The 51,202-nt window shown below is 38.5% G+C and overlaps 2 protein-coding genes across 2 annotated transcripts; both read left to right on the top strand.

Annotated features, from left to right (window-relative positions):
• Window positions 1–21,385: 21,385 nt before the first annotated feature.
• LOC587875 (dnaJ homolog subfamily C member 28) lies at window positions 21,386–25,958 on the top strand. Its single transcript, XM_787585.5, has 2 exons — window positions 21,386–21,647; window positions 23,528–25,958. The coding sequence occupies exon 2, from the start codon at window positions 23,575–23,577 to the stop codon at window positions 24,781–24,783; it is 1,209 nt and encodes a 402-aa protein (XP_792678.3). The 5' UTR covers window positions 21,386–21,647; window positions 23,528–23,574; the 3' UTR covers window positions 24,784–25,958.
• Window positions 25,959–30,016: 4,058 nt separating this feature from the next.
• On the top strand, window positions 30,017–47,741 carry LOC100891465 (fatty acid amide hydrolase). The gene is made up of 15 exons (XM_030995126.1): window positions 30,017–30,296; window positions 31,020–31,079; window positions 32,138–32,175; window positions 33,596–33,790; window positions 35,790–35,910; window positions 36,353–36,445; window positions 37,031–37,191; window positions 37,876–37,958; window positions 38,883–39,071; window positions 41,085–41,209; window positions 42,337–42,373; window positions 43,026–43,174; window positions 43,549–43,687; window positions 44,398–44,482; window positions 45,365–47,741. The coding sequence occupies exons 1-15, from the start codon at window positions 30,150–30,152 to the stop codon at window positions 45,579–45,581; spliced, it is 1,839 nt and encodes a 612-aa protein (XP_030850986.1). The 5' UTR covers window positions 30,017–30,149; the 3' UTR covers window positions 45,582–47,741.
• The last annotated feature ends 3,461 nt before the right edge of the window (window positions 47,742–51,202 follow it).

Raw genomic sequence — 51,202 nt, 5'->3', positions numbered from 1 at the left:
GCTGGCAATCGACAGCTAGCTGGCAATCGACAGCGTAGCCTGGCGGCGGTAGCGGGTAGCCCCAAAGCCATGTCCATTTAAAAACTGCATTCAAGAGCCTCTTATTGCTAGGTTTACAACGTTGTTTTACATTTGCAATTATAATTTCCTAGTTTTATTCACTCTCTACAGTCCCGTACTATCCCTTTTTCAGTCTGTAAAACACTTTGCAACACGAAAACAATGATGAACAGGTTTTACTTCTCGTATAAATTTATTAGAAGCGCCCTATGTCATTTTTATTCACTCTGTACACTCCCATGCTATCCTTTTCCAGTCTGTAAACAACTTTACAACATGAATTCAATGATGGTCAAGGTTTTACTTCTCATATGAAAGCGCCCAAACTTCGCGAGGTGAAACAAAGGGTCTTTCAATTCAAGTCTATTCAAGCCACTATGGGCTAACAACTGGCCTGCATACCCGACCAGAATCATTTTGTGCTCGACAAAGACACACAGCCTTGGTTAAAGAGGTCCAATATTATTATTTTTTTTAGTTATATTTTCATTGACAGTATACTATTAAATATCAGGAATATTGATGCTCTGTTTCAAATACAGTCCAGATTGCCGCGCAATGAATTATCTCATGCTTCTTGTCCAAAAGCCATATCTAACTGGTTTTTTAAAACGGTATCATTTTAATTTCCATTTCCCAGCATTATTTTGAACTGTCTTGAACTGAAGTTGTTTCCTTTCTTATATTTCGATACCATTACGTCATCAAAATAATGCGGTCATTATTGCCATGTCAGGGATGCTATTATTACCTCTTATGTATAATCCTCGCAATTGACAAAAATATTCCGTCAATGAGGGAGGGTCGGGTTTTTTTTTTCAATTCATTAATTGATGCCATATGTCAGAAAGAGCTGAATAATGTGTTACATAACTATTCAAACATTGCAGGTGCAAGCTATTGAACACGGAATCGAATAGCCAAGCTTCCCTATTCATTGGTGCCCTGTTATAGAATTCGTAGCATATCCCTAAATGGAATAGATCCGTGTTCTGTTCATTATGCTATGTCAGGGCAGTGGCCTATTGTCATATCACTTGAAGTTAAGTCAGCAGTTTGCAAAATAAATGAAAATAACATAAAACCTCACTATCATATCAGAAATATCAGTAACTGAAAGAAAACATTTACGGGCAATCTTGACAACATCGGACTGCAAAAATGTGAACAATTATGCATCCCGAAATCGTTAAATCAGTAAATCAGCATATTAAAGTCATTAACATGCAGAAGTGCTATAAGACCAAGAAGCGAACCAGTTAGTAGCAGTGAGGCAAAGTGGCCTGTGGATAAGACTGATCGCTTCACAATGCAATGTGTGTATGTACTCGGGTTCGACTCCCAGCTTCTTCTTTATACCTCATGTTATTTTTTTTCTTTTTTTTTTCTTTACCCCATGATATTGACGTGTCCATCTCCTTTTTTAAGGGGACACCCCCCCCCCCTACCCTCCGCAACAAAGGAGAAAATAATATTTGATACTCTTTCTTTAACAAGCGACTCTCTGAATTAGTTAGAATACCTCTTTTGCTACATCTACAACAATAAGTATCAATATGAAGAAAAAAAAGGAGATTACCAGTGTGACACATTGGTCTAGTGGATAGGCAAACGCCTGGCAACTGGAAGGTATCGGGTTCGACTCCCAGCTAGTGCTTTTTTTTTTTTTTTTATAAATCTTTGAAAAATAAAAACTGATGTTGAACCCATTTTTATCTCACTAAAAGAGTGATAAAATAATTATTGTTGGTCATGTTGATGTATGGGAAAGGGTTCCAAATCTCAATATGTCAATGGATTCCTCAAAAAAAATTGAAAAAAAGGGCCTATGGTGAGGGGGGAGCAGCTAAGTGTAGGAAAACTGTAAGGGAGCCCCTTTGGGGGGTCTTTTTTTTTGGGGGGGGGGGCTTTTTTTTTTTTTTTTGACGCGGTCGACAGCTAGCTGGCAATCGACAGCTAGCTGGCAATCGACAGCTTAGCTGGCAATCGACAGCTAGCTGGCAATCGACAGCTAGCTGGCAATCGACGCTAGCTGCAATCGACACTAGCTGGCAATCGACAGCTAGCTGGCAATCGACAGCTAGCTGGCAATCGACAGCTAGCTGGCAATCGACAGCTAGCTGGCAATCGACAGCTAGCTGGCAATCGACAGCTAGCTGGCAATCGACAGCTAGCTGGCAATCGACAGCTAGCTGGCAATCGACAGCTAGCTGGCAATCGACAGCTAGCTGGCAATCGACAGCTAGCTGGCAATCGACAGCGTAGCCTGGCGGCGGTAGCGGGTAGCCCCAAAGCCATGTCCATTTAAAAACTGCATTCAAGAGCCTCTTATTGCTAGGTTTACAACGTTGTTTTACATTTGCAATTATAATTTCCTAGTTTATTATTCACTCTCTACAGTCCCGTACTATCCCTTTTTCAGTCTGTAAACAACTTTGCAACACGAAAACAATGATGAACAGGGGTTTACTTCTCGTATAAATTTATTAGAAGCGCCTATGTCATTTTTATTCACTCTGTACACTCCCATGCTATCCTTTTCCAGTCTGTAAACAACTTTACAACATGAATTCAATGATGGGCAAGGTTTTTACTTCTCATATGAAAGCGCCCAAACTTCGCGAGGTGAAACAAAGGGTCTTTCAATTCAAGTCTATTCAAGCCCACTATGGGCTAACAACTGGCCTGCATACCCGACCAAATCATTTTGTGCTCGACAAAGACACACAGCCTTGGTAAAGAGGTCCAATATTATTATTTTTTTTAGTTATATTTTTTCATTGACAGTATACTATTAAATATCAGGAATATTTGATGCTCTTTTCAAATACAGTCCAGATTGCCGCGCAATGAATTATCTCATGCTTCTTGTCCAAAAGCCATATCTAACTGGTTTTAAAACGGTATCATTTTAATTTCCATTTCCCAGCATTATTTTGAACTGTCTTGAACTGAAGTTGTTTTCCTTTCTTATATTTCGATACCATTACGTCATCAAAATAATGCGGTCATTATTGCCATGTCAGGGATGCTATTATTACCTCTTATGTATAATCCTCGCAATTGACAAAAATATTCCGTCAATGAAGGGAGGGTCGGGTTTTTTTTTCAATTCATTAATTGATGCCATATGTCAGAAAGAGCTGAATAATGTGTTACATAACTATTCAAACATTGCAGGTGCAAGCTATTGAACACGGAATCGAATAGCCAAGCTTCCCTATTCATTGGTGCCCTGTTATAGAATTCGTAGCATATCCTAAATGGAATAGATCCGTGTTCTGTTCATTATGCTATGTCAGGGCAGTGGCCTATTGTCATATCACTTGAAGTTTAAGTCAGCAGTTTGCAAAATAAATGAAAATAACATAAAACCTCACTATCATATCAGAAATATCAGTAACTGAAAGAAAACATTTACGGGCAATCTTGACAACATCGGACTGCAAAAATGTGAACAATTATGCATCCCGAAATCGTTAAATCAGTAAATCAGCATATTAAAGTCATTAACATGCAGAAAGTGCTATAAGACCAAGAAGCGAACCAGTTAGTAGCAGTGAGGCAAAGTGGCCTTGTGGATAAGACTGATCGCTTCACAATGCAATGTGTGTATGTACTCGGGTTCGACTCCCAGCTTCTTCTTTATACCTCATGTTATTTTTTTTCTTTTTTTTTCTTTACCCCATGATATTGACGTGTCCATCTCCTTTTTTAAAGGGGACACCCCCCCCCCTACCTCCGCAACAAAGGAGAAAATAATATTTGATACTCTTTCTTTAACAGCGACTCTCTGAATTAGTTAGAATACCTCTTTGCTACATCTACAACAATAAGTATCAATATGAAGAAAAAAAAGGAGATTACCAGTGTGACACATTGGTCTAGTGGATAGGCAAACGCCTGGCAACTGGAAGGTATCGGGTTCGACTCCCAGCTAGTGCTTTTTTTTTTTTTTATAAATCTTTGAAAAATAAAAACTGATGTTGAACCCATTTTTATCTCACTAAAAGAGTGATAAAATAATTATTGTTGGTCATGTTGATGTATGGGAAAGGGTTCCAAATCTCAATATGTCAATGGATTCCTCAAAAAAATTGAAAAAAGGGCCTATGGTGAGGGGGAGCAGCTAAGTGTAGGAAAACTGTAAGGGAGCCCCTTTGGGGTCTTTTTTTTGGGGGGGGGGGGGTCTTTTTTTTTTTTTTTTTTGACGCGGTCGACAGCTAGCTGGCAATCGACAGCTAGCTGGCAATCGACAGCTAGCTGGCAATCGACAGCTAGCTGGCAATCGACAGCTAGCTGGCAATCGACAGCTAGCTGGCAATCGACAGCTAGCTGGCAATCGACAGCTAGCTGGCAATCGACAGCTAGCTGGCAATCGACAGCTAGCTGGCAATCGACAGCTAGCTGGCAATCGACAGCTAGCTGGCAATCGACAGCTAGCTGGCAATCGACCCGTAGCCTGGCGGCGGTAAGGTAGCCCCAAAGCCATGTCCATTTAAAAACTGCATTCAAGAGCCTCTTATTGCTAGGTTACAACGTTGTTTTACATTTGCAATTATAATTTCCTAGTTTTATTCACTCTCTACAGTCCCGTACTATCCCTTTTTCAGTCTGTAAACAACTTTGCAACACGAAAACAATGATGAACAGGGTTTTACTTCTCGTATAAATTTATTAGAAGCGCCCTATGTCATTTTTATTCACTCTGTACACTCCCATGCTATCCTTTTCCAGTCTGTAAACAACTTTACAACATGAATTCAATGATGGGCAAGGTTTTACTTCTCATATGAAAGCGCCCAAACTTCGCGAGGTGAAACAAAGGGTCTTTCAATTCAAGTCTATTCAAGCCCACTATGGGCTAACCTGGCCTGCATACCCGACCAGAATCATTTTGTGCTCGACAAAGACACACAGCCTTGGGTAAAGAGGTCCAATATTATTATTTTTTTAGTTATATTTTTTCATTGACAGTATACTATTAAATATCAGGAATATTTGATGCTCTGTTTCAAATACAGTCCAGATTGCCGCGCAATGAATTATCTCATGCTTCTTGTCCAAAAACATATCTAACTGGTTTTTAAAACGGTATCATTTTAATTTCCATTTCCCAGCATTATTTTGAACTGTCTTGAACTGAAGTTGTTTTCCTTTCTTATATTTCGATACCATTACGTCATCAAAATAATGCGGTCATTATTGCCATGTCAGGGATGCTATTATTACCTCTTATGTATAATCCTCGCAATTGACAAAATATTCCGTCAATGAAGGGAGGGTCGGGTTTTTTTTTTTCAATTCATTAATTGATGCCATATGTCAGAAAGAGCTGAATAATGTGTTACATAACTATTCAAACATTGCAGGTGCAAGCTATTGAACACGGAATCGAATAGCCAAGCTTCCCTATTCATTGGTGCCCTGTTATAGAATTCGTAGCATCATATCCTAAATGGAATAGATCCGTGTTCTGTTCATTATGCTATGTCAGGGCAGTGGCCTATTGTCATATCACTTGAAGTTTAAGTCAGCAGTTTGCAAAATAAATGAAAATAACATAAAACCTCACTATCATATCAGAAATATCAGTAACTGAAAGAAAACATTTACGGGCAATCTTGACAACATCGGACTGCAAAAATGTGAACAATTATGCATCCCGAAATCGTTAAATCAGTAAATCAGCATATTAAAGTCATTAACATGCAGAAAGTGCTATAAGACCAAGAAGCGAACCAGTTAGTAGCAGTGAGGCAAAGTGGCCTTGTGGATAAGACTGATCGCTTCACAATGCAATGTGTGTATGTACTCGGGTTCGACTCCCAGCTTCTTCTTTATACCTCATGTTATTTTTTTTCTTTTTTTTTTTCTTTACCCCATGATATTGACGTGTCCATCTCCTTTTTTAAAGGGGACACCCCCCCCCTACCTCCGCAACAAAGGAGAAAATAATATTTGATACTCTTTCTTTAACAAGCGACTCTCTGAATTAGTTAGAATACCTCTTTTGCTACATCTACAACAATAAGTATCAATATGAAGAAAAAAAAGGAGATTACCAGTGTGACACATTGGTCTAGTGGATAGGCAAACGCCTGGCAACTGGAAGGTATCGGGTTCGACTCCCAGCTAGTGCTTTTTTTTTTTTTTTATAAATCTTTGAAAAATAAAAACTGATGTTGAACCCATTTTTATCTCACTAAAAGAGTGATAAAATAATTATTGTTGGTCATGTTGATGTATGGGAAAGGGTTCCAAATCTCAATATGTCAATGGATTTCCTCAAAAAAAATTGAAAAAAGGGCCTATGGTGAGGGGGAGCAGCTAAGTGTAGGAAAACTGTAAGGGAGCCCCTTTGGGGGTCTTTTTTTTGGGGGGGGGGGTCTTTTTTTTTTTTTTTTTTTGACGCGGTCGACAGCTAGCTGGCAATCGACAGCTAGCTGGCAACGACAGCTAGCTGGCAATCGACAGCTAGCTGGCAATCGACAGCTAGCTGGCAATCGACAGCTAGCTGGCAATCGACAGCTAGCTGGCAATCGACAGCTAGCTGGCAATCGACAGCTAGCTGGCAATCGACAGCTAGCTGGCAATCGACAGCTAGCTGGCAATCGACAGCTAGCTGGCAATCGACAGCTAGCTGGCAATCGACAGCTAGCTGGCAATCGACAGCGTAGCCTGGCGGGCGGTAGCGGGTAGCCCCAAAGCCATGTCCATTTAAAAACTGCATTCAAGAGCCTCTTATTGCTAGGTTTACAACGTTGTTTTACATTTGCAATTATAATTTCCTAGTTTTATTCACTCTCTACAGTCCCGTACTATCCCTTTTTCAGTCTGTAAACAACTTTGCAACACGAAACAATGATGACAGGGTTTTACTTCTCGTATAAATTTATTAGAAGCGCCCTATGTCATTTTTATTCACTCTGTACACTCCCATGCTATCCTTTTCCAGTCTGTAAACAACTTTACAACATGAATTCAATGATGGGCAAGGTTTTACTTCTCATATGAAAGCGCCCAAACTTCGCGAGGTGAAACAAAGGGTCTTTCAATTCAAGTCTATTCAAGCCCACTATGGGCTAACAACTGGCCTGCATACCCGACCAGAATCATTTTGTGCTCGACAAAGACACACAGCCTTGGGTAAAGAGGTCCAATATTATTATTTTTTTTAGTTATATTTTTTCATTGACAGTATACTATTAAATATCAGGAATATTTGATGCTCTGTTTCAAATACAGTCCAGATTGCCGCGCAATGAATTATCTCATGCTTCTTGTCCAAAAGCCATATCTAACTGGTTTTTAAAACGGTATCATTTTAATTTCCATTTCCCAGCATTATTTTGAACTGTCTTGAACTGAAGTTGTTTTCCTTTCTTATATTTCGATACCATTACGTCATCAAAATAATGCGGTCATTATTGCCATGTCAGGGATGCTATTATTACCTCTTATGTATAATCCTCGCAATTGACAAAAATATTCCGTCAATGAAGGGAGGGTCGGGTTTTTTTTTTCAATTCATTAATTGATGCCATATGTCAGAAAGAGCTGAATAATGTGTTACATAACTATTCAAACATTGCAGGTGCAAGCTATTGAACACGGAATCGAATAGCCAAGCTTCCCTATTCATTGGTGCCCTGTTATAGAATTCGTAGCATATCCTAAATGGAATAGATCCGTGTTCTGTTCATTATGCTATGTCAGGGCAGTGGCCTATTGTCATATCACTTGAAGTTTAAGTCAGCAGTTTGCAAAATAAATGAAAATAACATAAAACCTCACTATCATATCAGAAATATCAGTAACTGAAAGAAAACATTTACGGGCAATCTTGACAACATCGGACTGCAAAAATGTGAACAATTATGCATCCCGAAATCGTTAAATCAGTAAATCAGCATATTAAAGTCATTAACATGCAGAAAGTGCTATAAGACCAAGAAGCGAACCAGTTAGTAGCAGTGAGGCAAAGTGGCCTTGTGGATAAGACTGATCGCTTCACAATGCAATGTGTGTATGTACTCGGGTTCGACTCCCAGCTTCTTCTTTATACCTCATGTTATTTTTTTTTTTTTTTTTTCTTTACCCCATGATATTGACGTGTCCATCTCCTTTTTTAAAGGGGACACCCCCCCCCCCTACCTCCGCAACAAAGGAGAAAATAATATTTGATACTCTTTCTTTAACAAGCGACTCTCTGAATTAGTTAGAATACCTCTTTTGCTACATCTACAACAATAAGTATCAATATGAAGAAAAAAAAGGAGATTACCAGTGTGACACATTGGTCTAGTGGATAGGCAAACGCCTGGCAACTGGAAGGTATCGGGTTCGACTCCCAGCTAGTGCTTTTTTTTTTTTTTTATAAATCTTTGAAAAATAAAAACTGATGTTGAACCCATTTTTATCTCACTAAAAGAGTGATAAAATAATTATTGTTGGTCATGTTGATGTATGGGAAAGGGTTCCAAATCTCAATATGTCAATGGATTCCTCAAAAAAAAATTGAAAAAAGGGCCTATGGTGAGGGGGGAGCAGCTAAGTGTAGGAAAACTGTAAGGGAGCCCCTTTGGGGGTCTTTTTTTTTGGGGGGGGGGGGGGTCTTTTTTTTTTTTTTTTGACCGCGGTCGACAGCTAGCTGGCAATCGACAGCTAGCTGGCAATCGACAGCTAGCTGGCAATCGACAGCTAGCTGGCAATCGACAGCTAGCTGCAATCGACAGCTAGCTGGCAATCGACAGCTAGCTGGCAATCGACAGCTAGCTGGCATCGACAGCTAGCTGGCAATCGACAGCTAGCTGGCAATCGACAGCTAGCTGGCAATCGACAGCTAGCTGGCAATCGACAGCTAGCTGGCAATCGACAGCTAGCTGGCAATCGACAGCTAGCTGGCAATCGACAGCGTAGCCTGGCGGCGGTAGCGGGTAGCCCCCAAAGCCATGTCCATTTAAAAACTGCATTCAAGAGCCTCTTATTGCTAGGTTTACAACGTTGTTTTACATTTGCAATTATAATTTCCTAGTTTTATTCACTCTCTACAGTCCCGTACTATCCCTTTTTCAGTCTGTAAACAACTTTGCAACACGAAAACAATGATGACACGGGTTTTACTTCTCGTATAAATTTATTAGAAGCGCCCTATGTCATTTTTATTCACTCTGTACACTCCCATGCTATCCTTTTCCAGTCTGTAAACAACTTTACAACATGAATTCAATGATGGGCAAGGTTTTACTTCTCATATGAAAGCGCCCAAACTTCGCGAGGTGAAACAAAGGGTCTTTCAATTCAAGTCTATTCAAGCCCACTATGGGCTAACAACTGGCCTGCATACCCGACCAGAATCATTTTGTGCTCGACAAAGACACACAGCCTTGGGTAAAGAGGTCCAATATTATTATTTTTTTTAGTTATATTTTTTCATTGACAGTATACTATTAAATATCAGGAATATTTGATGCTCTGTTTCAAATACAGTCCAGATTGCCGCGCAATGAATTATCTCATGCTTCTTGTCCAAAAGCCATATCTAACTGGTTTTTAAAACGGTATCATTTTAATTTCCATTTCCCAGCATTATTTTGAACTGTCTTGAACTGAAGTTGTTTTCCTTTCTTATATTTCGATACCATTACGTCATCAAAATAATGCGGTCATTATTGCCATGTCAGGGATGCTATTATTACCTCTTATGTATAATCCTCGCAATTGACAAAAATATTCCGTCAATGAAGGGAGGGTCGGGTTTTTTTTTTTCAATTCATTAATTGATGCCATATGTCAGAAAGAGCTGAATAATGTGTTACATAACTATTCAAACATTGCAGGTGCAAGCTATTGAACACGGAATCGAATAGCCAAGCTTCCCTATTCATTGGTGCCCTGTTATAGAATTCGTAGCATATCCTAAATGGAATAGATCCGTGTTCTGTTCATTATGCTATGTCAGGGCAGTGGCCTATTGTCATATCACTTGAAGTTTAAGTCAGCAGTTTGCAAAATAAATGAAAATAACATAAAACCTCACTATCATATCAGAAATATCAGTAACTGAAAGAAAACATTTACGGGCAATCTTGACAACATCGGACTGCAAAAATGTGAACAATTATGCATCCCGAAATCGTTAAATCAGTAAATCAGCATATTAAAGTCATTAACATGCAGAAAGTGCTATAAGACCAAGAAGCGAACCAGTTAGTAGCAGTGAGGCAAAGTGGCCTTGTGGATAAGACTGATCGCTTCACAATGCAATGTGTGTATGTACTCGGGTTCGACTCCCAGCTTCTTCTTTATACCTCATGTTATTTTTTTTCTTTTTTTTTTCTTTACCCCATGATATTGACGTGTCCATCTCCTTTTTTAAAGGGGACACCCCCCCCCCCTACCTCCGCAACAAAGGAGAAAATAATATTTGATACTCTTTCTTTAACAAGCGACTCTCTGAATTAGTTAGAATACCTCTTTTGCTACATCTACAACAATAAGTATCAATATGAAGAAAAAAAAGGAGATTACCAGTGTGACACATTGGTCTAGTGGATAGGCAAACGCCTGGCAACTGGAAGGTATCGGGTTCGACTCCCAGCTAGTGCTTTTTTTTTTTTTTTATAAATCTTTGAAAAATAAAAACTGATGTTGAACCCATTTTTATCTCACTAAAAGAGTGATAAAATAATTATTGTTGGTCATGTTGATGTATGGGAAAGGGTTCCAAATCTCAATATGTCAATGGATTCCTCAAAAAAAATTGAAAAAAGGGCCTATGGTGAGGGGGGAGCAGCTAAGTGTAGGAAAACTGTAAGGGAGCCCCTTTGGGGGTCTTTTTTTTTGGGGGGGGGGGGGTCTTTTTTTTTTTTTTTTTCGACAGCTAGCTGGCAATCGACAGCTAGCTGGCAATCGACAGCTAGCTGGCAATCGACAGCTAGCTGGCAATCGACAGCTAGCTGGCAATCGACAGCTAGCTGGCAATCGACAGCTAGCTGGCAATCGACAGCTAGCTGGCAATCGACAGCTAGCTGGCAATCGACAGCTAGCTGGCAATCGACAGCTAGCTGGCAATCGACAGCTAGCTGGCAATCGACAGCTAGCTGGCAATCGACAGCTAGCTGGCAATCGACAGCTAGCTGGCAATCGACAGCTAGCTGGCAATCGACAGCGTAGCCTGGCGGCGGTAGCGGGTAGCCCCAAAGCCATGTCCATTTAAAAACTGCATTCAAGAGCCTCTTATTGCTAGGTTTACAACGTTGTTTTACATTTGCAATTATAATTTCCTAGTTTTATTCACTCTCTACAGTCCCGTACTATCCCTTTTTCAGTCTGTAAACAACTTTGCAACACGAAAACAATGATGAACAGGGTTTTACTTCTCGTATAAATTTATTAGAAGCGCCCTATGTCATTTTTATTCACTCTGTACACTCCCATGCTATCCTTTTCCAGTCTGTAAACAACTTTACAACATGAATTCAATGATGGGCAAGGTTTTACTTCTCATATGAAAGCGCCCAAACTTCGCGAGGTGAAACAAAGGGTCTTTCAATTCAAGTCTATTCAAGCCCACTATGGGCTAACAACTGGCCTGCATACCCGACCAGAATCATTTTGTGCTCGACAAAGACACACAGCCTTGGGTAAAGAGGTCCAATATTATTATTTTTTTTAGTTATATTTTTTCATTGACAGTATACTATTAAATATCAGGAATATTTGATGCTCTGTTTCAAATACAGTCCAGATTGCCGCGCAATGAATTATCTCATGCTTCTTGTCCAAAAGCCATATCTAACTGGTTTTTAAAACGGTATCATTTTAATTTCCATTTCCCAGCATTATTTTGAACTGTCTTGAACTGAAGTTGTTTTCCTTTCTTATATTTCGATACCATTACGTCATCAAAATAATGCGGTCATTATTGCCATGTCAGGGATGCTATTATTACCTCTTATGTATAATCCTCGCAATTGACAAAAATATCCGTCAATGAAGGGAGGGTCGGGTTTTTTTTTTCAATTCATTAATTGATGCCATATGTCAGAAAGAGCTGAATAATGTGTTACATAACTATTCAAACATTGCAGGTGCAAGCTATTGAACACGGAATCGAATAGCCAAGCTTCCCTATTCATTGGTGCCCTGTTATAGAATTCGTAGCATATCCTAAATGGAATAGATCCGTGTTCTGTTCATTATGCTATGTCAGGGCAGTGGCCTATTGTCATATCACTTGAAGTTTAAGTCAGCAGTTTGCAAAATAAATGAAAATAACATAAAACCTCACTATCATATCAGAAATATCAGTAACTGAAAGAAAACATTTACGGGCAATCTTGACAACATCGGACTGCAAAATGTGAACAATTATGCATCCCGAAATCGTTAAATCAGTAAATCAGCATATTAAAGTCATTAACATGCAGAAAGTGCTATAAGACCAAGAAGCGAACCAGTTAGTAGCAGTGAGGCAAAGTGGCCTTGTGGATAAGACTGATCGCTTCACAATGCAATGTGTGTATGTACTCGGGTTCGACTCCCAGCTTCTTCTTTATACCTCATGTTATTTTTTTTCTTTTTTTTTTTCTTTACCCCATGATATTGACGTGTCCATCTCCTTTTTTAAAGGGGACACCCCCCCCTACCTCCGCAACAAAGGAGAAAATAATATTTGATACTCTTTCTTTAACAAGCGACTCTCTGAATTAGTTAGAATACCTCTTTTGCTACATCTACAACAATAAGTATCAATATGAAGAAAAAAAAGGAGATTACCAGTGTGACACATTGGTCTAGTGGATAGGCAAACGCCTGGCAACTGGAAGGTATCGGGTTCGACTCCCAGCTAGTGCTTTTTTTTTTTTTTTTATAAATCTTTGAAAAATAAAAACTGATGTTGAACCCATTTTTATCTCACTAAAAGAGTGATAAAATAATTATTGTTGGTCATGTTGATGTATGGGAAAGGGTTCCAAATCTCAATATGTCAATGGATTCCTCAAAAAAAATTGAAAAAAGGGCCTATGGTGAGGGGGAGCAGCTAAGTGTAGGAAAACTGTAAGGGAGCCCCTTTGGGGGTCTTTTTTTTTGGGGGGGGGGGGGGGTCTTTTTTTTTTTTTTTTTGACGCGGTCGACAGCTAGCTGGCAATCGACAGCTAGCTGGCAATCGACAGCTAGCTGGCAATCGACAGCTAGCTGGCAATCGACAGCTAGCTGGCAATCGACAGCTAGCTGGCAATCGACAGCTAGCTGGCAATCGACAGCTAGCTGGCAATCGACAGCTAGCTGGCAATCGACAGCTAGCTGGCAATCGACAGCTAGCTGGCAATCGACAGCTAGCTGGCAATCGACAGCTAGCTGGCAATCGACAGCTAGCTGGCAATCGACAGCTAGCTGGCAATCGACAGCGTAGCCTGGCGGCGGTAGCGGGTAGCCCCAAAGCCATGTCCATTTAAAAACTGCATTCAAGAGCCTCTTATTGCTAGGTTTACAACGTTGTTTTACATTTGCAATTATAATTTCCTAGTTTTATTCACTCTCTACAGTCCCGTACTATCCCTTTTTCAGTCTGTAAACAACTTTGCAACACGAAAACAATGATGAACAGGGTTTTACTTCTCGTATAAATTTATTAGAAGCGCCCTATGTCATTTTTATTCACTCTGTACACTCCCATGCTATCCTTTTCCAGTCTGTAAACAACTTTACAACATGAATTCAATGATGGGCAAGGTTTTACTTCTCATATGAAAGCGCCCAAACTTCGCGAGGTGAAACAAAGGGTCTTTCAATTCAAGTCTATTCAAGCCCACTATGGGCTAACAACTGGCCTGCATACCCGACCAGAATCATTTTGTGCTCGACAAAGACACACAGCCTTGGGTAAAGAGGTCCAATATTATTATTTTTTTTAGTTATATTTTTTCATTGACAGTATACTATTAAATATCAGGAATATTTGATGCTCTGTTTCAAATACAGTCCAGATTGCCGCGCAATGAATTATCTCATGCTTCTTGTCCAAAAGCCATATCTAACTGGTTTTTAAAACGGTATCATTTTAATTTCCATTTCCCAGCATTATTTTGAACTGTCTTGAACTGAAGTTGTTTTCCTTTCTTATATTTCGATACCATTACGTCATCAAAATAATGCGGTCATTATTGCCATGTCAGGGATGCTATTATTACCTCTTATGTATAATCCTCGCAATTGACAAAAATATTCCGTCAATGAAGGGAGGGTCGGGTTTTTTTTTTCAATTCATTAATTGATGCCATATGTCAGAAAGAGCTGAATAATGTGTTACATAACTATTCAAACATTGCAGGTGCAAGCTATTGAACACGGAATCGAATAGCCAAGCTTCCCTATTCATTGGTGCCCTGTTATAGAATTCGTAGCATATCCTAAATGGAATAGATCCGTGTTCTGTTCATTATGCTATGTCAGGGCAGTGGCCTATTGTCATATCACTTGAAGTTTAAGTCAGCAGTTTGCAAAATAAATGAAAATAACATAAAACCTCACTATCATATCAGAAATATCAGTAACTGAAAGAAAACATTTACGGGCAATCTTGACAACATCGGACTGCAAAAATGTGAACAATTATGCATCCCGAAATCGTTAAATCAGTAAATCAGCATATTAAAGTCATTAACATGCAGAAAGTGCTATAAGACCAAGAAGCGAACCAGTAGTAGCAGTGAGGCAAAGTGGCCTTGTGGATAAGACTGATCGCTTCACAATGCAATGTGTGTATGTACTCGGGTTCGACTCCCAGCTTCTTCTTTATACCTCATGTTATTTTTTTTCTTTTTTTTTTCTTTACCCCATGATATTGACGTGTCCATCTCCTTTTTTAAAGGGGACACCCCCCCCCTACCTCCGCAACAAAGGAGAAAATAATATTTGATACTCTTTCTTTAACAAGCGACTCTCTGAATTAGTTAGAATACCTCTTTTGCTACATCTACAACAATAAGTATCAATATGAAGAAAAAAAAGGAGATTACCAGTGTGACACATTGGTCTAGTGGATAGGCAAACGCCTGGCAACTGGAAGGTATCGGGTTCGACTCCCAGCTAGTGCTTTTTTTTTTTTTTTTATAAATCTTTGAAAAATAAAAACTGATGTTGAACCCATTTTTATCTCACTAAAAGAGTGATAAAATAATTATTGTTGGTCATGTTGATGTATGGGAAAGGGTTCCAAATCTCAATATGTCAATGGATTCCTCAAAAAAAATTGAAAAAAGGGCCTATGGTGAGGGGGAGCAGCTAAGTGTAGGAAAACTGTAAGGGAGCCCCTTTGGGGGTCTTTTTTTTTGGGGGGGGGGGGTCTTTTTTTTTTTTTTTTTTGACGCGGTCGACAGCTAGCTGGCAATCGACAGCTAGCTGGCAATCGACAGCTAGCTGGCAATCGACAGCTAGCTGGCAATCGACAGCTAGCTGGCAATCGACAGCGTAGCCTGGCGGCGGTAGCGGGTAGCCCCAAAGCCATGTCCATTTAAAAACTGCATTCAAGAGCCTCTTATTGCTAGGTTTACAACGTTGTTTTACATTTGCAATTATAATTTCCTAGTTTTATTCACTCTCTACAGTCCCGTACTATCCCTTTTTCAGTCTGTAAACAACTTTGCAACACGAAAACAATGATGAACAGGGTTTTACTTCTCGTATAAATTTATTAGAAGCGCCCTATGTCATTTTTATTCACTCTGTACACTCCCATGCTATCCTTTTCCAGTCTGTAAACAACTTTACAACATGAATTCAATGATGGGCAAGGTTTTACTTCTCATATGAAAGCGCCCAAACTTCGCGAGGTGAAACAAAGGGTCTTTCAATTCAAGTCTATTCAAGCCCACTATGGGCTAACAACTGGCCTGCATACCCGACCAGAATCATTTTGTGCTCGACAAAGACACACAGCCTTGGGTAAAGAGGTCCAATATTATTATTTTTTTTAGTTATATTTTTTCATTGACAGTATACTATTAAATATCAGGAATATTTGATGCTCTGTTTCAAATACAGTCCAGATTGCCGCGCAATGAATTATCTCATGCTTCTTGTCCAAAAGCCATATCTAACTGGTTTTTAAAACGGTATCATTTTAATTTCCATTTCCCAGCATTATTTTGAACTGTCTTGAACTGAAGTTGTTTTCCTTTCTTATATTTCGATACCATTACGTCATCTTTCATACGCCTCCCCGGCATGCACCTCGAGCATTGTATACGTTTCTGTAGATCAATATAATGCGCTTAGATAGCAATGTACCATACTTGGAACACAAGCCACCTCCAATCTCATATAGTGTAGTTGACGCAAATTAGGCTCCGTCTCATTTCATCTCTATCGGAGCTTCTGATACCGATTATGTCGAATTATGATGTTTGGTTATTTTGGCACATCTGCTCCTACTTCTATAATATCAAGTTTTGGTTATATACCAGGCTTATGTTTAGGAATGTCACTAGACGTGAAACACTAAATGAGAGAGAGAGAGAGAGGGGGGGGGGGAGGGGCGAGTTAGAGCGCGAGAGCATTATCACAATCTTTATTCCTAGATCGTGTAAGGGATTTCCTGACTACTTGCATATTTTGTAATGTTACTAATTTTTACATAAAGTTTTCACAATCTTTACTCTTTACCAATATATCAGATATAATCTTTATTATAAAGTACCGAAATGTTACGTCATACTGGCCAAGTTATCAAGGTTGCTGGTTCCAAACAATCTTGTTCTAAACAATGGTGTGATGATCACACAAGCCCCATACCTAGTATGTTTCATTTTTAAGAACTTCAGTTAGTGTTCTCGCTCATTAATTATTAACTCCATAATATCTCCTAGCATGATTTTATTTAAAATTGCCTAGCACCCCCTCCATTGAGCCTTAGAGATATTAGCCCCATCTATCTCCTAGCATGATTTCATTTAAACTTGCACTAACTACATCCAGCCTAGCACCCTCTCGATCTAGCCTATAGCACCCCTTCCATTGAGACTTAGAGATATTAGCTCCATCTATCCCCTAGCATGATTTCATTTAAACTTGCACTAACTACATCCAGCCTAGCACCCTCTCGATCTAGCCTAGCACCCCCTCCATTGAGCCTTAGAGATATTAGCTCCATCTATCCCCTAGCATGATTACATTTAAACTTGCACTAACTACATCCAGCCTAGCACCCTCTCCATCTAGCCTAGCACCCCCTCCATTGAGCCTTAGAAATATTAACTCCATTTCCTAGCTAGTTTGCCATTAATGCTACACTGTAAAAAAATAATAGTCGAAATAACTCAATAAAATTGAGGAAAAGAATTGCCTTATTTTTATTAAGTAAATATTACCTACGGCATCTTAAGTAGAATTTACTTATTTTGCTGAATAAATTTTTACTCAGTTAAATCGAGTTACATTAACGTAAATAATTTAAGTATTGTAATCATTTTGGATAATTAAAAAAAAGCTATGATAGGATTACATATTGCACGATTTGGTACCCATCTAATCTAGCAAGTAACATCCACTAATCATTCACTACTTCTATTTAAGATTAATCACTAATCACTAACACTACTACTTCTATAATTATAAGATTTAACCGTATATATATATATATATATCTACCACCATCACAAACTATTACATACACTTCAATTCGACACATATTGAAAGGCTCCACATTTTATATAAACTTAATCGTAGCATCTTAAAAAGAAAATTGGTTGACAATTTCCTGAAATATCAAGTTTTGATTTGTTTTGAACTGGGTAACAATTAAAAATTGTCTTGTCTTTGCTTAGCCATGTTAAATGAATTAGTAAATGTTTTAAAGTCCTTAAATTTTCATTCAACCACAAAAAAGAATTGTTTTATTTAAAAAAGAGTTTAATTTGGTCTTAATGAATATTCATAAATTATGTAAATATTTCTATTACGCACTGCATCGGTCCTTACTTTAAAAAGATAAGAATAATCAACATAAATTGTTTGAGTAATACGTATAATTTCTGATTTTGAGTTAAAATTACTAAATTTATACAAGCTGAAATTACTTAAAGTTCTTATGTATTTGATTTTACTTAAATATTCCACGTATAGTCTACTAAATTGAAAGTTTGAGTTAGCAAGACTTAAATTTAGTGCGTAAGTGGCAAAACTAATGTTTTCAAGTAAATTCTACATGGAAAAAATACGTAAAAATTACCAATGAACAAATTCTTTTTTACAGTGTAGTTTTCAAAACTAATTTATGTATAATACTGTTACTTTCAAGTTGCCTTTGATACCAGGTAAGGAAGTAATGTTCGATAATGTCAAAGTCTTCTGCGTCCCAGAAAAAAAACCCTGAGAATTATCGATGTTTTATCATAACTTAATCAGGGGGAGGTGGTGGTGAGCACTAATTTGTACGGGTGTAGCTACGATGTTGACTAAGTTAACGAAATAAATCTTAATATATTCATGTTGTCGTGAAAATGACCAATTGCCCATATCGCAAGTAGGCCTACTATACCAGGGGCGGATCTAGCTTTTTGCTAAGGGGGGGGGGGTTGACCAAAATAATGACGATGCGGAGCATCGTCCACGAGCCGCGAAGCGGCGAGCCGATTTTTTTTGGGGTGTTTATTTGAACCCCGTAAGTGATGTTTTCCTGGCATCTATTAACACAATGGAGACCATAAAAAGCAGTGCATGATAACGTCTTTTTAAATCAAGTAACAGTTAAATACACAGTTATATCCAGAGTTATCATGTGTTTGGTTAAGTTACCTGATGAGTTGAATATCTTCTCACAATATTTGCACTTGAAAGGGTTTCTCTCCAGCGTGCGTTCTTTTTTCTTTCTTTTTTTCTTTCTTTTTTTCTTTTTTTTTTTCCTTTTTTTTTTTTTTTTTTTGGGGGGGGGGCCGCCCAAGGGGGGGGGGGGTTGCAACCCCCCCCCCCCCAACCCCCCCTGGATCCGCCACTGTATACAGTGCGTCCCAGAAAAAACGAAACCGAGAATTAATCACAATTATAATTAATAAATGACATATATTTGTAAAGCATAGATCCTCCTCTTTCATTTGATGTAACTCATATGATGCATATTTCACGCACGAGTGATTAAAAACAAATTGAAGAGAGGGTACCAAAAAGTCATTTGGCGGGCGTTATCTGAATTTCAAAGAGAAAATCACATTTCTAGAAAGTTTATTTTCTGCCCTTTCATACGACACCTCAATCAGGAATAACAAAGTTCTGTTTGTTTAAATTAATGCTTGCATTTCCATAATTTGATGAAACGAATTGGTTTTTACTGGTTGCCTGCCATAGCAACGAGCAGACTTGACAAAAGACTTAACTCCGTTTCGTTGACAATCAGCCATGCACAAAGAGGACGAAAGAGCCCCCAGAAGCTTAGGGATTTTGGGCATTAAATTTCCATCACATTAGCATCCAGTGGACCGCCTTAGGGCAAGCGAATCACTTAAAGAGCGCGCGTGGGGGAGGGGATGGGTGAAAGGCCAAGCGCGGTAACTTAGAAGTTTCATTAAATTATTTTCAAAAGAAGACGATTTGTTGTACCGTTCTCGACTCTTAATCCTTGTCTGAATTCAGTTTCCCCATCCCACGCGCAGCGCGGAAGCTTAGACGTTTCATTAAGTTAATATAGAAAGAAGACGATTTGTTGTATACCGTTCTCTAATCTTAACCCTAATTGTCTGAATTCAGTTTCTCCCTCTCTCGCGCGAAGTGCAGGAGCTTCAACGTTTCATTAAATTATTAGAAAAAGAAGACGATTCATTGTACCGACTCTACATAATTCTCCTAATTTTCAAAAATGTTTCTTTGTCCGACAAAAAGTCACAGTTCGAAGGGGAAAAAATTGCTGGCCGACCGACATAAAAAAATCCCACCGACTTCAACCCCCCCCCCCCCTTTAGCGACGCTCCTGAATGTAGAGTGGCCTGAGCGGGTAGGCACAGGTCGTGGTTCTAAACTTACAGAGACACTTCGATGAAGACATCCTTTTTTCATGATTGCGTGTGTTGAACTGCCCTGGACTTTACAACTTTAAACCTCCAGAGTTTATTTTGCATAATAGGTATTTATCAAATATCATAGGTAGCAAATAAAGGATGACTAAAAGAGGAATGAAAACAAACAGATAGGAGAGGATGATCAAGCATAATGATGTGCACCAATCTATAATGATAATGATAACCGAGCCCGGCCAAAATATGCCAGGGGGGGGGCGCAATGATATCCGAGCCCCTCACAAAATATCGGGGGGGGGGGGCTCCGTGATGTTATCCGAGCCCCCACAAAAAACAATTGGGTGATATCTGAGCCCCACCAACATATGGGGGGGGGGCCTCAAAGATATCTGAGCCCCACCAAAATATGGGGGGGGGGGGCTCAATGATATCAGAGTCCCGCCAAAATATTTGGGGGTTTCAATGATATCCGAGATCCACCAAATATATTTTTGGGGGTCAATGATATGCGAGATGTCTGAGTACCCTCAAACCCAAATATCGGATTATGGCTAGCTGCCCCAGGGCCTTGTCCTATATACGGATCAGGGAAACAATACTTTTCAGGTCATGTGGAACGGCGGCTCAAGCCCCCCCCCCCCCACACTTTTGAAAAAGTATATTAAAGATAATTAAATAGAAAGAAATAGAAAAGAAAGTATGCTCATGTGACCGTAATTAAATGCCCATACCCCTGAGCTTCCGGGGGCTCTGCCCCCTGGACCCCACCTTGTGCCCTAAGGCTGGCCCCTGGATGCTCATCTGACCGTAATTTTAATGCCTAAAACCCTTGCGCTTCCGGGGGCACCGCCCCTTGGACCATACGCCAATTAGTGACCTGCTAGTGTCATGAATAAGGTATTAAAATATGCTTACCTGACCGTAATTAAATGCCCCTACCCCCTGAGCATCCGCCAATTTGGGCTACGCTTTAACTTATCTTAAATACTCTAGCCTCCCCCACTCACTTTCAACCACATTTTTAATCACTTTTATTTCCCATTTAACTCCTTCATTAAACCTTGAAAGGCCCCCAAATACTTGGGGGCGGGGCCTGGATCACGAGTATATACTAGTAGTGAGTTGGTTGAAGAACGAAGCCACGTACAAAAGTATAATCGATTACAACAGTTGTGGGACCGATATTCATAGAATAAAGGTTTTAAATAAAATATTCACTTCTACTTTCAAAAGGACTGGCCCATTTGCTTTAAAAAAATTGTAAAGAGTTATTATTATGTAATTTCTAGAAAAAATGTCTACCACATGATTTACCGAGTTGCTTCCTTTTATCAAATATACACGTAAAACAATATGAGGACAGACTGTGCGGAAAGCAAACCGCACAGATCTTCCCTCGGACGATCGGTGCGAGCAGAAAACCCGCATGTTATGTCCGACGGACACACGAAACTGGTAGGACAAACGGCGCGGTCACACCGGCCGATCGACCTGCTGTACCAGCTGGCTTTCTTTCTTATAAAACTCCTTATTTGTGTCCAGAAACTCTGGTGGATTCAGGAGGTGTTCCGGAAGGTAAGAAATCTCTTCCACATAAATAGAAGAAGTTTGAATTTACATTTAGTAGCTTAAGATCTGTTTCTTTGACACCTCCGCTCAACATCGATCACTCGGCTGTAAGGGGAGCAGTGGCAAAGCCAAGGGATTTCTGTGGAATTCCAGACCGGCGGTCCCGGCGCTCTGCTTAGTTGGATTTTGATGGAGGCCTTCATATAGTACCGTTGCAGATAAACGTCAATCTGTTTCGTGGTCAGTCAGGGGCAAGGCTTATCATGCACAAGTTACAGGCAAAGATTGCAAATGCAGTCTATTGTCAATCTTGTTTTACTACTGTGTAGGTCGTGACTTTGAATTGGGAATCAATTAGATCTAGAGTCTATGTTGATTTGGTACAATGTACATGGGCCAGAACGGAAGTCTATGTACTACTAGTACTACACCTTCACTGAATGCAATTGAAAATGCATTTACAGCAGTGGTAGCATTCAATTCAATACAATTCAATTCAATTCAATTCAGAAATTTATTTCAGACTCAGCTGCACAAGGCAGAGGTCCATAAAACATATGTTACATAGATATAATAGGGAAAAGAGGTGAGTATTAACATGATGAGTATATAATAGCAACTAGACAGCAATAACCATCTGATTTGGGTCATTTCTTTAATAAAACTGACATTTGTTGTCATTCCCCAATACAGATGGCAACCCAGAGATCTCGTACCGTGGGGGTAAATTAGAGCCACAGCGGAACAGCTTTTCGTTACCGACATTTCTCCCCCGATTTTCTTTATTTAGATCTAATTTTCTGATTTCTAAATCAGATGTAAATTAGGTCGGTATGTCATTTGTCCTAATTATAGTTATCAAAATTTGATAACTTAATATTAAATGTATAATTTACGGACTTACTTATATGAATTATCCAATTTGTATTTCCGAACTGTGAAACGGTACGTTCATGCATTCAAAATAATACCCGGCGGCCGATATATTTCCGGGTCCACCTACCAAAACATAGCCAAATGGCCAATCAGAGCACTCGTTTCGTGGGAGTTCGTTGGTCAAGCTGGGCCGACTCGTACGTAGCTACGGTAGCTATTGGACGTTCGAAAAGAAAAAATGAATATTCATCAACTAAAACCAAGATGGATAATGTTGACGACGAGACTTTCTTGGATTAATCATTAATTTAGGATCTAAATGAGCAAGCTATCGTAAGTCAAATAAGCTATATATATGTTATTTTTAATTAGACTCTAAATTATTGTCATATTGCAGCATGTATGAGGATGTAAAGAGTGAAAATCTCGTTGCATATCTCATTCATCGCGGTCCGGTCGAACCGAACCATTTGTTCCGTACAGTGCCTCACAGAAAGAGGTCCCCAGACTTCAGTCTCTATAATCGGAGGTCTAGTGGAGCCAGACGTAGTCTCAGTGGAACAACCGACGATTAGAGAGACTGAAGCTTTCGGTCTAAATAGCAACAAAACCCCACCTTCAAGTCACATGCCTGTATTTTCTTGTGGAAATCCAATTGCTTTTGCACAAACTTTGTTGAGTTTGTAGAACTTCTAATAATACCAAGAATAGCATCATTGTCATTCTCAAATGAATATCTCAAACATAATCTTTTTTCTTTCTAAATTTCAGATAGAATATTTCTGGTTGTGGACATAAGACTCCCCTATAAAGTCCTTGCCTTAAGAATAAGAATATGTGGCTTACTAAGAAAAAAGTTTGAATAGATCTAGACAGAGTAAAGATCCAAATTCTGAGATGTGTTAAAAGGCCTGTAAATATGAACACAAATGAATAGAGGATATCCTGTAGACCTGTACAAATGTATAGCTTTATTATATCATCTATACCTTTTTTGTTTTTCGTTCCAGCATTTCAAGGGCAGGATTATATTGAATGGACCACGCTTGAGATTGAGATGGCAGGTCTGGTGCTGTGTTCTCACAGAAGACTTCTGAGTCAGATGTGGTCAAGGGCTAGTTCCTTTCACACAAGTTCTGCTTACCATGGCTACAAGATCAGTGATAATGTGAAAGACTGCTTCCAGCTCTTGAACGTGACGGAGGAGAGCAGCATGGTGGAGATCAAGGAGGCGTACTTCAAGCTGGCCAAGGTTTACCATCCAGATAGCCAAAGCAAACAGGCCGATGGAAACAAGTTCACCCAGATCCAGCAAGCATACAATAGCATCTGCCTCCATGTGGAGAAGATGGAGAAACAAGGGAGACGGGAGGGACTGGAAGATGACCTATCGCAGGAAGAGGAAGATGATGAGTGTGACTTCGACATCAAGCACACCGTGCCTCAACATCGGCAGTATTTGGAGTACGAGGGAATAGGGTTTGGCACGCCCAGTCAACGGCAGAAGCAGTATCAGTATTACCGAGCCATGAAGGCATCCGATGCCGTAAGCACTCAGAGGATTTATAAGATCGCCGTTACCGATGAGAAAGGTCTGGTGCTGAAGGATAAGAAAGCTGCAAGGAAGATAAGAACAACAAACGTCATTGAGAGGCTTGTGGAGGATTTGATCCAGGACTCCATGGCTAAAGGAGAGTTTGATGATCTCCCGGGTATGGGGAAACCCCTCCCACCTAAAACAGCTTACTGCCCTTTTGTGGATTCAGCCACACACAATCTGAATGAGGTTCTCGTCAACAATGGTTACGCCCCCGAATGGATCCAACTAGAAAAGGACATCCGGAACATGCTCCGTGAGGACAAAAACGCTCTCTTGCGTGAGCGCCTAAAGCTTGGCCCGGAACCTCTGAATGACTACAATGTAAGGAAGTGGGCGGATCTTCAGTTTGAGTTCAGTGAGAAGATAAAACAGATCAACAGAAGAGTCAACGATTTTAACCTGATTGTTCCGATCATCAAACTCCAGAAGGTCCACATCCAACCAGAAAAAGAAATAACCAAAGTGCTGGATGAATATTCTAAATTGGAGCAGAAAGGAGAAGCCCTCACCAGAAGTAATATCAAGGAGAGACAGGAAGTAGTTGTAGAGGATGAAGTAGCGTTGATGGCAAGCAGACTGTTTCAAAGCCTCTCTTCTTTTATGACTAGGTTGTCCAATGCTTTCTTTGTAAGGGAAGACGCTAGAGCTAGAGACAGATTAAGATGAATAATATATGAATTTTATTTGATTGGTAAATTAATAAAACCCCATTGTACTTATTGATGTTATTTAAAGATGAGGTTATTTGTAGTCTATGTGGTGAGCTGGCAATAGCTTATTAATTTTCTGTGGAAGGACTTGAACCCTGTGAATACTGTCATTGAAAATTATGCTGTAAAGTGTACTAAAGTCCCATAGAGATGGGTGTCTTTAATACAAAGTACATGATATTCATATGTACAGGTAAAACACTTCTACCGGGTCAAGCTCATTATCCATAAGGACCACTATTCATAAGGACCACTATTCATAAGGACTGCTATCCATAACGCGTAACAAAATGATTTGCGATCCTTTATGATTAGCGACCCTTACAATTAGTAGCCTAACAATTAGCGAGCAAACCATAGCCAATTTACCTCGCTATTTACAGTATAAGGACTGCCATTCATAAGGACCACTATGCATAATGCGTGACTAAATGAATAGCGGTCTTTTATAAATAGCCGTCCTTATAAATAGCGGATGACCCCCTTCTACCTGCCCATACAGACTGTGAAACGTGAATTGTGAATTGTGAAGTCATAAGTCATGCATTCACTCCAATTATAAATAGGAATTGCCAGGGGTATTGTTCCGTTATAGTTATTTGGCTTCAGGTAGAGTTCAGAAATATTTGACAAAGCATATGGAAATTATAAATTGTCAAAAGAAGTTATCACATAATTATTTTGATAGCTATCTCCTGTTGTAATTGCAGTCATAATGTGCGATGTCAAACATGATGAACCCTCGTAACTGTTTTGTACCCAATATACTTTTCGTACAATTTTTTTCTTTCAATTCTTTATGTGGAAAAGGCATTTTTTTCCTCAGAAAGACATCACAACAAATGTATTAACTATAATGTATCATAGAAGAAAAAAACCTGTTCAGTCAATAAAATTGGAGAAGATGTTTTACTTTGAGATATCCCTTGTACCGGTAGTTGATAATTTTTGAATATTTCCTTTAATATTTGCCCTTTAACAATCCACTTATCGATAGGCTGGATATTCTGTAATTTTAAGATGTGAACTTACATTATGTAGTACAGTATATGTGAATATCACATTAATATTTTTGAACATTCAGCAATGATATTTTCAACATGAGATAAAAAGAGAAATCTAACTAACAAATCATCATTTTTTCAATCTAGAGGTCTATCTGTATTAATAAACGTTAGAGAGAGAGAGAGAGAGAGAGAGAAAGAGAGAGAGAGAGAGAGAGCGAAAGAGACAGAGAAATAGAGAGAAGATAAAGCAAGCGGGGAAAATAGAGAGAGAGAGAGAGAGACAGAGAAAGTGAGACATAGAGAGAGAGAGAGAGAGAGAGAGAGAGAGAGAGAGAGAGAAATAGGGAGAGCAATAGAGAGAGAGAGAGAAAGGGGTCAAGGGGGTAACTAAAGGAGAAAAAAAGAAGATGCTGAAATAAGATGCACTTAGAGGAAAAAGAAACAACAGAGAGGGTGGAAGGAGAGATAAGTAATTAAAAAAAGCTAGGGATACTTAAAAAAGAAGAAGAGAGGTTTAGAGATAAATTGATTGGGTAACAGGAAGAATAAGAGAGAGAGATGTAGACGATCATGAGAGGGAAAAAGAAGTAAAGAGGGAAAGAGTGGACAGAGAGAAGGTTAGAAAAGTAATCAGTGGAGACAAAGAGAGAGGAAAGAAACAATGTGGTAGAAACTACTGAGAGGAGAGAGATAAAAGGTGGGGGAGGGGCAAAAAGGAGGGGGAGAGTAGTACAAGAAACAAATTGGATATCTCAAGAGGGATATAAATTTTGTTGGATTGAGACACGAACGCAACTATTTTCGACGTGACAATGGGACGCACTTTTTTATAATAATTGCTCTCAAGGCCGGGCTTTTAGTATAATTAAGTACCGGTAAGTACCGGTAGGCAGTGGCGTATCTGGGGTACTCCGTCAGTGGGGGCAAGCGATCGAAACAAAACAAAAAAGGCGATGCTAATTTTCACTTCTGGCGAGCGAGCGGGCAAAAAAATATATTTAAGTAACGTTTGGTATATAAACCGGTATTGTTGCAAGTCTGGGGTGGGCACATTCATTTGCTAGCCACGTTAATTTCATTGTTGCAAGCGAGCGTAGCGAGCAAGAAAAAAATCCCTTCTTTTTTAATAATTGCCACTTAAACTTGGTCCAATATTGTCCCATTCCGGGTGCGGGAACAATATTGTGTCTAGGGTAATTTTATACCCTTTTTATCTAGCGAGCGAAAATACACCTTTCTCTTAATGAATTTCTTTATAAAACTTGTTTTATTGTTACAATTCGGAGCGGGCACAATCGTGTTTAAGGCAATTTCATTCCCATTTTGGCGGGCAGGCAACCCCCCCCCCCTACATTTCTCTTTTAATGATATTGTAGCATGTCAGTGGCGGGCACATAATTCCACGAGCTAGCGAGCGTAGCGAGCGATCGAAAAAATCACTTCTCTACGGTGAGAACATGGTACATAAACTTGATTTCATTGATCCATGTCAGGGACGTGATTATTCAAAGCGATGTTATTTCTATTTTGCGAGCGAGCGTAGCGAGCGAGCAAAATTTTTGTATTGATAATTGGTTCATAAATTTCAGGTTTTTTGTTGGAGGTCAGGGCTTACACAATCATGTCTAAGGTGATGTTTAATCCGTTTTGGCGAGCGATCAGCACACCAAAACTTCTTTGAATAATGTTTGGTACATAATTATTAACTAGTTGTTGAAAAAATCACTTCTCTACGGTGAGAACATGTTACATAAACTTGATTTCATTGATCCATGTCAGGGACGTGATTATTCAAAGCGATGTTATTTCTATTTTGGCGAGCGAGCGTAGCGAGCGAGCACAATTTTTGTAATGATAATTGGTTCATAAATTTCAGTGTTTTTTGTTGCAGGTCATGTCAGGGCTTACACAATCATGTCTAAGGTGATGTTTAATCCGTTTTGGCGAGCGAGCACACCAAAACTTCTTTGAATAATGTTTGGTACATAATTATTAACTAGTTGTTGCAGGTTAGGGCGGGCACGTTAGCGATGTTAATTTCATTTTGGCGAGCGAGCGTAGCGAGCAAGAAAAAAAAATCGCTTCTTTTTTAATAATTACCAATTAAACTTGGTTCAATTGTCCTCAATGAATTGGTACATAAACTTTGTTTCATTGTTGCAGGTCGGGTGGGCACAATCGTGTTTAAGCCAATGTCAATCCAATTTTGGTGGGCAGGCAAAACAAAATTAATGATGATTGGTGTATAATTGTCAGGTTTTTTGTTGCAGGTCGGGGCTTGCACAATCATGTTTAAGGTGATGTTTATTCCATATTGGCGAGGGAGCCTAGCTAGCGAGCAAACCAAATTTTCTTTGATTAACGTCTGGTACATAATTATCAACTAGTAATTTGTTGTAGGTTGGGGTGAGCATGTTAATTGTAAAGACAGCGTAGCAAGAGAGGGTAAAACAAAAAACAAATCAACTCACATATCACTAAAATCAATCAATTCATCAATTCTGGCGAGCGAGGAAACAATATCTCTCAAAATAACGTTCGGTACTTATTTACTGGGATTTTCGTTGCAGGCAAAGGGGCGCACGTATTTTGTTAGAAATGTCAATTCCATTTTGGTGAGCGAGCATAGCGATGCAAAAAAAAAATTCTCTTTTAATAGAAATTAATACATAAACTTGTTTTTATTGGTGCAGGTCGGGATGGGCGCAATCGCGTTAACACGATATAAATTCCTTTTTGGCGAGAGGGCGAAAAAACAATTCCAATGATAATGATATTGTTGCAGGTCAAGGGTGGGCACAATTGTTTTCAAAGTAATGTCTATTTCATTTATTCGCGAGCGAGAAAAAAATGAATTAATCTCTTTTAGTAACATTTGGTACATAACTTGGGTGTTATGGTTGCCATGGTTGCAGGTTGGGGCCAGTCGGGGCAGACACAATTGTATTCTAGTCAATGCTAATCCTTTTCTTTTTTCAGGGGGACGAGCAGGTGAAAACAATTAATACAAAACAGGCTAGCAAGCAGCTCGAGCCAGCCCTGCTGCAGCTGCGATATAATTATTACTTATATTTTCCTATTTTCATTTGTCTTTTTCTTTGCCGTATGCGGAATATTTTTCTGATGGGGGAGGGGGAAAGATGCATGAAAAGTTTTTGAAGAAACTCAAAAGCAAAAGGAGTGAAGGGAGTTCGAGCGACCAAATTGGTCATGAGGGTACTTTTGCATTTTCAAAAGTAGAATTGAAGGATTTGGTACAGGCCTTCACTATTTGGGAGCTTTGTTAAACATTTTCAGGTAAAAAATTGTACGTTTTCAAATTATCTGGGGTCAACTGCCTCCCCCCGGTGCGTACGGCCGTGCGGGTCTTTTTAAAAATAATTTCCCCATTTTTTTTCTTTCCTTATCTTTTCCCTGTTTCTTCTTTTTCTCTTCTTCTCTTCTTCTTTCTTTTTTTCCCTTTTCCTTTTCTTTCCTTTCCTTTCTTTTCTTTTCTTTCCCCTTTTGTTTCTCTTTCCCACTTCTTTTCCTTTCCCCTTCCCCCTTTTCCTTTGTTTTCCCCCTGGACCTCATCAGGGGGGCACTCTGCCCCCCTTGCCCCCCTAAGGTACGCCAGTGCCGGTAGGCCTAATAAGTAGCCCACTCCTGGGAGGGGGGGGGGGGGGGGGATTTGGTTTTGACGGGGGTGTGCCGCTGTCGGAAGCCTCGAAACCCATACCCATTTTAAAGGATCATTTTGAAGGATTTTTATTCAAGTAAAGGCCATTTTTCAAAATCGTGAAAATTTTGAAAAATAACCGGACCCATATTTAGGGGAATTGTTGTTAAAAAATGGGACCTGTGTTTAGGGATTTTTTGTGAAAAAGTTACCCTTTAGAGCGGCAATGCGCACTCCCGTGTATGTCTTGTGAGTAACCCTCGGCAGGGGCGGATCTAGCTTTTTGCCTAGGGGGCCGAGGTTTGACTCAGTGGTGGATCCAGGATTTTTCAAAAAATGGCGCCGTTTTAAAACGGTTTTACTTTTTTTCCCTCCTTTTTTCTCCCCCCCCCCCCCCCCTTTCCCCCTTTCCTCCCTTTCCCCCTTTCCTCCCTCTTTCATGTCCCAGGGTTAACTCCGGACAGCACCCACGTCGCACCATGGAGGTGAGCTCTCTGGATGCATGCACGCATTCACACAGCTAGCTAGCTATGAAGATGACCTACCATTGAATTTGATCACTGCCCTGTTACTCGTATGGTATGGGTTTTTGTGAGCTCTGCCTCCAATCGCTCTTCGATTTTAGGCAGTGAAATAAGTCAGAAAGTTTAGACAACCATGGGGTACGTCCAGTCGCTGTTTGGTATATTCTCAGGAGCCTTTGTGTTTTGGTTACTCTTTGTAAGAAGAGCTACCAAACCTGGTAAGCTGATCAGAAGACGCAGACTGACACCGGAGAACTACGAGTACAACATGGTTCGAGCGGTAAGTTACGGGAGGTTGGATGGTGGTTCACGCCAGTCTAGCCGACCAGACATTTCTACGAAACCGCTGATATAGGCGGATCTCAGAATGATCACTGCCCGACCTTGCCCATGTGCAATCGGAGTAGATCTATAGACCTCTACCTAAATAATTAATTGGAATCAAATATTGATATATTTTCTCCGTATTTTCTTTACTTCTGACTGCACTGTTCTGTATACTTTGTTTTCATCGTTTTCATTATAATTTTTAAATGAAAAAAAAACACAAAAAATATAATTTCATAAATAGCTCAGTGACAGTCAGTGACAATAATCAAAGTGCTATCCCACTGAATTTTATATGTGATAAACATCATATATAATTCTTCCGAATGATCACAGCTCCGGAATGTGAGCACTGCATTGCTGATGTTCTTTAACATGAAGTGACTTACACACAAGTATTGTTTTGTCTTTTCCAAACAAGAAGTTTCATATAGTCTATAGTCAACAAATTTGGAAGGGGAGGGGCAGGGGGAGTGGCAGGGGAGGGGAGGTGAAATTAATGCATATGACAACATCAAGAGCAGTGATCTTGGTGTTGGGTTATTATAATGCAATATATATGTAACACAAATTAGATCTACAAATAATAGATATATTATCCTTTCTGGCTTGCTCACTTATTTGCCTGGATATATTGTGTAATTAAGAGAGAATTTTCTAATATTTTTCATTTCAGACCATACCCCTTCGATCTTCCGGTAACCTTCTGAGATTTGTACGTCACCTTTCAAACACGGTAAGTGTGTGCAACCTGTCATATTGTTGTAATAATTAAAAGAAGAGGGAGAGAAAAGGATGGTGGAGGGAGGGAGAGCTAGAGATTAGAGATGGGAGAGATCGAAGGGGAAGGAGAAATGAAGGGGGAGGAGGGAGGGAGGAAGAAAGAGAGGGAGGTATTAAAGGAAGGAGGGGGAAGGAGGGAGGAAGGAGAGAGGTAGGGATTGAGGGATGGAGGGAGGGTCTAGGGTGGAAGGGGTGGAGGGAGAGTGACAGGGTGTGAAGGAGGCTAAAGGAGGGAGATTATTTGAGATACATGTACATGTAGATAGAAATAAGAGAAGGTGGAAGAGGAAAGGCAAAGTGAAGGGAAGGTGAGACCCTAGATACAACCTCCTTCCTCATGAAATGTCTGGGTAAGTTTAATCTATACCTCATGAGACTCTTGCCTCAAAGTGTTTACACCCATACCACAGCACTGTAAATCCTGTAATTGGACTCTTATTATTAGTTATGGGAGCAGAAACATCACTTAGATCCTGATTGTAAAGTTTCTTACAAAAAAAAAAGATTGTAAGAAATAAGAGCGCTCATTGAACACAAGACAGTATTATGTAGGGAGTATGTAAGGCATACATGGGACAATTATCAACTTATGCACAATATTACCAACTTGTCAAGGTGACCTTCAGGGCTCAAGAAAAATTGCAGAAACTTTTTTTTTAAATTCCAGAAGTGTTGAACAGTGGGGGAAGAGGGCAGGGGGAGGGGGCAAATCTAGAGGGATACATGTGGATATAGAGAGAATTAATCAAGGGCTATGTACAGTATCTCACAATGCCTTCATTTTCTATTGGATCTCTTTTATATCTTACAGTATTAAATCATTATTGATTTCCTGCAATTCATAATGTATTCATAATGTATGTCAAAATCATAGCATGCCTGAACTGATGGGGATTATAATAAATCTAGTAAAAAAAAAATTGTAATTTAGAAATCAGAATTTTCTGGAAATATTGTTATGATTTAATTATCTGAAATAATTTTATTTTTCATTTATTTATGTCTCAACAGTGGATTGGCAGATTGATTCTCAACCCTAAAACCAAAAGGTAAATCTTTTATATCTGCTTCTGCATTCACCTTCCCCTCTTGGTACAACATCTGCTTGTCTTCCTCATTTTGTCTTTCCCCTTTCCAATCTCTCTCCCTTTGCCTGCCTTTCTTTGCCTCTGCCTCTTTTCTCATTTGTGTACTTTTCAGTAAAACCTAAAAAAGCAAAGATTGACCTGGACGGTCCACAAGGGGTTTTAAAACAAATAACAGCAACAGGTTTAAGTTTTGATTATACAGGTTTGAAAATCAGTGTGGCTCATGTAATAGTAATAATGATAGTTTGTTCTTACACTGTATAAAGCGCTTTTCATTACTGCAGGCCCTCTCAAAGCCCTTTATGTAGCGAGGTCAACAACAAAGAAAAAGTCTGGACAAAGGTTTCTAAGGGAATTACTAGCTTTAATGATTGGAGTATATCTCGCGTCATTGTACTCCATACCAATCCATTCCATTCCATTCCATGAAAACTGTGGTATAATGAGACAGATAAAGGATCATAAATACAAGTACTGTACATCGAATCATCATCAGATTTATAGCAATTATACAGTCTCTTGGAGAAACTCATAAATGAACATTGTGTTATGATCTTTATAACCTATTAAAATAACGTCAGTAACTAATTGTTATTTCAGAATCAGATGAAGGGAAGGAACATAAACTAGTGAAGTCTGTTTTATCATCAGTTTTAAGAAGTATTCTCCAAAGATCCTATTTGTGCTGTCAAATAAATGTTTATTCATGTTAATTCTTATTAACTTCAACTTCTTGTTGTTTCATTTTTTACATGAGGAATACAATTATCATGAGGATTAAAGAGAGGAACCAAAATTTACTCTATGCAAAAACAATTTCACGATGGAAATTTGTTATAAACATCTCTGCTATGACAAGATACAAACAAGGTCCGACATGAAGGATTGAGTTTTTCTCTGGTCCCACCTCCTCTTGTTCTTTTGTCTTTTTCATTGATAGAACAAGGTTTATTTTTATGGTCCCCAAAAGTACCAAATTGTGACGTCATACTGGCCAAGTTGTCAAGGTTGCTGGTTCCAAACATTTTTGTGCTAAACAATGGTGTGGTGATTATATCATACCAGCCCCAAACAATAAATTTGCTCTGCTCCTGCCCTAATTTGTGATGAACCTCATGCACAGGCTATGTTGTTTAGAACCAGTAAGCTGGACGACGAGCGAGTGTGATGTTAGCAGTTCGATACTTTATATTCTCGTTTCGATCCTCTATATTCTCGTCATGAGTTTTCACTGTATAGAAAATAAAAACAAGCAGTGGGGATGAGCAAAAAAGGGATCAAAATTTACTGGACCTTTATATAGAAATCAATTTGGGAAATGTTTTTGGTCACTAATTTTTGTTTGTTTGAAATGCATATTTTTTCTTTCCTTTTCAAACAGAGCACTTCACTACAATATGCTCCACAATTATGTGATAGAGGATCACCCCACATATGAACCAGTAATGCCTGCCAGTGAACCTAGTGAAGCAAGAAATCCGCTAGAGATTGATTTAAATTATCTCATTCAACCAGAGAGGAAAGAAAGCCATGATTTTAAGTTCAGAACAGTCTCGGACTTCTATCATGCTTATAGGTAAATATAATAATTTATTAATGTGTTCATTGGTGTTAATTTGCCCACTCAAGCACAAAAACAATCTGATTTTTTAAATTAATACCTATATTTTTTTGGAGTATTTTTTGTTTGTTCTTGGTGTTTCTAATTCTGATTTATGTATTGTTTCCTTACAATCCACTCCATCAAACGTCGTGTTCAGTCGTCTTGGCTGTCAATACACTATTAATCCTGAATATTTGATTTCTACTCTTGAACAAGAAAATTTCTTTGAAAATTTGTATTTATCATGAAACTAATGATGGACCTGACAAGGAATATAGTCAACATTGGAGGAAAAAAATGGTTTACTGTAGGCCTACTTGTACTATGCACTAAAAAGGGCTGTTCTTATTATGCGTTTCTTTATCATAGACCTGTACGTCTTGAATCTTTCCTAACACCTACATTCAAGTTACATTGCACTTTGATCTTCAAGTTTACCACGTTACTCCTGAACTATATACCTGTATAAAGCAAATAAAGTATTAGTCGTTGATGGTCATTTTATGGTTACGGATACCCCAAGTGGGTTGTCTTCTTAGTGGGACTTTGAAATGTTTGCACAGTAATATAAAGAGTCTCTAATAATTTGGTATCATATTATGTTTGTCTTTTTTGTGGTTTTAATTGTATTTTAGCCAAATGCCCTTTGAACAGTCAAGGATCTATTAGTATTACCTTATTGTTTGAAATCACAAGACTAGAGTATTTTGTGCCATTTCATAGATGATCAAAACATGTGTTCATTTTATTATTCGATCACGTTCCTGTAATTTGAGATTTCTATATCTTTTTATATGAGGTTACTTTTAATTACCGGTACTTAGTAATTCTTGTGATTTTTATCATGTACATGTACAGTACATGCAGGCCTTAAATTTCATCATATTTAGGGCAAGGCCACTTTTCTGTAGGGCACATTCCTATATTACAGCACAAATGGGAACAATTGGGAAGGGCACAAAAAATCTCCAAGGCCAATGAGAGGGGCATTAAGGCCAACCACAGGGGCATCCAAGGCCATGGCCTTGGTGGCCTTGGATTAATTTAAGCCCTGACATGTATACAAAATGAAAGGAAGTTCAATTCTCATGTGCTGTGTGAACCGAAACTTGGCCAGATGGTGCACTTTATTATATACATGTACATGAGACTGCAATTTTGTTATGAATAGTATGCTGTTTGCATTATATTTTAAAAATCATATCATAAATTCATAACCACACAATAGTAACCGCAGCATGAATTATAAACAAAAGTGATAAAATACCTGCAGACGGCTTTAATAGGTTTTTTTAATTAAAAAAATCACCACTTTTACAATTCAGTCCTCTGCGCATGCCCATAATAAACATTGACATACATGAATATGTATAAGATTTCTAACAATATACACATACACCTTCAATGTCAGTTTTATGACATGGGATATGAAAACTATAAGTAATAAAATTTCTTGCTAAAACATTTAGAAAAGTATAAAAAAAAACCTCACTTTAGAGCTTGCCCGTAACTATAATCATTAACCGGTAATTCAATGTTTAAAATGGGCTTTGCATTTGACCTGTAGAAGTTTCTCCACAAACATGTCCATATACATGTATGTGCAATTCATATGAATTAGTGTCAAAACATACAATGTGGTATATCATTTATCGATTCAAGAATAGCTCTATTCCCTATTTTGTTCGTATCTTATATGATTATTATTAAAAAAGTAAGGTTCATGCGTTTTATATATTTTTATGTTTAATGATGCTGCCTATTATGCGTATGAATGTATTTAAATCCTTTGATATGTCATTCTTTTATGTTTACAATAAAACTTAACATGTATAATTCTTTATTTTAACCATTATGATGTACATGTATTTTACCTTGTAAATGACCATGGAATTCAGCTTCGGCTGTAAGCATGTCATTTTGAATAAAGCCTTATTGAATTGAACTGAATTGAATCAATTTTTTTTCCTAGGTCAGGTAAGGTGACTCCAGAAGATATAGCTGAGTGTGTTATGGAAGACGTGGAGAAGACAGAACAAATGAAACCTAGGATGAGAATGCTAGCAGAATATGATGTTGAGGATGTTTATAAGGTTTGTAACACTCCATACATCTTGATAGTAACAAGAATTTGTTGTGTATTTAGAACCTCTTTCTTGTGTCCTACATTGCTAGTATGATCTTTATGATCAAAAATTTGAAATGTTCTCTTTCTCAACTGGTCAAAATATAAATTAATTTGCATGTGCTTTGGCTTTTATGTTTCAATAATTTTAGATAACCAAACCTATCAAGTATCATTTGAGATGTTCACACATGTACAAGCATTGCTTTTTAGTGGACCCCTCTGTTTCCAACATGTATTTCTACATTTGTTGTAAATGTTTAGAATTGATTTGTAATGTTTTGTTGGAAACATGATTAAATTGAAATTGAATTGAAATTGAATCAAACTTTCCATTTAATTTTTGTGTCTCAGATATTAGATCTAGATAGAAAATATTAATTTAGTTTTTTCTTTCTTTTTTTCCTTAGATGGCAAGGGAATCAACTATACGGATCAATAATAAGAAGCCTCTTTCAATCTTTGATGGGATACCTGTTGTCATCAAGGAAGAATTAGCTGTCGTGAGTTATTAACCTGTTGACTCCTGAATTGTATAAGTCCCATAGGCTTAACACAGGGACCACCAGGTTCCCGTAAGCAAAGGGTTAAATGAAATCAAGATTAGTGATTGATGCTCAATATATCCTCCTAAAAACAATCTAGAGCAGCCTATCTTTGTACTTTTTGCTGTCAGTTTTTTTTTTAATTAGAAAATATTGCCAATTACTTATTGTTAACAAGGACCATTGCAATTTTCATTTCTATGTGTTATCTAAACATTTTATAAAGAGGGTTGGGAGGGGGGGGGGGAGGGGGTGGGGGGAGGTGACATTGATTTTTGAAAATGTAGAATTTCACTACTTTTCTCCTCACTTTTCTTTTTTTGTTTGAAGGAATTTTTAAAACATATTGACCTCATTTTTACTTCTCTTATAGTACTGACTATTCATGATTAGAAAAATGGTTTTATTTCCATTTATCAGAATTTCAGCTTCACTCAATCCTGTCAAGCATTGTACAGTTGAAGTTGTATTTTATGTCTAGAAACCTAACTGTTTCTTAGTATGATCTAATATGCAGTCCCCCTGTTTTGTTTGAATCACCAGAAACCATACCATCTTCGTAGCGGAACCACGTTCCTGGGTCGTGACCCTGTGAAGGAGGAGTCTACTATAGCAGCTAAGCTGCGTGCCGGGGGCGCTGTGATCATAGGGGTAGCTAACATGCATGAAGTCGGCCTGGGCGTCACCGGTATGAACATCAGTGCGTAAGTCAAAACATCAAAAAATAAAAATGACATTAGACATAAGAATCACATTTGAACCAAATGAGAATCATTTTAGCTATTGCACTTCAACATATAGAAGAGAATCTAGTACAGATACACCAGTGTTTTACAAAACCTTTTTGCAATGACAAGTGACAAAAATCAGTGTCAAATCTGCTGATAACCAATCAGAAGCAAGGATTTCAGTAGCTTATAACAAAAACTGTCATTTGTCACTGATGACAAGTTATGTGAAATGGGGCCCTGTATATGGTCAAGTTACATGCGCTTCAGTTTATGTAGAAGAGTGATCAAGGAACGAAACAAGAAATTCAGGCAAAAGACCAAAATATGATGTGGGATAGTGGGTTTAACATTTTCTAAATATAGTATGAGTGTCTAAAAGTAAGCATTGAGGTAGTCTTTTCAAAGGTAATACTTGAAAGGAGAAGGATTGGTTTTAGAAGAAAAAAATGTGTTGATTTTTTGTTAAAATAAGAGAAGAGAGGCTATCAAAGTGAATGACATGCATGTCCATAGTAATAAGAGATCTGCAAATCAGCAAAGTTTTATAATTGCGAAGGTTGAAAAATGTTATGTTATCAGTTTCATGAAAAATTGAAATTCATGAAGTTATGCGAGTTTTTTGAAAGTGTATCATCCATTTGTCTTCCATGTTTTCAGGAGTGGTACTGCACGCAATCCTTACAACCCTCACCATTACCCCGGTGGCAGTTCATCTGGTTCAGGGGCCTGTGTGGCTGCTGGTAGGTCCAGTATTCTCATTGGAACTTTCTTGCAACTGTCGGGGGATGACTGAATGTGTATGGCATCTACGGGTTTGATAGGGAGAGCAAGGGGGGGGGGGGAGTGGGGATGAAAGAATCAGTAACCCTTGCATTATCATGTAGGTGCATGTAGTTCATCTTGTTCGGGGGCATGTATTGCTTCCGGTAGGTCTGGTGTTTCGTTGCACCTTTCAGGGAATGAGTGAATGTGGATGGCACCCAGGGGGTGTGGAAGAGGAGGCAGGGAGGGTGGAGTAGGAAATTAAAGGGGAATGAAAGGATCCTTAAGGAGGAAGTTAATCTGGTTCAGGGTTATGTGTGGCTGCATGTAGGTCCAGTAGTAGAATTTTAGTGCACCCAAGGGCTTGGGGGAAACCCCTGCCCCCTTCTCTGCCTTCCCTTCCCCAACTGAATGGCAAGAAGAACAAAAAGGGACAGACAGAGAAAGAAATAAAAGGGTGAAGTTAGCAGTAACAACAAAATGATTCCACCCCTTCCCCACTCGAATTCCTCTTGTCTCACATTCTGCATTGATTGATCTAAGACTGATTCAGCCCCCCATCCCTCCTCCTCTGACTCTGGTGCCCTCTCAATGGCTGACCCCATGCTACATCTCCAGTTTATTAAACCTGTCTGCAAATGTAGTGAACCAGGATTGCATTACCTAAGGAGGTGATGTGTAGGAAACCCCTATATTCCCCTAGAGTGGAGTTATACCAAATGAGAGGAAAAGAAATATGGATTGAATTAATAAATTAAAATTTAAAAAAAGAGATTTTGAGTACAAGGTATCTGTAATTGTATCAGTGGACGTATATTCCAAATTATTGAGGCTGAAAAGACTTGTACTTGCTGTAGGTTATCTTTTGTATTATTGTTTTCTCCTACACTGTCTTTTTACAGGTCTGTGCCCCATCGCCATAGGAACAGATGGAGGTGGTTCAGTGCGCATCCCTTCTACGCTGTGTGGCATTGTGGGATTGAAGCCGACCCATGGGCGTTGGTCACGGCACGGCACCATGCCCCTCTGTCGTACAGTGTCTGTAGCAGGCCCTATGACGACATGTGTACAGGATACAGCCATGCTCCTAGGTATAATAGAGTTATCCTTTCAGGGTGCTACAAGAATTTTTTTCACCACTTGCCCTGTCGGGCAAGTGGGTTTTCAATTTACTTGCCCAAACAATATTTCCACTTGCCCAAAACTTTAAAGCGAAAAAGGACTCGAGGTTAAAGCATTTATTATCTCGTAATGATAAGTTAGTGTTTTAGATAGCAAATTAATGCACATACATGTACAGTGTAACTGTACTGAATAATAACCTAATATGTCAAAGAAAATGGTCAACAAAGGATGGTTGAAGGTTTAAAAAACACATTTTATTGATTCTCCATAAATAATCAGATTCACATGAATCTCGGCAAGGTAGAATGGTTCAAGCAGGTTTAAGTTTTTAATATTCAGTCATGTAAAAAAGCATAATGACCCTGTTGTAAAAAATATGATACAAACATGTCATTAATGGTAGCCACATGTACCATGGTGCAACATCACATGTGTGTCTGTGCAAGCCGCTGTCATTTGGAAACGTAGGCTAATTTTCAGCTGTTAATAATTTGGGTCAACTCTTCCATCAAGAAACGTCATGTAAATAATGGGTAATCAACTATTTTAAATAAAGTACGGACATTTTTATTTCATCATTCACTGCTATAAATATCATGCCAAAATTTGTAAATTCTTACTAAATAATAATATTGAAGATATTTTACGATAAATCTCGGATAAGTATGCGAAAACTAGACTAAACAACGTCGCTAAAACCATGAAAACAAAACAACAACGGCTTATATTCTGGGGGTCTCGATACTATTATCAAAATGACTCGCTCGGTCGGATCTTGAGACCGCAGTAATAAATTGAAAACGAGGCAAAAACATTCATCTGATTTATATGAGCAGCGAGTTTTAAATAATATGTTCACAATCATTCACAATCATTAACAGTCATTATGAATAAATATCAAACATTTGACTTTTTGTACTTACTAGAAAATCCCTGTTGTTTATTCCATTCCGATTCGCACGTGTTCATTTCCCTAGAATAATGACGTCATATTTGGCGTGATTCAACCAATCGGCAATCAGAGAATAGCAAAGGCCTGTCGGTGCGGCCTGCAGAGCTAGAGAGAGAGAGCGCGAATAAGCTCGCAGCTGGTACGATCGCGCTAGCTGTCTCTAGCTAGCTCACGGCCGGCCGTGCGTGGAGGCGGAGCGGCATTCATGGCTTGAAGTGTCACTGTTGCATGCGCGCTGAGCTAGCTGAGCTGGCTAGCTGTCTGTGAAGTTTTTTCGAAATCGGAACGATCGCTTTTTTGCTTCTGGATTTTGACGACGGGTAAGAAGTTGACGGGTGAATGGTAGAGTTCTTGGACACTAGGAAATTACTGTAAAAGTATCACTTGCCCGAATCGGGCAAGTGATAATTTGATTTACTTGCCCGACGGCTCAATTTGGTTGCCCCGGGACGTCGGGCAAGCGGGTTTGTCGCGCCCTGCCTTTTGAACGACTTATTGAGTTTCGGTCGTGTGATTGCATTGTAAAACAAACTGTGTAGAAGTGATCGGAAAAGGTTCCTCATGCATGTAGCACTTAAGTATTGGCGTATACTGTGAGATTTTAAAATCATCAAAATATTAAGAAATTGGCCCAGTCTTGTGAATAGTCTTCCTCTTTTTTTAGTACAGACATCTTTACAGAGTATTATCGTACTATACTGAGGGTGTGTGCAGATGAACCACGTACACAGGGGTTTCCCCCTACGCTTATACGAATAGTGCAGTGGGTTCTTAGCAAAGGTCACATGCATTGTACAAAGAAATGTGTATATGCGACTACACAAACATGTGGCACAAAGGTCACTGACAGGTGGCTATCAACTCAGCTATTAATTAACATAAGAAAAAGAGGATCATAGGGGACCAATGGTGGGCCTTTAAAACATATAATAAGATCAAATATAATTGGATTCTTGATATGAAACTATGAATCACTTTAACCTATTGAGCGCTGATAAGTATATATTGGATGTGCTATTTTTTTTAGAGTTCTTGGCCGGTGAAGACCCTCTAGACTCTGCCACTTGGCATCAGCCAACCTTGACGATTGGTGACCTTCAGCCGAAAAGCCTGAGCGGACTCAAGATTGGCATCGACTGGAAACACTTCAGGGTAGGAATATTTTCATTAAGGTTAATTTGTATAAATTAGAAGGATATTTTCGTCCAGTATAACTTTTATAGATTTTAAGGATATTTTCATCCAGGTTAATTTTGATAAATTTTTAAGGATAGTTTCGTCCATGTTAACTTTCTTCACACCAGGCTTGGAATTAGATGATTTCAATCAGAATATACATATTTCTCATTCAGCTTCTATTTAAATCAAATTAAAGGTAAAAACCAGTATTGGAAACGCCCCAATTTCAAAAAATGAAATGGAAGCTCTTATTACCAATCATGTGAAAGAATATGTTTTGACTAATACATGATGATAAAAATTTTGCCGGGAAACCGCCTACTAATTGATATATTTGGTAAATTAGTTTATCTACATGGTCTGTGAGAGATAAAGGCATGTGTCGCGCACGTGTGCGTATAGTCCCATATACATCTTTCTGTGTACAGTGCTTGTAACTTTACGAAGACTGGGCCATATTTCTTATCATTTTGATGATTCCAGAACCTTGCAGTACACACCAATACTTATATGCTAGATGATCAACCTTTTCTGATCGATTCCACAACGTTTCTTTCACAATGCAATCGCATGACCATAACTGGTGTTTACCTTTAATATCAGGGTGGACTTCCCCATTGGTAGGCGTTTCATCACTTAACTTTGAAACATGATCATTCTCCTCTCTTTCTACTTTCATTTTCTACTCTGTCCTTCTCTACCCCTCTCCTCCAATCTTTTGTATATTCTCTGATCATCTTTTCTTTCTCTCTCCTTTCCCTGTAACCTTTGATGACACAGAAGTGTTTAATATAATCAGATTTGTATGTAATATTTTACTTTTATATAGTTTCATTATGCACGACTTTTGGTTGTACGTTTTAGTCATTCATATTTTGATCATTTATTGTGTTGTACATTGACTTTGTAAATTGTGCTATTTCAGCTTTCCAGCTGCATTATTGCAATAAACCAAATCAATTAAATTCAACTCAATGATACTCTTGTACTGTTCTAATCTCTCAACACACATCATGTACAATGCCAAAGTGGACTTCCTTTTTAAGCAGTCCTTACAAATGAAATCACATGCCTTTTGTTTCCTGTGTTGTTTTTGACAGGATGCCAATGCAGAGATTGTTGCAGAATGTGAAAAAGGTCAGTATAATGGTTGAGTTCAAGAGGATTTTTTTTTTTTTGTGTGGAATATCATCATATTTGAGTTGGTTTTGGAGATAATTTTCAGTTCATGCAAATATTTGCACCACACATTACTTTATGTCATCATAAATAAATCACAGTGGTTTTGCCACCTCATTTGGCAAATCTAGCGAAAGTTTGCCATCTGTTTTCCTTTACCTAGACTTGACAATTTGATTTAGAAAAAAATGATGATTGGAAAGAAATAGATTTATTTTTCATTTACATAAAAAATAATGTTGAAAGTCATTGTAAATCATAAAACTTTCAGGACTTACTTTCAGCTATTTTCTGAAAGCTTCTGCACGCAATGAGGTTGGCATTCACACACAAACTGCATTGCTTAACTTCCCTTTTTTCTGCCATTTTTCAAGTAGTAATCTTACCAGGTATCCATTTTCCTAACCTGGGTGTATTGTGGCAAATGTAGATTAGCGTCAATATGTGTTTGGATCCAGGATGAGGTTTGGGTATAGGTGAGTGGAGGGTATTGACCTGACAGACAATTGTTGAACAACTTTCAAAGTGCAAGGAAATAAGGAAAGTTTCCTCACCAACGTTGTGACCTAATGATTTATTTTCTCTGATGCTCCTTATCATCCTCATGCAGCTGTGGTATACTTGGAGAAACAAGGAGCAGAGCTGGTGGCCATCAACATCCCAGAATGTGAGGAGATGAGAATGGCCCATTGTCTCCTCATCTCCACAGAAATGCATTCTTTCCTCCAAGAAGCCTATAGAGATAATCTCTGTGATTTTGTAAGTAGAATTACAATTGACGTTCATCAATTTTTAGCTGATTTTATTGTTTTTTATTGGTCATTGTAGTAAAAACATGAAACTGTATCGTTATACAGTCAAACTTACAATAGCAACTACCTGTAGACACCTGTCTATAGAGACGTCCGATTTTTGAAATTCATTTTAAAAGATGCGTAAGGCTCGAAAGAAAAAAGTCATGAAAGGAAAATTTTATATCTGCCATGGTTTCGGAGTAGTCACAAAATTTCTACAGGGGGGGGGGGGGGAGTCAAATTGACCCCCCCCCCCTCAGTTAACATAGGGTTAAAGGACAGATTCGACTGTTTATCGGTTTTACAAGTGCTCAACTGATAATGGTGTCTCTTGATTAGGTTGGAGACACTGCCCTTGTTCTAGGCCTGGCTTCATCAGCTAATGCAGTGGAGTACATCAATGCTAACAAACAACGAACAAGAACTATCCATTTCCTCAAGCAGATCTTCAAACAAGTGGATGTCATTATCTGTCCAGGTTAGTCTCTTCAATTGTATTCAGGTAAACGCAGACAAATGAGGCACTAAATTTCTTCAACAATAAGTGCGACTACTTTAATAATTAAATTAGGATGCACTACCCCTCAGTATCTATAACTCACAGAATTGATAAGTTATTGTTTTTCTGATATGGTTAGCCTTCACTCCCACCTCCCTAGCCCACCCGGACAAAAAGGGTTTTGTCCCATAGGGTACGGACCACATCTAATAATGGATTTAGTTGTTTATAGCCTTTAATATAGCTTCAATCACATGAAATATGAAATGAATAACGTTTTTTATGAAAATTATGTTCAGAACATCACTATGCTTATATATATATATATGTTGTGGCATCACTACACCAAGGATACAACCAGTTGACCTTGATTATGACCGTTGACATTGTCTGATTTTTATGTTTCTATAGGTTGTGTGCATCGCCGCAACAAGGATGCAACCGGGTGATCTTGATTATGACCTCTGACCTGTGACCTATGACATTGTCTGATTTTTATGCCTCCTATAGGTTGTGGCATCACTCACCAAGGAAAAAACCAGGTGACCTAGATTATGACCTAGGACGTTTTAAGTTGTCTAATTTTTATGTTTCTATAGGTTGTGGCACCACCGCGCAAAGGATACAACCAGGTGACTTTGATTTTGACCTATGACCTTTGACATTGTTTGATTTTTATGTTTCTATAGGTTGTGGCATCACTGCACCAAGGATACAACCAGGTGACCTCAAATATGGTGTCAATGACACCGGCATGATCATCGATATTATGAGGTAAATTATCTCTTATTAGTCCATCAAGTTTGGTCTTCCAATCTAAGATTTCATGTTGTTATAATGATATTAGTAATGATGAAATAATATCATCAGCAACATCAATAACAACTTTCCACCTGGACGGAGAATGGCGAATGTAGATTAATATTTTGCTGACGGACATGAGTGCCACGGCATGGATTCAAATCCTGCAATAGTGCCTCTTAGTCCAAGAGACCAAAATAGCTTTTGTTAAGATTTTTGTTGTCATTTGTGTGAAGGTCTGAATTTTAAGATATGTCAGTTTAAAAAAAAATAAAAAATTACTTCTTACAATGTATCATCTTCATATACATGTATCCATGTTCAGGGTTGGTCTAGTGGTCTTTGCCGGTAAGCCTACTCTGACAGACTCTGGTTCAAAACCAGGTTGTGTCTGTTGGATGGTAACAGTTATTGTTGGTCCCCAGGTGTAAATGATCAGATCTCGGCCGTGTTGCAATCAAGCGCAAAATGTCAATGGTCAATCAAGATCATTGTTGCATGCATATATTGTTCAAAAGGCTGACAATTGACCAATCAGAATCATTGTTTCAAATTGGCAATTGATGGCAAACTTTTGTGTTACGGGGCAAAAGCTTGTTTGAATTGTAAACCAGAGAGACTTTCAAGGCAAGACCCTTTCTGAAATTCAAAGAATGTTGTATCAATTGTGATTCAGTCATTTTGTGGTATCATGTATGATGTAGACTGGACTAGTACGTTTTGAATCTGGTCCACTTGCAAAATTCTTGAATATTTCATGCACACAAAACCTTCCGGTTTTACAGTACTCAAACCTAATATGGCACATGTACAGAATCGCCTTTTTTACTGGACATACTCTGCTTCCTTTCATAGGTTTTCTCCACTGGCCAATCTGACTGGCATCCCGGGACTAGTTGTCCCGGTGGGCTACGACGCAAAGAACCTTCCGATCGGTCTGCAGATCATGGGCCCTTGGTGGGAGGAGGATAGACTCCTCAGGGTAGGGGCGGTGGCAGAGAGGATGCTGGCAAAGAAACACCAACCACAGGTCTACTTTGATGTTCTCAAAGAAGCTATGAGTTCACCGTGAGAATAACAAAATCAGCGTCAAAATTTAAAAACGTTTTTTGGTCCGAATTGGCAACTCTGATGCTACATTGGAATAAAATTACAATAACTGCTGGTGTATGTTAATTTTCTCAAAAGAGTTCACATTGCAATGAGAAAAATCAATGGTTTTCGGTCAGTATCATATTTCTTTATAGCTTTAGGATCCTTTTTTTTTTTGGGGGGGGGTTCAAATTGGCAACTGTGATGCTAGAAAGCACCAATGACGGGTGTACGTGGAGGTGCTCAAGAAAGCCATAGATTCACTTTCAGTATCTGCTCAAGAGAGAAACAACAATGATAATCAGTCATTGTCAGATTTCAAAAGGCCTTTTATTACCAACCACACTGGAAATGTACGTTGTATATATTTACTCAGTTGAGTTCACTGAGTAGTTAGAAGTCATTAAATCGCCCATGGAAACTTCGGGAGAGATTCAAATGATTAATTATTCAAGAGCAAAGGGCAAAATTATCAACTCAAGGCATGCTTATTCAGGTAACCAACGTTGGGTCTAAATGGAGGTGATCAAGGCAGCCATAAATTTACTTTCTGTATCTGCTCAAGAGAGAAACAAGGATGATAATCAATCAATGTCAGATTTCGAAAGGCCGTTATTACCAACCACACTTATTAGAAGTCATTAAATCGCCCAAGGAAAACTATGGGAGAGATATCGATTCCCCTTTTTTGGAACTTTTTGATATTACTGTAAATGAGGTTAAACGATATATCGCCCATGCCAATGAAGGTCATGACCAATTACTAAATGCATATTATAATCCAGAGCCTTTCAATGCCATTGAGAAGCATTTTGCTAATGTACCATTATGGTCATGTATGATGCTTGGCGAGCTATCACGGCATGGCGATCAATCAAAAGAATTTTATGCAAATTACAAACATCTCCATGATCGTATGATTTCTAAAAACCCTCATTTCCAGAATATTTTTAGTGACAATCGGACACAAGGGACAATGGAAAAGTATATGCAAGAGACAAAGCGGATAATGTTGAATATTAAAAAGAGTTTGACGACTTGATGAGCTAGTTAGATTATATAAGAGGGATTTTACAAGTGTCCGAAGAACAGAAATAGTTATTACCATCATGACTCATTCTCAACTCAAGGCATGCTTATTCAGGTAATAAATGTTTATTCAGGAACTGAATGAGAAGTTAATTTACCAGCCTATAACCAGTGAAACTCTGTCTCTAGATGAATAACAGAGAAAAGATTTGTGAGAGAGTAAATTAAAAATTCAATTTCTTGAAAAATTAGAAAGTACTACTCATGAAAATCATTTTGATTACAGTACATATAACAAATGTAGCAACTATGGGGCGATTTTTTTATAACTTTGCTATGAAATACTGTTCAAATCAGTTGAGAAAATTAAAGTCTTTCGTAAATACCAGATGAATAATATTTTGTATACACATGTGTTAATACTTGAGGTTTATAGGGACCAGATAATTCAGTACTCTTAAAGAGATCACTGCTGTTTTGCATCAAATGCTTTTGTGTGGTGTGCTGTATTTGGAACTCAGGTGAAATTATTGCAATGAGGTTATAAAGTAATCAGAATTTACTATTTGAAACGTCATAAACTGCCAGTATATTGTTCATTATGTTAGCAATCTTCATTATGATTAGAACATGAAAAATGTAACCATTAGCATAATGTGCTTGAAGTGTTGGTGTACCTTAGTGTATTAACAGGCACTCAGGTACTCATTTGAAGTAAGTTGTGCATGACATTTCATGCTTGATGTTGCTTTGTCACATATGTGTGACAAATATAGACTAGATTATGTGTGAACCACAATCTCTGCCATTACCACAAGTTGATGTATTTCAGCATTTTTTTGTTATGCTTTTAATTATTTACTAAATGTAATTGAACTTCAGTTTTGTAATACTTTTTGGAAGATTTTCACATTACTATGATTGAAATTATGTGTTAAAAATGTTTTTGTAAAAAATTGTTTATTGTTAATGATTGCTATTTTAAAGCTTTAATTGAAAGTACATGACTGTACTGCCAAATTATTCTAGACATTCCTAGAGTTTCTTTGATCTGAGTATTGGAAAGAAATCAGGGATTTAATTCTGATAAATTATCAATGTTTTAATGCCAGTTTTTGTTTAGTATTCTCTTGCATTATTCTGTACTATTCTGCCAAAGAAATATATACTGGATTATCATATTGGATATTATAAGGAGAGCAATATGTAAACAGTGAATTTACATACTCTTCCTCAAGTTTGCAATAATCGTCAATTGATCAATTTGAATTTTTACTTCTATGTATTGATGACTTATTCTGTCCGACTGCTGTCAAAGACAACAAGTATATCATCATCTATCCACGAAAAGCCACTAGGCCTACTGCCCTAGAACATTCAAAGCTTTTAACCCTATTTAGCCCGGGCTATTTCAAAACTGCATAGCCTGGGGGGGGGGGGGGGGCTTCTAAGGCCCCCCCCCCATGATCTCGGCCGTGAAACGCCCGATCGCCGCGAAAATTTGCATACATGTCAAGTGAAGTGTATAGAATACTATGGTTATTTCATTTTTTTGCAAAATTCACTCATTTGCATATTTATGGTAATTTATGCAAATAAGGTTATAAAATTCACATTTTCGCCCATTAATAAGATATTATTCATATTTAAGCATTCTTCCTCACTACATATATTTGTTAGACCATTTGGAATCATAATACAACACAAAAAATTGAAAAACCAGGGTTATTCCTTATGTTATCTATTGTTTTGATAATTTCTTATGTATTTCTTTGTTTTTTTAACTTATGTATTTTATTGTTTTTGTGTTTTATTTCATTTCCAACTATCATTCAACTATTTTGACCCCAAAATAAACACCTAAAATATAAACAAGACCAAATAACCAATGTTTTATGTCTTTATTTGAAAAATGAGATTTCCATATGTTTTGTACACACATCACAAAAATGAGTGATTTTCGGGCTGACATGCAAAGACAAAACGACACGTGACTTTGTAATCGTAGGTTCGATTTTCGAAAAATTTCTTTCAAAAGATGTGCAAGACTCAAAAGAAAAAAGTCACAAAATTTCAGTGCAAGATTTTCTTACGTTAAAAAATTATCGCGAAAAATGTTGAGGGGGGGGGGCTTCTAAAGCCCCCCCCCCCCGGGCTAAATAGGGTTAAAGCCTTCTTGTGGGGGTCCTGATGATATACTTGTAGGTAAGTAACCATTGGAGACCTGAGACTTTAAAGCCCCACTGCACTACTTATAGCTACTTGCGCCCTCTATATAGCAAACAATACCTAAGCGGTGACCACATGGTCCCCTTTTACTTATGTTATTTGAAAGCTGATTTGATGAGATAACCAGGCGCGGATCCAGGATTTCTTAGGGGAGGGGGCCCCAACTTTTTTTTTGTTTTGCTCCCGAAAATTGGAAAATCGCGCCGGCCAAAAATTCGCTCAGTGGGGGGGGGGGGGGGGGGGGGGGGGGGGGGGGGGGGGGGGGGGTAGTGAGCACATTTTTTTTTTTTTGTAACTCAAAAAAATTTCAATTTGCACCCCCCCCTTGAGCGCCAGGGGGGGGGGTCCAACCCCAAAAAAAGGTAAAAATCACGTGATTTTACATGATTTTTGTCTCGCCTGCGTAGCAAAAAGCGAGACATAGGCGCCGCTTTTCCGGTGACGGCGGCGGCGACGGCGACGGCGACGGCGACGGCGACGGCGACGGCGTCAACATCAAAAACTTAACCTAAGGTTAAGTTTTTGAATTTTTGGTATAATTTTTAAAGTATAAGTTCTTAGTCAATGAAACTTTGACTATAGGGTAATCAAGTATCCCCAATCATGTGAGTAGAATTTCAGATCACAAAGTCAAGGTCAAAGGTCATTTCAGGTCAACAGACTTGGACTATGTTGTAGCATCATCATCGAAAACTTAACCTAAGGTTAAGTTTTTGAATTTTTGATATAATTTTGAAAGTATAAGTTCTTAGTCAATGAAACTTGGACTATAGGGTTATCAAGTCTCCCCAATCATGTGAGTAGAATTTCAGGTCACTAAGTTAAGGTCAAAGGCCATTTAAGGTCAACAAACTCAGACTTTGTTGTGGCATCAACATTAAGATTTTCAAAATGCTCCTTCTTCGTTATTTTTCAACAGATTTTGATTCTGATTGTTTCATATGATAGGGCTAGGAGGGGCTTTAAAATTTCTACACAGAATCGTGAAATTCATTATCTATGCTAATTTATGCAAATTTATTCGAAATCACAAAAAAGGCTTCTTCTCCTTCATTTCTCGACCGATTTTGATTTGGTTTGCTTTATATCGTAGAGCTAACTTTGGTACACTAAACTTCTACACAGAATTTTGAAATTGTTCTCCATTAATTAATTATGGTAATTAATGCAAATTTATTCCAAAAATAACAAAAATTGCTTCTTTTCCCTCATTTCTTGACCGATTTTGCCTTATCTGGTAGAGCTAAATTTGGAACAATAAACTTCTACACAGAATTGTGAGATTTTGCTCCATTGATTATTTATGGTACTTTATGCAAATGAAATGAAATTATGTCCCTTCCAGGGCATCAAATTTCTATTTTTTGACCAGTTCAAAAGTGTACCACATAAAATTTACGATATTTGTTGTTGTGAGATGCGGATGAGCGCTACGTCATTGACGTTCTGGTTTATCATATTGAATTGCGTTATGCAGGCGAGACCGCCGAGAGCGTTTCCCTTGTTTTCTCAAGGGGGGGGGGGTCCGGGTCCCCCCCCTGGATCCGCCACTGGAGATGACCACCTGTAAGTGACCAGGCAGGGAGGTCTCATCACTCCTGGCCAAACTAGTGCAGATAGGCTTTAAGTCCTGTCAAAGGGACTTGGTAATAAGTAGTGATTAATGCCATAGCAAAGAGTGATAGAGAATTGACTTGGTTTTGAACCAGAGAGCTTCCAGTTCCAAGACCATCGTTCTTCCACTGAGTTATCATGTTGGTTTCATCATTTTCTTGTTTACATTCATGAGTAGTAAATGTGTATGTTTGTAAACGTTCCAGTAAACTGTATATGATTAATTGTAATAATAATAATGATAATGATGTTAATCATGATAAATAATCACGTTTTTTTTTCTTCTATTTTAAGGAAGTAGGTATTGAAGTCCTCATACTGTATACGGAGATACACCTAGCCTTTCATTGACAGAGTACTGGGAAATATTATATTAATGTTTTAGTAATAATAACAACACCAGTTTCTTATATAGTATTTCACCATGTACTGACCAAAGCTCTTACAGTAGTTTTATTATCCCAGTCATTGGAATCATTGACTATTTTGCAGAATATAATTCACATTCTTCACTCTCTGGGGAGCATTATTTCCAGATAGTCGCCCTTTTCTGCGGGCCCGCACATGCTTATCCAACCACAATGACTTTTGTTTCCTATATACTGGGTACCCAATCTACGCCTGGGTAGAGTGGAGCAATGTAGATAAAATGCCGTGCTCAAGGATATTTTTTCCAATTTGAATGATGCTTTCAGTACTCTGATCACTAAAGCGATACATAATCATTAA

Source organism: Strongylocentrotus purpuratus, unplaced genomic scaffold (assembly GCF_000002235.5).
Source record: "Strongylocentrotus purpuratus isolate Spur 01 unplaced genomic scaffold, Spur_5.0 spur5_scaffold_21, whole genome shotgun sequence".
Lineage (NCBI taxonomy): Eukaryota > Metazoa > Echinodermata > Echinoidea > Camarodonta > Strongylocentrotidae > Strongylocentrotus > Strongylocentrotus purpuratus.
This window is presented reverse-complemented; position numbering and strand designations above follow the sequence as displayed.

What these genes read in the sequence shown, in the direction of transcription:
- LOC100891465 (XM_030995126.1), top strand. Translation starts at nt 30,150, where the DNA reads ATGGGGTACGTCCAGTCGCTGTTTGGTATATTCTCAGGAGCCTTTGTG. An exon ending in ATGTTGAGGATGTTTATAAG is followed by an intron (nt 35,911 to 36,352) that starts GTTTGTAACACT and finishes TTTTTTCCTTAG; the next exon opens with ATGGCAAGGGAATCAACTAT. An exon ending in GGATGTCATTATCTGTCCAG is followed by an intron (nt 43,688 to 44,397) that starts GTTAGTCTCTTC and finishes ATGTTTCTATAG; the next exon opens with GTTGTGGCATCACTGCACCA.
- LOC587875 (XM_787585.5), top strand. Translation starts at nt 23,575, where the DNA reads ATGGCAGGTCTGGTGCTGTGTTCTCACAGAAGACTTCTGAGTCAGATG.